Raw genomic sequence first — 72,089 nt, 5'->3', positions numbered from 1 at the left:
GCCAAAAAGATTACAGTATCAACTAAACCAATTACACACCCACAACTTGGAGAATGGACTAATTGCCAATCTGTCCAAATGTAAAGTTATGACCTTTGGGCAGCAAACTAAAGCCATGGGGTGGGTTCTAGGAGAAACTTCAATTGAAGTAGTAAAACAATACACTACCTCAGAGTGACTTTTGACAGTAAGTTATATTGGTCGAACCACCTGGCCACTAGGAAATCGAAGTCAACAACGATTACCAGATCGGTATTAAAATTCACAAACATGTTTGGAGGAAAAGCAATTAAGCCATCACTTGAAGCATTAACCCTGAAATTGGTACCGTATTTACTGTATGCATCTCCGGCAATGCACAACATGATCATTTCCAGTCTCGATAAAATCTTTATGCAATGTGTACATAATTAATTGCACTTACACCCAGCAACTCCTCACTGCATTATAGGATTGGAATTAGGCCTAACATCTCTGACATCACTATACTAGAAGCACCGTGACTTACATCTACGAATGTGCAAAAGCTGACGAAATTTCACTAAAACATCTAATATACCAAGAACTGGGTAAATCTATATACAAGGACATTGAATTGCACACTGTACTGGCAGGTTTAGAATCATATGATCTACCTGATATGCAGTAATTGGGGCAAATGAATCGATCAGCCTGGAAAAACCTTATCCGTGATACTTTTACTATTAAACAATGGGACTCCGACTTGACACGAGTTGTAAAATACAAGCACATGGACCTACTATTCAACACTTACACTGTACAGAGTCAATAATAATGAAAGCTAAACCTGTCTGGTTATTTTGAAAAGCAATGTTTAAGGTTTAGATTGTTATACATTCCGATTTGGGAGTTTGAAGGAAAATGGAACCCAGTTTTTAAGGGAAAAATAGCCTGTTGTCACTGTGACTGCAGCTGAATCCCTTATGCATATCATATGTGCCTTCCCTAAACCGTTGCTTTTAAGGAAAAAATACTTACGCTCCTTGATTAAAAATGTAAAATTAAGAACTGTGGGAGCTATGAGATATTGTTTTAGAATCAGAGAAGACGTGCAATTATAATGTTGATAACATTTTTAGATCAGGACTACAAAGCACTAGCTATATGATTTTATCTTCACTTGTGTAATTAAATGAAAAAGAGAAAAACGTATCCTCTAATTAGGTATTTGGTTTTCCTTTTTGCGACGAATTATCTGTTGCACATTATCTGTGAATTCTTATGTGTTCTTGCACATTTCGGCACATTAGCACTTTACTGCATTGGGCAAAAAAGACAGTAGGCTTGTAAGACTGATGGAAGGCTGTAATTTTTGGTCAATGGTAAGAAAAACAAGGCCAGTGCTGCTAATGGCAGAGATTGGAAAAACCTACTCACGCATCTTTCAAATTGTTAAGACTTTGGTGACTATATATGGATTAATTGCATGGCGCATTTGGAGTATGAAGACAAATTTGTACTGGGAGGTTTTAATGCCCTGAGTTCGACTGCCTGTATTTTAGAATTGAAGAATTTTACCATTTAGAAACTAATTTATTCTATGTGTGACGTTTTATACTTTTATTGTAATCTTTGTTTAATACAATAAACGTTACTACTACTATAAAACTTCTTTATTGTTTCTCGCTTTATGTAGTTATAGGAAAGATAGCATTTATCTGAATATTTCTACACCTTCAGGGGTACAGCATTTCTGACATCTGACATGTAAAAAATCAGATTATTAATTGGGGTGGGTACCTACCTACCTCAAAAACAATCACAACCCTTTTAAGGACCCCTGGAGCCACTAAATAATTCTGAGCTCAAACCCATGGTAGGAGTGGCATAGAGCAGACAGGTTTAACTTACACAATGTATAAATTATTTCTGAAGTACCTAAACAGTAGTAATAATGAAAACAATAAAAATCCCAAACTGAAATGGAAATATATAGTAAAATGTAACATACAAAAATGACAAAATCCCATAAGGGAACTAAAGATACAAACCTTCATAGTTTTAAGTACGAATAGCACCCAGAAGCACAAACTGACAATGATAGTCAATGGTCGCAGGAGACCGGGGCCTAGGCACATTACATCCACCAGGTTCATCCTGGTCAAAGATGTTATCTTCTGACTTTAGTGATTTAAGTCACCAATCACCACAGGGGTAGCAGTGTCCAGTTCCGGTTCAGTTGCCGCTGGGAGGCTCCAGAAAAATGCCTCTTGTAGCTGGTTGTGTGTTCCTACAGCTTCAACAGGAGCTCAGGCTTATGACCCTTGGAGTCAACTACATTGTCCTGGGTACAGGAGGTAGCAGGTCCAGTACCTCACGTCTCCTCCCAGGTCACAGAGGACAGGTACAGTCCTCTTCTGTTCTTTCTCAGGTCCAGTAGTCTTCTGAACTATGTGTGGCAGCCATTAGCTAGTGGATGGGAATGATTCATGGACATGTACAAAACAAAGAGGTAACATTTCCTGAGGCCAATTTTTCCCACTTTGGCCATTTTCAAGAGGATGAAAGTCTGCAGCGACACTGATCTTGGTGGATGGGGTGTAGGGAGTGAACTATGGTAATCTTAGTGTCCTCCAACATCCAACACTTAAAAACAGTTTGAAGCAGTCACTGTATCCTGAATAAATTCAAAGATCGAAGTCTGGTAGAAAAGAGTGTGACTTTCCAGCAACCAGACAGTGAATATTTGGCATCCTGGTTCACTTCCTTCCAAGTGTACCCCCAATGTTATATGTAAAACCATGAGACAGAAGTCTGGTGGGACAAAAGCAGGTCTTCAGCAACCAGACAGTGGATATACTAGACTTATCTTGGCATCCTGTCCTCTGCTTTTCAAGTGCTCCCCAAAGTGTTATATGCAGGCCCACTAGAATTATGTGTTTCTGCGTCCACTGCTTTTTTCGTATAACTATGGATTTGCCACATTTGCCACATTATCCATCATCTGTTACATAATCTGCAGACTTAAAAGAAAATGATTTTTTTGATCAACACAGCTCAAAAGTTACTAAAATGTGGCAACTTGTTTGAATGCAGTGGAACGCTTTTCGCAAAGGTTGACCGATCATCTTTTAGATGCTTTTGGTTTTGAACCTGCAATAATGGGGTGAAATCTTTCCCCAGACAGCATTGTAAAAATGACAACAAAATGAAGTAATACTATAAAAAAAATAGCACACTATCCACATAATTTGCCTTTTCTTTTGTTTAGTCAATCCTGCTACATAATGTGGTGCTCCCTTGCTGCATAATTCCAGTGCCCCTGGTTATATGTAAACTCAACGGACCTCTCAAGCAAGCGTTGACACTCAAGCAGGATCTGACACTGTAATGTCAAAAAGGATGCTTACAGTCCCCACTGTCATGGTCTCCAAGAAAACAACATCCCAGCTAACCCCAAAAGGAAAACATATAGGGCCTCATTTACAAAACAATTATGCAGCGTGTTGCTGCAAGACATTTTCCTGTGCTGAACTGCATCATTGTGTCGTATTAACAGCAATATGATGCATCTGTGTGTTTTCCCTGCACTGGTGCACAATTGGCTGCCATGCGCCAGCGCATGCACTCTTGCATCATGTTGCAAGGGTGCCTACGTTATGGTGATGATTGCTTTTGTGTAGGAAGGGACACATTCCAGTTTTTGTGCAGGAAGGGGCACCTTCCAGTACGAAAGCAATCAGCTGAAGAATGCAGCATGCATAGAAAGAGGCAAAAACGGGGAGAAATAAAAGTATTTCTTCTCGTTGCGCAACTCTTATGCCTCCCATGGTCATCCATAGCCCTAAGCACAACCAGCATTTAACGTGAGGGGCACGGGTATTAAACTGATTATGTGCCATCTTGCCACTGAATTGTACCCAAAATTGCGATTCTCCTATTACCATGACTAGAGAATCTGGATTTCATTAAAGACACGGAGGCTAACATTATGCATATTTCTTTTAATGCAGACTCCAAGCCGCATACATCATAAAGCAAAAGTTCCAGAACGTTAACAATAATAAAAGGCATGAGCCCATAGCAATCTGCCTCTTTTAAATGAAGTGTAGAGCAGGATAAGTTCCAAGGAATAGATAACTTCGATAATCATCAGTGAAAGAACTTGAACAGTAGTGAAGAACATCCGAGCATCAGTAACTTGAAGATTAAGAAAGATTATCTGTAAAAAAGAGAGAGATGCAAGTAAATCTGGAATAAAGAAGGATGAAGTGAGGAAGCAAACAATTTGGTTAAGCATAGGTAAAACAAAGGACATTCATCAATAGAATAAAAGGACATTCATCAATAGAATTCTCAATACATTGAATGTAAAATATCACAAAATGTATGAACTTAAAATATATATTTAATGTTAAAAGAATCAAAGGGAAGCGGAGGGGGGGATAATGTTAGCCTCCGTGTCTTTAATGAAATCCAGATTCTCTAGTCATGGTAATAGGAGAATCGCAATTTCATTACAAGACCGGAGGCTACCATTATGCATGTTGGTAGCTTTGAAAGACTACGTCAGACATATGAGAAATTGGTTTGCAATAATGGTGAGTGAAGGTACTAGCATTGGACCAGTCGGCGGCTTTGAGAATATCGTCCAACTTACCTCCGGACCAGAAGGACTTACTGGCCATGGCACCTCGGATGGAATGGGGTTTGAATAAATTAGATCTATACCTGCTAAGCTCATGGCAATTTTAACCCATCTAGCGATAGAAGCAGATTTGTGAGGTTTAATGAAGGAGATTAGAAGCTGATTTACGTCAGGGGGGCGAAGAGAGTTCATTCTGCGGTCGTACTCTTTCAAACAATCTACGACACAAAGTTTTGGGCACGAGTCAAAGCGCGGATAAAAAATAGAGTCAGACATCGTCTTGGTTCTTCTAAATATATCAAAATTGACTCCAAACATGTTGTAGGATCTATTGGAGATTTCAAGGGCTTTAACATCCGAAACCCTACGGCAAGAAACTAGGCAAAGAAGGGTTGCGAGTTTAATAGAAAGATTCTTATTATTCAAGAGTGTATTATCAGGCCAGTTGGAGAAGAGATTGAGGATCAAATTCACATCCCATAGAGATTGATATCTAGGTTTAGGAGGTCTCCTAAGTCTAATACTTTTGAGAACTCTACAAATGATGTTATTTTTACCAACGGTTTTACCATTAACGAGAGCGTGACCAGCGGAGATAGCAGATCTATAACAATTGATAGATCTATAACTAAGTCCCCTTTCGAATTGTTCCACGAGGAAGTTAACTATGTCAACAATAGGTGCCTCCACGGAATCCAGGTTCCTCTCCAGGCACCAACGAACCCATAATTATCAGATGTTATTATACCGGTAGTGAGTACCGGGAGCCCAGTATTCTCCGAGGAGAGTAGAAGCTGTTGACGAAAGCCCTGAGAGATGGTTGGATCACCTGACACTCTCCAGGCAAGAAGGCTCAGATTCCCGGAATGAACTAGGGGATGAATTCGACCGTCTACGTCTGTAAGGAGGTCCCCGAGGGGAGGAATTAGGAAGGGAAGGTCATAGGCAACCTCCAGCGTTGTTGGAAACCAGGCCTGGGAGGGCCAGAAGGGAGTAATTCAGACGATGGAACAGCGTTCGTGTCTGATTTTCTGGAGAACTCTCTGAATCATGGAGAAAGGAGGGAAGGCATAACCCTTGGTTCCAATCCAGGGTTGAAGAAAGGCATTTACTGCTAGAGCACCCGGGTCTGGCATCCAGCTGTAGTAGTTCTTTACTTGGAAAGTTAGTCTGCTTGCAAAGAGATCTAATTCCAGGGGACCCCAGGAAATGTTGAGAGAGTTGAAGACAGAGGGATTGAGTTTCCAATCTGTGTGGTCCAGGAGGAACCTTGAGTTCCAATCCGCCGAGATGTTTGTCTTCCCTGGGAGGTATTCGGCTCTTAGTGATATCTTGTGTTCTAGACAAAACATCCAAAGTTTCTTGGCTAGGTTTGAAAGATCTACAGATTTTGTTCCGCCTAGGCGATTTATATAAGCAACTGCGGACATATTGTCCATCTTTAGAATGACAGATCTCCCTTGAAGGGAATGCTTGAAGCTCATTAAGGCATAGAGTCCCGCGGTCAATTCTAGGAAATTTATATGATGGGAAGATTCTTCCAGAGACCAGACTCCACACGTGTTCTGATCTAAGAAACAGGCTCCCCAGCCATGGAGACTCGCATCGGATTCTAAGACAAATTCCGGAGTTGAGCCAAAAATTGCTTTCCCATTCCAAGCATCCAGGTTTTCTAACCACCAATTCAGTTCTAAAATCGCCTCTTGATCTAGGGAGACGCGATCTCCGTACCAGAGACCTGAACGAAGGGCTTTCAATTTTATTCTCTGAAGAGCACGATAGTTCAGAGGACCCGGAAAGATAGCTTGGATAGAAGAGGAGAGGAGACCGAGTAACCTGGCTAATTCCCTTAGGGATAAGAACTGTTGAATCAGAACATGTCTTATCTCTTTCTTGATTTTTGATATCTTCTTCTGAGGAAGAAGAAGGAGACATTTCGTGGTATCTACCGTGAAACCCAGGAATTCCAAAGATCTTGAGGGGAAGAGTATAGACTTCTCTTTGTTTATAATGAAACCCAGGTTTTCTAGTAGGTCTATTACAGTATTCAGGTCCTGAATGATTTGAGACTGGTCTTGTGAAAGAATAAGAATATCGTCGAGGTAAATGATCATCCGAATACCCTTTTCCCTTAGTGAAGATGCGACTGATCTCATCACTTTGGTGAAGCACCATGGTGCTGAAGAGAGACCGAAGGGGAGAGCTTGGAATTGAAAGAGATGCTTTTTCCACATGAATTGTAGGAAGGGTTGATGACACCTGGCCATAGGGATGGTAAAGTAAGCGTCTTTTAGATCTAATTTGACTAACCAATCTCCCTCTAGAAGTAGGTCTCTGAGAGGGTGAATACCTTCCATCTTGAAATGTCTGTAGACAAGGTATTTGTTGAGTTCCCTTAAGTTTATAACAGGTCTTCAACCCTTGTCTTTTTTCTTGATGAGAAAGAGTGTGCTTATGAATCTTAACATTTCTAAGGGTACTTCTCTGATGGCGCCTTTCTGAAGCATTGAGGAAATCTCCTCTTCTATTATTTTTTCCTGATCTATGGTGAGAGGGATATCTCTTGGGAAATAAGATTGAGTTGGAATTTGTGTAAAGTCTAACATAAATCCCTTCACAGTATTTAAGACCCATGGGTCTTGGGTTATAAATTTCCAATTCTGAAGGAAGAATTTGAGTCTCCCTCCCACTTTGGTTGGAAGAGGAGCGAAAGGTAAAGAATGAAAAATTATACTTACTTTGAGGGGTGCTGTCGTTGGAGGGACCGCGAGATCTGAAGCCCCTGGATCGAAATCCTCTTCCTCTTTGTGGAAAGAACTGAGGGATGTTGGAGGGTTGGTACCCTCTTCCTCCATATCCTCTGGATCTAGGGTAGGGCCTTCGGTTGAACCGGCCGGAAGGGAGGCCCCTTCTTCCGGCCCTTCCAAAAAGGTTGTTGGTATTAAAGACCTTTTTCATGTTTTGATGGGCCTTGTCTAAGGCAGTGAAAGTAGACACGTATTTGCCTAGAGTCTTGATAAGGTCTTCACCAAAAAGAAGCCCTCTAGGGTTCAGGGAGGGTTCCTTATCAGCAAGGTCACTTAGTTTAGGAGAGATCTTATTAAGGACCACTCTCCTCCTTTCTGAGTTAAGGCTGGCATTGGCGTTACCCAATAGAATCAAGGCTCTCTGGCTTAAGCCTCTAATTAACTCAGTATTAAGGGGGGTCCCATTAATGTGACTGTCTTCTGCTGTATCGATAATCCTAGCTAGTGGGCCAAGGATATCGAGGACCCAGTCTTGGCATCCCTTTAGGGATCTCTCCATCCCTTTCCTTGGGTCCCTTCCAAGTTTAAATAGATATTTGATAAGTTCAGGGTCCAAATTTGGGGTTTGGCAGGTTTTGTCATCTATTTCAGGTCTTGAGCATTCAGCTCTCAATAAATTACGGGTATTTCTTTCTAGAGGGAATCTTAACCATTTTTTGATGAATTTACTGACATGTTCTTGGGGAAACCATTCGGAACTCCTAGGGTGTTTTAAATTGAGGGGCGAAAACATTTCTTCGCCAAGAGGATCTCTAATATTGTCGTTAGAAGTAGATGGCGTTTCTTCGTCAAGTGGTTGTGAATTAAACTCTTGGTCATCTTCGTCGAGGTCCAGGATATATTCATCTGGGGGGTCAGAGGAATCGTTATCGGTATCCTGGAATTCCTCATCTCCAAATTGGAGATCATATTTATGAGCACTCCGATAATTTGTGCCGCGAGAGTCACCCCGATAGTTTGTGCCGCTGAGGACACCTTTAAGATTTGTGCCGCTAAGGACACCCATTGAGTTTGAGGTGCGGTGACCTCCCGTAAGGGTAGAGGTGCTGAGACCTTCCATAGTGCTCTTGGGGGTTGCATGATCAATATTTTTATTCTTCTTAATTCTTTTCCCCCTTATCTCACTGAGATCTTCGTTAGGTAGTGATAGATAACTCTCAGTGGTATCGTATTCATGAGACCTTTTAGAGGTTATGGCTTTCGAAAGTGTTTGAAACATACAAGATCTCATTTCTTTGTGGATCATGCTTTTGATTCTGTCGTTGTCCATGATAGGCATAGAGTTACCTTCGTCAGATTCAACATCAGACATAATGTAGATGACCAGGAGTATTCAATACTGTTAAAACTCCTAAATTTCCCCCTTTTTTTATTTTTTATTTATTTTTATATTATTATTTTATTTATTCTTATTATTTTATTTAAATTTGGGTAAAGGATCTCGGGTAAGTTTAAATGAGGGTTTTAGTCATATGAGCTGACTAAAAATATTTTTATTAATAAATTTAATTATCTGCGTGTAAGGAAGCTAAAACGAGTGGAGAGCTGAGCTAACCATACGTGGCAATATATTGAATAATCTCAGTGTAGGGAGCTAAACAGGCGTCAGTTGAAGGGCTTCTGCGATCGAGGGATAAACTGACAGAAGCTCGCAGGATGAGTGTAAAGGAGGAATGCACCTTAGCGGAGCGGCTACACAATGCGTGCGTTGCTAAGGTGCATTCCTCTAAAGGCAGTGTCCGTGAAGAATGGTGTCAACGAACGGCGCTTAACGGGGGATTGAGATGCGCAAAAGCGGGTGAGAAACGAGGGGAAGAGCCATCGTTGAGGCGAGGCTCTCCCCCCGGAAAGAGGGTACAAGCGTAGCTTTGTCTATTTATTTAATTATAAAAAGGTTGAAAAATAGATTTAAAGCCGATCTCCGTAAATTGGAGGTCGTTTGAAGGAAGAGGATAGAAAGGTAGGGGGAATTATTCCCGAAAAGAGAGAGAGGTTGGCAAACAATATAAAGGCATTAAGAAAGAACAATCACTTTTAGAAAAAACGTAATTACATTTTAGAGAAAGTAAATCAAATGGCAGTATTATTAAACAGAATTAAGCGTAATGGCAGTATTAATAAACATAATTAAACGTTATAAAATTAAATGGAAGTAGCGAGAGAGAACATGAAAAGGACTTATCTTGCTTGGAGCCGCATTTAAAAGAGGCAGATTGCTATGGGCTCATGCCTTTTATTATTGTTAACGTTCTGGAACTTTTGCTTTATGATGTATGCGGCTTGTAGTCTGCATTAAAAGTAATATGCATAATGGTAGCCTCCGGTCTTGTAATGAAATCTAACCAGGGAACTGAGGGAAAGTAGCATGTTAAACATAATGCCAATCTAGTAGTGTGGCAAAGCATACACGCATAAAAACAACACTGTGAAGCTACCAGAACCTACAGGAAGCTTCCAAAAGCTACTAAATGATTGCAAAACTGTGAAAGTTTCAAAACCTGTTAGGAGATCCTAGAACCTGCTAGAAGCTTCTAGAACCTGCAAGAAATGTCCAGAACAGGCCACACAAGAGTTTGGAATCTTGATGGCCATCTTGAAATAAGAAGGGTGTACATACTCCAACATGTTAACCACACCATTGCTGTGCAATCGGTGTGTCTAGAGAGCAAAGAGATCTGGTGGAGAAATAACCTGTTGGCATCCTTCTAGAGCAGTGCCTGGTTCAGTCATCCAGAGCTTCTGTGATCCAGTTCATAGTCGCCAGTGGAGGTCTGTATCTCTACGAAAGGAGATAAAACAAACAAGTTAAGGTATTTACCAATCATACCCATGTAGATCATGAATCCAAACATTCTAGGATTTGGTGAGTTATAACATTTAAGAACTATTGAAAAGCTGCACCTAAGAGAAAGAAAGAGAGTTAGAAGCATTGTGTCTAGGAGAAAGAAAAGACTTTCAAGAGATGCAATTACGCACTCTGTTAAAGTGAAACCAGAATCCTTAAGAGACATTTAAATTATCTAACTATGTATTTTGGAAACTAAAACCCAAACTCTTAAGACACATTTGAACTTTTTTGGACAATCAGTGAGAGTTTGGTGATTCACCAGGACAAGGCCAACCAGAGCTCACAGTTGTAGAAATACTTCTGTCAGTAGGAGTCAAAGTTTATCAATCAGGAATTAACATAACTAAGGATGAATGTGATACTAGTGATGTGGTGGTATGATGTATAAGAACTGAAGTGATATTTACGTGTGTGTATCCTTCTACAGAGTCATACAAAGAGGAATCTCCTTGAACCACGAAGGGAAGAAATTGACAGCGAGATCCAAGTGTAGACAAAGCTGGGACAGCGGTTGGTCAGTTAGTTATTTTCTTCCATCCTTGAATGATCTGCATGGTGAGAAGTGATTTGTTGGCCACTCCATGGACTACTGAGGGTGTGGTAGGACTCTTATCATACATCACTCCTGCTGGGCACCTTAGGTTAGTGCTAGTGATCAAATATTCGCCTTGGCTTTTGACACCCACCCTGCATATTCAGAGAGGTTTAGAGGAGTAATTTCTGCCTACTTAGGTCAGCCTACTATTAGCTTATGAAAGACATTTCACACATTTTTTACACCTATTCTATTGCTAATTACTGGCTAGCATTCGTGGGAAAGCAAATACAAATTTAGCCGCTAGGAACTTTAGTCAGTGAAAAAGCAACTTTCATAAAGTTGTTTGTTTTTCCTTAATATTTATTAAGAAACCAAGGTGAAGTGCCTGTTTGTTTTTCTGTGTGCCTCCTGGGGAGCTGACCCCCTCTAGAGATGTCAGTGTTCTCTATCAGTACACATGTTTACTTCTTCCAAGCTCACTAGTAGTGGTGAGCCTTGATGCTAGTGTTATACCATAACCAGTGCCATTAGAATTATGGGGTTGGGGAGGATCAAATTATGCGCAGGGTTGATGAAATTTTGCAGCAATAATAGACACAATATGTCACAAAATGCAGCACATTTGTTGACAGTATTAATTGTTACTTAATTATTTTGTTGTTCTTACACATGTTAAAAGTGCATGGTCAAATGTTTCTTCTCATTAGTTTCAGTTTAACTCCTAAATAGAGTAATAGCAACTGAACAATGACCAGCTACCCTTTGAGATGGGCTGCCCTGCAACTGATAGTATTTTAAGTAAAGATGCACAATAGCCCGACCTAAAAGACAGACTTCCTGTGCATAAAAACCATGGCTATCCTTTCCATTTTCATTCTGTGCCCCCTCAAGCATTAAGAAACCATTTCACAGAACACCACACACGCACAAAACACAGTTTAATGATGTAATATATCTACAGCCACTGGAATAATACAACAATTTCAACAACAAAATTGAACTGTTTCAAATGTATTAAAATTTGCAAAAGAAAAGTGGCACATGTGGTGTCACACTGTGGCAGGTCATTTCAAAGGTTAACTGGTCACCTTTTAGCAGCTGATTCCTGTATTAAGTAGATAAACTGATACTTATGAGATGAAACCATTGCCCAGATACCATGAATGGATGATGAATTGTCAAAAGAGCAAAAAAGTACTGCTTCAGGCCCAAGATATGTGCCAGAAATGGATGAAGCCCTTAGGCCGCAACAATATCATCCACCCCTTGCATATCAAATAAGATTTTGTCACTCAACCCAGTAATAATCTACAAGAGATGTAATGACCGGCCTACTCAGACTCTAGGTTATGATTAAAGCCTTGAAACATGACATGTATCCCTGGGTGTCTGACAGTGCTATGAAGCCAGACCAATATGTGTGCTGTACAAACGTCAGCAAGACAGCATACCATTACATGGAATATAAGGAACGGACTGGCCATTCTGCTACCCTGGCATTTTCCCGGTGGGCTGGAAGTCACTGGGCTGGATCAAAGTGGGATGGGCTGCTATCACGCAGCCGTGCCCTTACAGACAAATTCTAGTCACAGCCTCCTGCAGAAGGTGCTGCAGTGCACATTTGTACCAGGGCTGTATTTGGTTTCTAATTCAAACCTGCTGAATATGGTGAGAAGGATGTAGGGGTTTCTCACAAACTGGAAAAGTTAATGTATATACTTTATTCAGGTGCACAGACATGGATAGACACATTCCAAAATATTTTCGATTAACAACATGCTTTCCCTTGTGGTTAAAATAGCAGTGTTGAAACACGTGCAAAACTAAACATGCAGAGGATATGAAATTTGGCTGAACTTTGCAAATTAGGAAGTTAGCTCATCCGTTTCACATTTTGTGTGTTTTTTTCAGATTTGTAAACATTTCACTCAGTGAGTAGTAGAGGTTCGTAGAACTAAGTGTGGGTTTAGCTATAGATGAAAAAGGAGGTAAAAGATTTTGCCAGTTATATTTTGCAGAGCTTTCAGGGTATGCATTCGTAATCTGAGCCATTATAAATGTATTAATTGTTTTCCTCACTCATTAGGTGTTTGCCTATTTACAATAGTGCTGGCAGCTAGAGGCCACCAATTTCTTTAAAATGGGGTCTCCGAGTAGCTTGGGAGCTACTGGTAGCCAACCAGCACCATCAGAGGAGCTGTCAGAGGTATAGCCAAGCATCTCATTCAGATAGTCTGTGCATATTAAAGAAGGCAATACTGCCAATCTCAAGACCCTTAGAGTAACATCCAGGCAAACCAATGACACTCCTCATGATAATCAGATACACACTCTGCTAGTCTATGGGGTCTTCAAAATCACCATCTGTCTCCAGTATCAACCTACTCAAGTACCAAGGAGATTGGACATGTTGTAGGCCCTGCTTTATCAGTCACACACTGTGTGTGAAGAATGGGCCATGAAAGAAGAGTGACAGCAGTAGCCTGAGCAGTAACCAGTGCTGACCCAGTGAAGTGTCAGACTATAGGAGCCATAGTGATTTTGTTTTAATTTAGATGCATGATCAGTTAAAAAGCAGAGAAGAACAGGGTATGGATATAGAGCTGAGACAAATAAGAGCCCCATCTGTGTGTGTGTATGCTTGTGTGCAAATGTATGTGTGCCTGTGTGTGACATTGTATCCCTCCAAAATAAACTGTATCGCTCCCTGTAAGGTTTGCCAGATGTATAAGCTACCCCCCCCCCCCATCATAACAGGTTAATCTCTGGCACAATTGTTAGTTCATGCCATAATAGTGCATATGGCATAATAATGATTATCCTTGAACATTTTGGGCTTTCTTGGTCTAGCTGTGGCATTCTGGACAGAGGCGGCTCCTCCGTTATAGCGGAGGAGCGTCACCCCACTGGTCAGGACCAGGAGATAAAAAAACAAAATGATAACAAAACTATTTATTATTTTAATATATTTGACGATATTTGACGATAGCAGGCTGAGCAGGGAGGAGGAGAGTTGTACACTATCAGTGCACATGTCAGTTTGGCTGGCCTCTTAGGCCACCCAAACAGACATGTGCACTTCGGTTTCTCCAACCCAGTTGCATTGCACAGCCGGTTTCGAGAAATGCCACAGGCTCCTGGGCACTGTCTGAGCAGCAATCTTCGTGCTGCTCTCATGCTAGTTATAGAATGAGAGCAGCACCAGATTGTGTGAGGTGTTTCGGAGCTTTGTGCAGTGTGCGTAAGGAAGAAGCTGGACTCAGGCAGCTGCAAGGCCAGGTAAGTCCTTTTTTATTTTTTATAGATTACCCCCCCCCCCCCTTTACCCACCACTTGATTTTGGTAGCAGGCGCTTCCAATTCTGAAAGCCGTCATTGATCTATTAAGAGCATGGCTGGCCTACTTGTAGCCATCCCTGACAATATTGGACGCTCCTCGCATAAAAATGGCAATGCCTGATAGTTGAAAGATAGTTCAAGCTGAGTTAGGGTGACCTATTGCAGTGGTTATGTCCTTCGTGTTGGAGGGCAGGTGATGCTGTAGCTGTTATTTCATTAATTAGGGAGAGGCGTTTAATACTGATAACATTGATCCTGGTGTTTCTTGTCGTAACCTCACCTGTATTGCTTGGGTGGTCACTACTGATAATCCTGCTTAAGTTGTGTGATATCTGGTCACTATTTTACAGTTCTAAAATATGCTAGTAGCTCGTAAGGACTTTACTTGTGCAGAAGTAGCTCTCACTACAGTAAAGGTTGGAGATCTCTTTAGAATATAGAGACTCGTGACAGTTTCTTCCTCTAATTATTAATACAGTTTGGGAGATGTTGTAACCTAATTAATCTGCTTCTCACTACTTTCACATATCTCAGAATGACTCATGTGGGTTTCTCTCCCTCCTCCCATCTTCAGAAAGGTGCATGTAAAGACACCGGGCCCTAATTATGAGTTGCATTGTGCATAGGTCCCTGGCTTGCTATGCCAAAATTGCCAATTCGGCTATTAATTCCGTCCAACACCAGGGCCGTCTTAACAGCATTATAGGTCCCCGGGCAAAGCAGTGCACTGGGCCCTACCTACACAACCACTCACAGGAATACAAATGTTTAACAGGAAATTAGTGTTAAATTCTGGTCTGCATGGGGCCCTTTGCTCGTGGGGCCCCCGGGCTAATGCCCAGCGTGCCCATGCGTAAAGACAGCGCCAGCACCATGATTTTATGAGTTGCTAGGCCTGGAATAATGGTTAACAACACACAGCATCCATTTCAGAACATCATCACTGCAGTGTATATGCAAATCATTGCAAGCACAATATGCATGTTTATTCAGGGCACACCTGCTAACATCGGCTCCTTTGCGTATCAACAACAATGAGGAGAGATGGTTTTTTATGGATGAAGAATGATGAATGATGTATGATAGATGAGGAGTGATGACTGAGGGACATAGGATCAGGGTTGATGGATAAGGAAAAATAGATGATGAATAAGGGATGAAAGATGAGGAGTGGTGGATGAGTAATAATGGGTGAGGGCTGATGAATGATGGATAAAAAAGAATTGATGAGAAATGAAGAATGGTGGATAAGTGATGATGGATGAGAGTGAGGTAAGATGTATAGGAAATGATGGATGATGATTGAGGATATCCTTATGTGGATGTCGTACTTGTGAGTTTCAGAACTACCGTGCCCGTCCCAAGATGTTTTGTATGTGATTTTCTGTGCAAAATTTTCCCCGCCGCATGAATAACAACAAATTTAACCTGTAATCCTTGGGACCAAGCTCGCTCATCGCATCATTCTTTACTTATGGATATATCTATAGGCTTTCATACCAAAAGACTTGATGCATACTGTACAATGACAGCAAGAACACATGCCAGAAAAATACAAGCATTGGCAAAGTCGAAAGGTCTCTCCTATGCAAGAGCTATTGAGTTTTACAATATGTTTTAGCCATGTTGTACACCAGTTTTGCTGCTGTTCACCATGGCTAAAATTTAGTGGTGTAAAAGCGAGAGGCGTGGAGTAGACTGCCATAGAGTGAAGTGTCATGGAGTGTCGAAGAGTGGCATAGAGTGTCGTGGAGTGCTATAGTGTCGTGGAGTTGCGTGGAGTTGAGTAGAGTGGAGTGGTGTTGAGTGGAGTATCATAGCCTGTCTTCGAGTGGTGTAGAGTGAATTGGAATGTCGTGGAGCAGCATAGAGCAGCATAGAGTGGAGTTGCATGGAGTGGTGTGGAGTGTTGTAGAGGGAGTAGTGTAGAGTAGAATAGGGTAGAGGGGTATAGAGTGGAATAGAGTGTCACATAGTGGAGTGGTATAGATTGGAGAAGAGTGGAGTATAGTGCAGTAGAGTGGAGTAGGGTGGAGTGGCATAGAGTGTTGTAGAGAAGAGTGGAGTTGAGTGTCGTAGAGTGGAGTGGCGTACAGTAGAGAAAAGTGGCATTGAGTGGCATAGAGGGAGTTGCATACAGGCATACAGGCATACAGTGAAGTAGAGTGTCATGGAGTGAAGCAGAGCGTCCTATAGTGCAGTGGCATAGAAAGTCATAGAGTGTAGTAAAGTGGCATGGAGTGGCATAGAGGGAGTTGCATAGAATGCAGTAGAGTGTTGTGGTGTTGAGTGGAGTAGTCACAGAGACTGAAGTAGAGTGTCATAGAATTCAGTAGCATAGAATCCAGTAGCATAGAGTGTCATGGAGGGAGTAGAGTGATGTAGAGGGGAGTAGAGTGGAGGGGCATCGAGTGGAGTAGAGGGTTGGGGAGTGGCATAGAGTGTCATGGAGTGTCATGGAAGGAGTAAGGTGTCATTAAGTGGATTAGAGTGGAGGGGCCTTGAGTGGAGCAGCAAAGAGTGGAGTAGAGGGTGGCATGGAATGACATAGACTGTCATAGAGTGGAGTGGTAAAGAGTGGAGTGGAGTGTCATAGAGTAGAGTGGAGTGGAAGAGTGAAGGGGCTTAGAGTGGAGTAAAGTGGCATGGTATGGCATAAAGGGAGTTGCATATAGTGGGGTAGAGTGTTGATTGGAATGGAGTAGAGTATTGCGACATGGAGTGGAGTAGAGTGTCATAGAATTGAGATGCATAGAGTTATGTGGGGTGGAATAGAGTGGAGTAGAGTAGAGTTGAGTGTTGTGGAGTGGCATAGAGTGGTGTATAATGGAGCGGCACAGAGTGGCATAGAGTGTCTAGGAATGTTGTGGTTTGTTGTGGAATCCCACAGAGGGAGTGGAGTACAGTGGAAGGTTGTAGAGTGAAGGGGCATATAGTGGGGTGGGGTGTTGTACAGTGGAGTGGAGTGGTGTGGAGTGAAGAAGAGTGTCATGGAGTGAAGTAGAGCGTTCTATAGTGCAGTGGCATAGAGAGTTGTTGAGTGCAGTAAAGTGGCGTGGAGTGGCATAGAGGGAGGTGCATAGAATGGAATTGAGTGTTATGGTGTTGAGTGGAGTAGATTGTATTAAACTGATTATGTGCCATGTTGCCACTGAATTGTACCCAAAATCTAACCAGGGAACTGAGGGAAAGTAGCATGTTAAACATAAAGCCAATCTAGTAGTGTGGCAAAGCATACACGCATAAAAAAACACTGTGAAGCTACCAGAACCTACAGGAAGCTTCCAAAATCTACTAAATGCTTGCAGAACTGTGAAAGTTTCAAAACCTGTTAGGAGATCCTAGAACCTGCTAGAAGCTTCTAGAACCTGCAGGAAATGTCCAGAACAGGCCACACAAGAGTTTGGAATCTTGATGGCCATCTTGAAATAAAAAGGGTGTACATACTCCAACATGTTAACGACACCATTGCTGTGCAACCGGTGTGTCTAGAGGGCAAAGAGATCTGGTGGAGAAATGACCTGTTGGCATCCTTCTAGAGCAGTGCCTGGTTCAGTCATCCAGAGCTTCTGTGATCCGGTTCATGGTCGCCAGTGGAGGTCTGTATCTCTACGAAAGGAGATAAAACAAACAAGCTAAGGTATTTACCAATCATACCTATGTAGATCATGAATCCAAACATTCTAGGATTTGGTGAGTTATAACATTTAAGAACTATTGAAAAGCTGCACCTAAGAGAAAGAAAGAGAGTTAGAGGCATTGTGTCTAGGAGAAAGAAATGACTTTCAAGAGATGCTATTACGCACTCTGGTAAAATGAAACCAGAGTCCTTAAGAGACATTGAAATTATCTTAACTATGTATTTTGGAAACTAAAACCCAAACTCTTAAGACACATTTGAACTTTTTTGGACAATCAGTGAGAGTTTGGTGATTCACCAGGACAAGGCCAACCAGAGCTCACAGTTGTAGAAATACTCCTGTCAGTAGGAGTCAAAGTTTATCAATCAGGAATTAACATAACTAAGGATGAATGTGATACTAGTGATGTGGTGGTATGATGTATAAGAACTGAACTAATATTTACGTGTGTGTATCCTTCTACAGAGTCGTACAAAGAGGAATCTCCTTGAACCACGAAGGGAAGAAATTGAGAGCGAGATCCAAGTGTAGACAAAGCTAGGACAGCGGTTGGTCAGTTAGTTATTTTCTTCCATCCTTGAATGATCTCCATGGTGAGAAGTGATTTGTTGGCCACTCCATGGACTACTGAGGGTGTGGTAGGACTCTTATCATACATCACTCCTGCTGGGCACCTTAGGTTAGTGCTAGTGATCAAATATTCGCCTTGGCTTTTGACACCCACCCTGCATATTCAGAGAGGTTTAGAGGAGTAATTTCTGCCTACTTAGGTCAGCCTACTATTAGCTTGTGAAAAACATTTCACACATTTTTCACACCTATTCAATTGCTAATTACTGGCTAGCATTCGTGGGAAAGCAAATGCAAATTTCGCCGCTAGGAACTTTAGTCAGTGAAAAAGCAACTTTCATGAAGTTGTTTGTTTTTCCTTAATATTTATTAAGAAGCCAAGGTGAAGTGCCTGTTTGTTTTTCAGTGTGTCTCCTGGGGAGCTGACCCCCTCTAGAGATATCAGTGTTCTCTATCAGTACACATGTTTACTTCTTCCAAGCTCACTAGTAGTGGTGAGCCTTGATGCTAGTGTTATACCATAACCAGTGCCATTAGAATTATGGGGTTGGGGAGGACCAAATTATGCGCAGGGTTGATTAAATTTTGCAGCAATAATAGACACAATATGTCACAAAATGCAGCACATTTTTTGACAGTATTAATTGTTACTTAATTATTGTGTTGTTCTTATACATGTTAAAAGTGCATGGTCAAATGTTTCTTCTCATTAGTTTCAGTTTAACACCTAAATAGAGTAATCGGCAACTGAAAAGTGACCAGCTAACCTTTGAGAAGGGTTGCCCTGCAACTGATAGTATTTTAAGTAAAGATGCACAATAGCCCAACCTAAAAGACAGACTTCCTGTGCATAAAAACCATCGCTATCCTTTCCATTTTCATTCTGTGCCCCCTCAAGCATTAAGAAACCATTTCACAGAACACCATGCATGCACAAAACACAGTTTAATGATGCAATATATCTACAGCCACTGGAATAATACAACAATTTCAACAAAAAAATTTAACTGTTTCAAATGTATTCAAATTTGCAAAAGAAAAGTGGCACATGTGGTGTCACACTGTGGCAGGTCATTTCAAAGGTTAACTGGTCACCTTTTAGCTGCTGATTCCTGTATTAAGAAGATAAACGGATACTTATGAGATGAAACCATTGCCCAGATACCATGAATGGATGATAATTTGTCAAAAGAGCAAAAAAGTACTGCTTCAGGCCCAAGATATGTGCCAGAAATGGATGTAGCCCTTAGGCCGCAACAATATCCTCCACCCCTTGCATATCAAATAAGATTTTGTAACTCAACCCAGTAACTGATCAGCGCATAATCTACAAGAGATGTAATGACCGTCCTACTCAGACTCTAGGTTATGATTATAGCCTTGAAAAATGACATGTATCCCTGGGTGTCTGACAGTGCTATGAAGCCAGACCAATATGTGTGCTGTACAAACGTCAGCAAGACAGCATACCATTACCTGGAATATAAGGAACGGACTGGCCATTCTGCTACCCTGCATTTTCCCGGTGGGCTGGAAGTCACTGGGCTGGTTCACAGTGGGATGGGCTGCTATCACCCAGCCGTGCCCTTAGAGACAAATTCTAGTCACAGCCTCCTGCAGAAGTTGCTGCAGTGCACATTTTTACCAGGGCTGTATTTGGTTTCTAATTCAAACCTGCTGAATATGGTGAGAAGGATGTAGGGGTTTCTCACAAACTGGAAAAGTTAATGTATATACTTTATTCAGGTGCACAGACATGGATAGACACATTCCAAAATATTTTCGATTAACAACATGCTTTCCCTTGTGGTTGAAATAGCAGTGTTGAAACATGTGCAAAACTAAACATGCAGAGGATATGAAATTTGGCTGAACTTTGCAAATTAGGAAGTTAGCTCATCCGTTTCCCATTTTATGTGTTTCTTCATATTTGTAAACATTTCACTCAGTGAGTAGTAGAGGTTCGTAGAACTAAGTGTGGGTTTAGCTATAGATGAAAAAGGAGGTAAAAGATTTTGCCAGTTATATTTTGCAGAGCTTTCAGGGTATGCATTCGTAATCTGAGCCATTATAAATGTATTAATTGTTTTCCTCACTCATTAGGTGTTTGCGGATTTACAATAGTGGTGGCAGCTAGAGGCCACCAATTTCTTTAAAATGGGGTCTCCGAGTAGCTCGGGAGCTACTGGTGGCCAACCAGCACCGTCAGAGGAGCTGTCAGAGGTATAGCCAAGCATCTCATTCAGATAGTCTGTGCATATTAAAGAAGGCAATACTGCCAATCTCAAGACCCTTAGAGTAACATCCAGGCAAACCAATGACACTCCTCGTGATAATCAGATACACACTCTGCTAGTCTATGGGGTCTTCAAAATCACCATCTGCCTCCAGTATCAACCTACTCAAGTACCAAGGAGATTGGACATGTTGTAGGCCCTGCTTTATCAGTCACACACTGTGTGTGAAGAATGGGCCATGAAAGAAGAGTGACAGCAGTAGCCTGAGCAGTAACCAGTGCTGACCCAGTGAAGTATCAGACTATAGGAGCCATAGTGATTTTGTTTTAATTTAGATGCATGATCAGTTAAAAAGCAGAGAAGAACAGGGTATGGATATAGTGCTGAGACAAATAAGAGCCCCATCTGTGTGTGTGTATACTTGTGTGCAAATTTATGTGTGTCTGTGTGTGACATTGTATCCCTCCAAAATAAACTGTATCGCTCCCTGTAAGGTTTGCCAGATGTATAAGCTACCCCCCCATCATAACAGGTTAACCTCTGGAACAATTGTTAGTTCATGCCATAATAGTGCATATGGCATAATAATGATTATCCTTGAACATTTTGGGCATTATTGGTCTAGCTGTGGCATTCTGAACAGAGGCGGCTCCTCCGTTATAGCGGAGGAGCGTCACCCCACTGGTCAGGACCAGGAGATAAAAAAACAAAATGATAACAAAACTATTTATTATTAAAAAAAAATCACTGGCACTAGGGCGCAGCCATCGTATTTGATGATAGCAGGCTGAGCAGGGAGGAGGAGAGTTTCACACTATCAGTGCACATGTCAGTTTGGCTGGCCTCTTAGGCCACCCAAACAGACATGTGCACTTCGGTTTCTCCAACCCAGTTGCATTGCACAGCCGGTTTCGAGAAATGCCACAGGCTCCTGGGCACTGTCTGAGCAGCAATCTTCGTGCTGCTCTCATGCTAGTTATAGAATGAGAGCAGCATCAGATTGTGTGAGGTGTTTCGGAGCTTTGTGCAGTGTGCGTAAGGAAGAAGCTGGACTCAGGCAGCTGCAAGGCCAGGTAAGTCCTTTTTTATTTTTTATAGATTACCCCCCCCCCCCCTTTTCCCCACCACTTGGTTTTGGTAGCAGGCGCTTCCGATTCTGAAAGCCGTCATTGATCTATTAAGAGCATGGCTGGCCTACTTGTAGCCATCCCTGACAATAGTGGCCGCTCCTCGCATAAAAATGGCAATACCTGATAGTTGAAAGATAGTTCAAGCTGAGTTAGGGTGACCTATTGCAGTGGTTATGTCCTTCGTGTTGGAGGGCATGTGATGCTGTAGCTGTTATTTCATTAATTAGGGAGAGGCGTTTAATACTGATAACATTTATCCTGATGTTTCTTGTCGTAACCTCACCTGTATTGCTTGGGTGGTCACTACTGATAATCCTGCTACCTAACCTAACCTAATTAATCTGCTTCTCACTACTTTCACATATCTCAGAATGACTCATGTGGGTTTCGCTCCCTCCTCCCATCTTCAGAAAGGTTCATGTAAAGACACCGGGGCCCTAATTATGAGTTGCATTGTGCATAGGTCCATGGCTTGCTATGCCAAAATTGCCAATTCGGCTATTAATTCCGTCTGACACCAGGGCCATCTTAACAGCATTATAGGTCCCCGGGCAAAGCAGTGCACTGGGCCCTACCTACACAACCACTCACAGGAATACAAATGTTTAACAGGAAATTAGTGTTAAATTCTGGTCTGCATGGGGCCCTTTGCTTGTGGGGCCCCCGGGCTACTGCCTAGCGTGCCCATGCATCAAGACAGCGTTGCCCAGCACCATGATTTTATGAGTTGCTTGGCCTGGAATAATGGTTAACAACACACAGCATCCATTTCAGAACATCATCACTGCAGTGTATATGCAAATCATTGCACGCACAATATGCATGTTTATTCAGGGCACACCTGCTAACATCGGCTCCTTTGCGTATCAACAACAATGAGGAGAGATGGTTTTTTATGGATGAAGAATGATGAATGATGTATGATAGATGAGGAGTGATGACTGAGGGACATAGGATCAGGGTTGATGGATAAGGAAAAATAGGTGATGAATAAGGGATGAAAGATGAGGAGTGGTGGATGAGTAATAATGGGTGAGGGCTGATGAATGATGGATAAAAAAGAATTGATGAGAAATGAAGAATGGTGGATAAGTGATGATGGATGAGAGTGAGGTAAGATGCATAGGAAATGATGGATGATGATTGAGGATATCCTTAAGTGGATGTCGTACTTGTGAGTTTCAGAACTACCGTGCCCGTCCCAAGATGTTTTGTATGTGATTTTCTGTGCAAAATTTCCCCCGCCGCATGAATAACAACAAATTTAACCTGTAATCCTTGGGACCAAGCTCGCTCAAGGTTCATCATTCTTTACTTATGGATATATCTATAGGCTTTCATTCCAAAAGACTTGATGCATACTGTACAATGACAGCAAGAACACATGCCAGAAAAATACAAGCATTGGCAAAGTCGAAAGGTCTCTCCTATGCAAGAGCTATTGGGTTTTAAAATATGTTTTAGCCATGTTGTACACCAGTTTTGCTGCTGTTCACCATGGCTAAAATTTAGTGGTGTAAAAGCGAGAGGCGTGGAGTAGACTGCCATAGAGTGAAGTGTCATGGAGTGTCGAAGAGTGGCATAGAGTGTCGTGGAGTGCTATAGTGTCGTGGAGTTGCGTGGAGTTGAGTAGAGTGGAGTGGTGTTGAGTGGAGTATCATAGCCTGTCTTCGAGTGGTGTAGAGTGAATTGGAATGTCGTGGAGCAGCATAGAGCAGCATAGAGTGGAGTGGCATGGAGTGGTGTGGAGTGTTGTAGAGGGAGTAGTGTAGAGTAGAATAGAGTAGAAGTGCATAGAGTGGAGGGGTATAGAGTGGAATAGAGTGTCACATAGTGGAGTGGCATAGATTGGAGAAGAGTGGAGTATAGTGCAGTAGAGTGCAGTAGGGTGGAGTGGCATAGAGTGTTGTAGAGAAGAGTGGAGTTGAGTGTCGTAGAGTGGAGTGGCGTACAGTAGAGAAAAGTGGCATTGAGTGGCATAGAGGGAGTTGCATACAGTGAAGTAGAGTGTCATGGAGTGAAGCAGAGCGTCCTATAGTGCAGTGGCATAGAAAGTCATAGAGTGCAGTAAAGTGGCATGGAGTGGCATAGAGGGAGTTGCATAGAATGCAGAAGAGTGTTGTGGTGTTGAGTGGAGTAGTTGCAGAGACTGAAGTAGAGTGTCATAGAATTCAGTGGCATAGAATCCAGTAGCATAGAGTGTCATGGAGGGAGTAGAGTGATGTAGAGGGGAGTAGAGTGGAGGGGCATCGAGTGGAGTAGAGGGTTGGGGAGTGGCATAGAGTGTCATGGAGTGTCATGGAAGGAGTAAGGTGTCATTAAGTGGATTAGAGTGGAGGGGCCTTGAGTGGAGCAGCAAAGAGTGGAGTAGAGGGTGGCATGGAATGACATAGACTGTCATAGAGTGGAGTGGTAAAGAGTGGAGTGGAGTGTCATAGAGTAGAGTGGAGTGGAAGAGTGAAGGGGCTTAGAGTGGAGTAAAGTGGCATGGTATGGCATAAAGGGAGTTGCATATAGTGGGGTACAGTGTTGATTGGAATGGAGTAGAGTATTGCACCATGGAGTGGAGTAGAGTGTCATAGAATTGAGATGCATAGAGTTATGTGGGGTGGAATAGAGTGGAGTAGAGTAGAGTTGAGTGTTGTGGAGTGGCATAGAGTGGTGTACAATGGAGTGCCACAGAGTGGCATAGAGTGTCTAGGAATGTTGTGGTTTGTTGTGGAATCCCACAGAGGGAGTGGAGTACAGTGGAAGGTTGTAGAGTGAAGGGGCATATAGTGGGGTGGGGTGTTGTACAGTGGAGTGGAGTGGTGTGGAGTGAAGAAGAGTGTCATGGAGTGAAGTAGAGCGTTCTATAGTGCAGTGGCATGGAGAGTTGTTGAGTGCAGTAAAGTGGCGTGGAGTGGCATAGAGGGAGGTGCATAGAATGGAATTGAGTGTTATGGTGTTGAGTGGAGTAGATTGTATTAAACTGATTATGTGCCATGTTACCACTGAATTGTACCCAAAATCTAACCAGGGAACTGAGGGAAAGTAGCATGTTAAACATAATGCCAATCTAGTAGTGTGGCAAAGCATACACTCATAAAAACAACACTGTGAAGCTACCAGAACCTACAGGAAGCTTCCAAAATCTACTAAATGCTTGCAGAACTGTGAAAGTTTCAAAACCTGTTAGGAGATCCTAGAACCTGCTAGAAGCTTCTAGAACCTGCAGGAAATGTCCAGAACAGGCCACACAAGAGTTTGGAATCTTGATGGCCATCTTGAAATAAAAAGGGTGTACATACTCCAACATGTTAACGACACCATTGCTGTGCAACCGGTGTGTCTAGAGGGCAAAGAGATCTGGTGGAGAAATGACCTGTTGGCATCCTTCTAGAGCAGTGCCTGGTTCAGTCATCCAGAGCTTCTGTGATCCAGTTCATGGTCGCCAGTGGAAGTCTGTATCTCTACGAAAGGAGATAAAACAAACAAACTAAGGTATTTACCAATCATGCCTATGTAGATCATGAATCCAAACATTCTAGGATTTGGTGAGTTATAACATTTAAGAACTATTGAAAAGCTGCACCTAAGAGAAAGAAAGAGAGTTAGAGGCATTGTGTCTAGGAGAAAGAAAAGACTTTCAAGAGATGCTATTACGCACTCTGGTAAAATGAAACCAGAGTCCTTAAGAGACATTGAAATTATCTTAACTATGTATTTTGGAAACTAAAACCCAAACTCTTAAGACACATTTGAACTTTTTTGGACAATCAGTGAGAGTTTGGTGATTCACCAGGACAAGGCCAACCAGAGCTCACAGTTGTAGAAATACTTCTGTCAGTAGGAGTCAAAGTTTATCAATCAGGAATTAACATAACTAAGGATGAATGTGATACTAGTGATGTGGTGGTATGATGTATAAGAACTGAACTAATATTTACGTGTGTGTATCCTTCTACAGAGTCGTACAAAGAGGAATCTCCTTGAACCACGAAGGGAAGAAATTGAGAGCGAGATCCAAGTGTAGACAAAGCTAGGACAGCGGTTGGTCAGTTAGTTATTTTCTTCCATCCTTGAATGATCTCCATGATGAGAAGTGATTTGTTGGCCACTCCATGGACTACTGAGGGTGTGGTAGGACTCTTATCATACATCACTCCTGCTGGGCACCTTAGGTTAGTGCTAGTGATCAAATATTCGCCTTGGCTTTTGACACCCACCCTGCATATTCAGAGAGGTTTAGAGGAGTAATTTCTGCCTACTTAGGTCAGCCTACTATTAGCTTGTGAAAGACATTTCACACATTTTTCACACCTATTCAATTGCTAATTACTGGCTAGCATTCGTGGGAAGGCAAATGCAAATTTCGCCGCTAGGAACTTTAGTCAGTGAAAAAGCAACTTTCATGAAGTTGTTTGTTTTTCCTTAATATTTATTAAGAAGCCAAGGTGAAGTGCCTGTTTGTTTTTCAGTGTGCCTCCTGGGGAGCTGACCCCCTCTAGAGATATCAGTGTTCTCTATCAGTACACATGTTTACTTCTTCCAAGCTCACTAGTAGTGGTGAGCCTTGATGCTAGTGTTATACCATAACCAGTGCCATTAGAATTATGGGGTTGGGGAGGACCAAATTATGCGCAGGGTTGATTCAATTTTGCAGCAATAATAGACACAATATGTCACAAAATGCAGCACATTTTTTGACAGTATTAATTGTTACTTAATTATTGTGTTGTTCTTATACATGTTAAAAGTGCATGGTCAAATGTTTCTTCTCATTAGTTTCAGTTTAACACCTAAATAGAGTAATCGGCAACTGAAAAGTGACCAGCTAACCTTTGAGAAGGGTTGCCCTGCAACTGATAGTATTTTAAGTAAAGATGCACAATAGCCCAACCTAAAAGACAGACTTCCTGTGCATAAAAACCATCGCTATCCTTTCCATTTTCATTCTGTGCCCCCTCAAGCATTAAGAAACCATTTCACAGAACACCATGCACGCACAAAACACAGTTTAATGATGCAATATATCTACAGCCACTGGAATAATACAACAATTTCAACAAAAAAATTGAACTGTTTCAAATGTATTCAAATTTGCAAAAGAAAAGTGGCACATGTGGTGTCACACTGTGGCAGGTAATTTCAAAGGTTAACTGGTCACCTTTTAGCTGCTGATTCCTGTATTAAGAAGATAAACTGATACTTATGAGATGAAACCATTGCCCAGATACCATGAATGGATGATAATTTGTGAAAAGAGCAAAAAAGTACTGCTTCAGGCCCAAGATATGTGCCAGAAATGGATGTAGCCCTTAGGCCGCAACAATATCATCCACCCCTTGCATATCAAATAAGATTTTGTAACTCAACCCAGTAACTGATCAGCGCATAATCTACAAGAGATGTAATGACCGTCCTACTCAGACTCTAGGTTATGATTATAGCCTTGAAAAATGACATGTATCCCTGGGTGTCTGACAGTGCTATGAAGCCAGACCAATATGTGTGCTGTACAAACGTCAGCAAGACAGCATACCATTACCTGGAATATAAGGAACGGACTGGCCATTCTGCTACCCTGCATTTTCCCGGTGGGCTGGAAGTCACTGGGCTGGTTCACAGTGGGATGGGCTGCTATCACCCAGCCGTGCCCTTATAGACAAATTCTAGTCACAGCCTCCTGCAGAAGTTGCTGCAGTGCACATTTTTACCAGGGCTGTATTTGGTTTCTAATTCAAACCTGCTGAATATGGTGAGAAGGATGTAGGGGTTTCTCACAAACTGGAAAAGTTCATGTATATACTTTATTCAGGTGCACAGACATGGATAGACACATTCCAAAATATTTTCGATTAACAACATGCTTTCCCTTGTGGTTGAAATAGCAGTGTTGAAACATGTGCAAAACTAAACATGCAGAGGATATGAAATTTGGCTGAACTTTGCAAATTAGGAAGTTAGCTCATCCATTTCCCATTTTATGTGTTTCTTCAGATTTGTAAACATTTCACTCAGTGAGTAGTAGAGGTTCGTAGAAGTAAGTGTGGGTTTAGCTATAGATGAAAAAGGAGGTAAAAGATTTTGCCAGTTATATTTTGCAGAGCTTTCAGGGTATGCATTCGTAATCTGAGCCATTATAAATGTATTAATTGTTTTCCTCACTAATTAGGTGTTTGCCGATTTACAATAGTGGTGGCAGCTAGAGGCCACCAATTTCTTTAAAATGGGGTCTCCGAGTAGCTCGGGAGCTACTGGTAGCCAACCAGCACCATCAGAGGAGCTGTCAGAGGTATAGCCAAGCATCTCATTCAGATAGTCTGTGCATATTAAAGAAGGCAATACTGCCAATCTCAAGACCCTTAGAGTAACATCCAGGCAAACCAATGACACTCCTCATGATAATCAGATACACACTCTGCTAGTCTATGGGGTCTTCAAAATCACCATCTGTCTCCAGTATCAACCTACTCAAGTACCAAGGAGATTGGACATGTTGTAGGCCCTGCTTTATCAGTCACACACTGTGTGTGAAGAATGGGCCATGAAAGAAGAGTGACAGCAGTAGCCTGAGCAGTAACCAGTGCTGACCCAGTGAAGTATCAGACTATAGGAGCCATAGTGATTTTGTTTTAATTTAGATGCATGATCAGTTAAAAAGCAGAGAAGAACAGGGTATGGATATAGAGCTGAGCCCCATCTGTGTGTGTGTATGCTTGTGTGCAAATTTATGTGTGTCTGTGTGTGACATTGTATCCCTCCAAAATAAACTGTATCGCTCCCTGTAAGGTTTGCCAGATGTATAAGCTACCCCCCCATCATAACAGGTTAACCTCTGGAACAATTGTTAGTTCATGCCATAATAGTGCATATGGCATAATAATGATTATCCTTGAACATTTTGGGCATTATTGGTCTAGCTGTGGCATTCTGAACAGAGGCGGCTCCTCCGTTATAGCGGAGGAGCGTCACCCCACTGGTCAGGACCAGGAGATAAAAAAACAAAATGATAACAAAACTATTTATTATTAAAAAAAAATCACTGGCACTAGGGCGTAGCCATCGTATTTGATGATAGCAGGCTGAGCAGGGAGGAGGAGAGTTTCACACTATCAGTGCACATGTCAGTTTGGCTGGCCTCTTAGGCCATCCAAACAGACATGTGCACTTCGGTTTCTCCAACCCAGTTGCATTGCACAGCCGGTTTCGAGAAATGCCACAGGCTCCTGGGCACTGTCTGAGCAGCAATCTTCGAGCTGCTCTCATGCTAGTTATAGAATGAGAGCAGCATCAGATTGTGTGAGGTGTTTCGGAGCTTTGTGCAGTGTGCATAAGGAAGAAGCTGGACTCAGGCAGCTGCAAGGCCAGGTAAGTCCTTTTTTATTTTTTATAGATTACCCCCCCCCTTTTCCCCACCACTTGGTTTTGGTAGCAGGCGCTTCCGATTCTGAAAGCCGTCATTGATCTATTAAGAGCATGGCTGGCCTACTTGTAGCCATCCCTGACAATAGTGGCCGCTCCTCGCATAAAAATGGCAATACCTGATAGTTGAAAGATAGTTCAAGCTGAGTTAGGGTGACCTATTGCAGTGGTTATGTCCTTCGTGTTGGAGGGCATGTGATGCTGTAGCTGTTATTTCATTAATTAGGGAGAGGCGTTTAATACTGATAACATTTATCCTGATGTTTCTTGTCGTAACCTCACCTGTATTGCTTGGGTGGTCACTACTGATAATCCTGCTACCTAACCTAACCTAATTAATCTGCTTCTCACTACTTTCACATATCTCAGAATGACTCATGTGGGTTTCGCTCCCTCCTCCCATCTTCAGAAAGGTTCATGTAAAGACACCGGGGCCCTAATTATGAGTTGCATTGTGCATAGGTCCATGGCTTGCTATGCCAAAATTGCCAATTCGGCTATTAATTCCGTCTGACACCAGGGCCATCTTAACAGCATTATAGGTCCCCGGGCAAAGCAGTGCACTGGGCCCTACCTACACAACCACTCACAGGAATACAAATGTTTAACAGGAAATTAGTGTTAAATTCTGGTCTGCATGGGGCCCTTTGCTTGTGGGGCCCCCGGGCTACTGCCTAGCGTGCCCATGCGTCAAGACAGCGTTGCCCAGCACCATGATTTTATGAGTTGCTTGGCCTGGAATAATGGTTAACAACACACAGCATCCATTTCAGAACATCATCACTGCAGTGTATATGCAAATCATTGCAAGCACAATATGCATGTTTATTCAGGGCACACCTGCTAACATCGGCTCCTTTGCGTATCAACAACAATGAGGAGAGATGGTTTTTTATGGATGAAGAATGATGAATGATGTATGATAGATGAGGAGTGATGACTGAGGGACATAGGATCAGGGTTGATGGATAAGGAAAAATAGATGATGGATAAGGGGTGAAATATGAGGAGTGGTGGATGAGTAATAATGGGTGAGGGCTGATGAATGATGGATAAAAAAGAATTGATGAGAAATGAAGAATGGTAGATAAGTGATGATGGATGAGAGTGAGGTAAGATGCATAGGAAATGATGGATGATGATTGAGGATATCCTTAAGTGGATGTCGTACTTGTGAGTTTCAGAACTACCGTGCCCGTCCCAAGATGTTTTGTATGTGATTTTCAGTGCAAAGTTTCACCCGCCGCATGAATAACAACAAATTTAACCTGTAATCCTTGGGACCAAGCTCGCTCAAGGTTCATCATTCTTTACTTATGGATATATCTATAGGCTTTCATTCCAAAAGACTTGATGCATACTGTACAATGACAGCAAGAACACATGCCAGAAAAATACAAGCATTGGCAAAGTCGAAAGGTCTCTCCTATGCAAGAGCTATTGGGTTTTACAATATGTTTTAGCCATGTTGTACACCAGTTTTGCTGCTGTTCACCATGGCTAAAATTTAGTGGTGTAAAAGCGAGAGGCGTGGAGTAGACTGCCATAGAGTGAAGTGTCATGGAGTGTCGAAGAGTGGCATAGAGTGTCGTGGAGTGCTATAGTGTCGTGGAGTTGCGTGGAGTTGAGTAGAGTGGAGTGGTGTTGAGTGGAGTATCATAGCCTGTCTTCGAGTGGTGTAGAGTGAATTGGAATGTCGTGGAGCAGCATAGAGCAGCATAGAGTGGAGTGGCATGGAGTGGTGTGGAGTGTTGTAGAGGGAGTAGTGTAGAGTAGAATAGAGTAGAAGTGCATAGAGTGGAGGGGTATAGAGTGGAATAGAGTGTCACATAGTGGAGTGGCATAGATTGGAGAAGAGTGGAGTATAGTGCAGTAGAGTGCAGTAGGCTGGAGTGGCATAGAGTGTTGTAGAGAAGAGTGGAGTTGAGTGTCGTAGAGTGGAGTGGCGTACAGTAGAGAAAAGTGGCATTGAGTGGCATAGAGGGAGTTGCATACAGGCATACAGTGAAGTAGAGTGTCATGGAGTGAAGCAGAGCGTCCTATAGTGCAGTGGCATAGAAAGTCATAGAGTGCAGTAAAGTGGCATGGAGTGGCATAGAGGGAGTTGCATAGAATGCAGTAGAGTGTTGTGGTGTTGAGTGGAGTAGTTGCAGAGACTGAAGTAGAGTGTCATAGAATTCAGTGGCATAGAATCCAGTAGCATAGAGTGTCATGGAGGGAGTAGAGTGATGTAGAGGGGAGTAGAGTGGAGGGGCATCGAGTGGAGTAGAGGGTTGGGGAGTGGCATAGAGTGTCATGGAGTGTCATGGAAGGAGTAAGGTGTCATTAAGTGGATTAGAGTGGAGGGGCCTTGAGTGGAGCAGCAAAGAGTGGAGTAGAGGGTGGCATGGAATGACATAGACTGTCATAGAGTGGAGTGGTAAAGAGTGGAGTGGAGTGTCATAGAGTAGAGTGGAGTGGAAGAGTGAAGGGGCTTAGAGTGGAGTAAAGTGGCATGGTATGGCATAAAGGGAGTTGCATATAGTGGGGTAGAGTGTTGATTGGAATGGAGTAGAGTATTGCGACATGGAGTGGAGTAGAGTGTCATAGAATTGAGATGCATAGAGTTATGTGGGGTGGAATAGAGTGGAGTAGAGTAGAGTTGAGTGTTGTGGAGTGGCATAGAGTGGTGTACAATGGAGTGCCACAGAGTGGCATAGAGTGTCTAGGAATGTTGTGGTTTGTTGTGGAATCCCACAGAGGGAGTGGAGTACAGTGGAAGGTTGTAGAGTGAAGGGGCATATAGTGGGGTGGGGTGTTGTACAGTGGAGTGGAGTGGTGTGGAGTGAATAAGAGTGTCATGGAGTGAAGTAGAGCGTTCTATAGTGCAGTGGCATGGAGAGTTGTTGAGTGCAGTAAAGTGGCGTGGAGTGGCATAGAGGGAGGTGCATAGAATGGAATTGAGTGTTATGGTGTTGAGTGGAGTAGATTGTATTAAACTGATTATGTGCCATGTTGCCACTGAATTGTACCCAAAATCTAACCAGGGAACTGAGGGAAAGTAGCATATTAAACATAATGCCAATCTAGTAGTGTGGCAAAGCATACACGCATAAAAACAACACTGTGAAGCTACCAGAACCTACAGGAAGCTTCCAAAATCTACTAAATGCTTGCAGAACTGTGAAAGTTTCAAAACCTGTTAGGAGATCCTAGAACCTGCTAGAAGCTTCTAGAACCTGCAGGAAATGTCCAGAACAGGCCACACAAGAGTTTGGAATCTTGATGGCCATCTTGAAATAAAAAGGGTGTACATACTCCAACATGTTAACGACACCATTGCTGTGCAACCGGTGTGTCTAGAGGGCAAAGAGATCTGGTGGAGAAATGACCTGTTGGCATCCTTCTAGAGCAGTGCCTGGTTCAGTCATCCAGAGCTTCTGTGATCCAGTTCATGGTCGCCAGTGGAGGTCTGTATCTCTACGAAAGGAGATAAAACAAACAAACTAAGGTATTTACCAATCATACCTATGTAGATCATGAATCCAAATATTCTAGGATTTGGTGAGTTATAACATTTAAGAACTATTGAAAAGCTGCACCTAAGAGAAAGAAAGAGAGTTAGAGGCATTGTGTCTAGGAGAAAGAAAAGACTTTCAAGAGATGCTATTACGCACTCTGGTAAAATGAAACCAGAATCCTTAAGAGACATTGAAATTATCTTAACTATGTATTTTGGAAACTAAAACCCAAACTCTTAAGACACATTTGAACTTTTTTGGACAATCAGTGAGAGTTTGGTGATTCACCAGGACAAGGCCAACCAGAGCTCACAGTTGTAGAAATACTTCTGTCAGTAGGCGTCAAAGTTTATCAATCAGGAATTAACATAACTAAGGATGAATGTGATAATAGTGATGTGGTGGTATGATGTATAAGAACTGAACTAATATTTACGTGTGTGTATCCTTCTACAGAGTCGTAAGAAGAGGAATCTCCTTGAACCACGAAGGGAAGAAATTGAGAGCGAGAGCCAAGTGTAGACAAAGCTAGGACAGCGGTTGGTCAGTTAGTTAGTTTCTTCCATCCTTGAATGATCTCCATGGTGAGAAGTGATTTGTTGGCCACTCCATGGACTACTGAGGGTGTGGTAGGACTCTTATCATACATCACTCCTGCTGGGCACCTTAGGTTAGTTCTAGTGATCAAATATTCGCCTTGGCTTTTGACACCCACCCTGCATATTCAGAGAGGTTTAGAGGAGTAATTTCTGCCTACTTAGGTCAGCCTACTATTAGCTTGTGAAAGACATTTCACACATTTTTCACACCTATTCAATTGCTAATTACTGGCTAGCATTCGTGGGAAAGCAAATGCAAATTTCGCCGCTAGGAACTTTAGTCAGTGAAAAAGCAACTTTCATGAAGTTGTTTGTTTTTCCTTAATATTTATTAAGAAACCAAGGTGAAGTGCCTGTTTGTTTTTCAGTGTGCCTCCTGGGGAGCTGACCCCCTCTAGAGATATCAGTGTTCTCTATCAGTACACATGTTTACTTCTTCCAAGCTCACTAGTAGTGGTAAGCCTTGATGCTAGTGTTATACCATAACCAGTGCCATTAGAATTATGGGGTTGGGGAGGACCAAATTATGCGCAGGGTTGATTAAATTTTGCAGCAATAATAGACACAATATGTCACAAAATGCAGCACATTTTTTGACAGTATTAATTGTTACTTAATTATTGTGTTGTTCTTACACATGTTAAAAGTGCATGGTCAAATGTTTCTTCTCATTAGTTTCAGTTTAACACCTAAATAGAGTAATCAGCAACTGAAAAGTGACCAGCTAACCTTTGAGAAGGGTTGCCCTGCAACTGATAGTATTTTAAGTAAAGATGCACAATAGCCCAACTTAAAAGACAGACTTCCCGTGCATAAAAACCATCGCTATCCTTTCCATTTTCATTCTGTGCCCCCTCAAGCATTAAGAAACCATTTCACAGAACACCATGCACGCACAAAACACAGTTTAATGATGCAATATATCTACAGCCACTGGAATAATACAACAATTTCAACAAAAAAATTTAACTGTTTCAAATGTATTCAAATTTGCAAAAGAAAAGTGGCACATGTGGTGTCACACTGTGGCAGGTCATTTCAAAGGTTAACTGGTCACCTTTTAGCTGCTGATTCCTGTATTAAGAAGATAAACTGATACTTATGAGATGAAACCATTGCCCAGATACCATGAATGGATGATAATTTGTCAAAAGAGCAAAAATGTACTGCTTCAGGCCCAAGATATGTGCCAGAAGTGGATGTAGCCCTTAGGCCGCAACAATATCATCCACCCCTTGCATATCAAATAAGATTTTGTAACTCAACCCAGTAACTGATCAGCGCATAATCTACAAGAGATGTAATGACCATCCTACTCAGACTCTAGGTTATGATTATAGCCTTGAAAAATGACATGTATCCCTGGGTGTCTGACAGTGCTATGAAGCCAGACCAATATGTGTGTTGTACAAACGTCAGCAAGACAGCATACAATTACCTGGAATATAAGGAACGGACTGGCCATTCTGCTACCCTGGCATTTTCCCGGTGGGCTGGAAGTCACTGGGCTGGTTCACAGTGGGATGGGCTGCTATCACCCAGCCGTGCCCTTAGAGACAAATTCTAGTCACAGCCTCCTGCAGAAGTTGCTGCAGTGCACATTTTTACCAGGGCTGTATTTGGTTTCTAATTCAAACCTGCTGAATATGGTGAGAAGGATGTAGGGGTTTCTCACAAACTGGAAAAGTTCATGTATATACTTTATTCAGGTGCACAGAAATGGATAGACACATTCCAAAATATTTTCGATTAACAACATGCTTTCCCTTGTGGTTGAAATAGCAGTGTTGAAACGTGTGCAAAACTAAACATGCAGAGGATATGAAATTTGGCTGAACTTTGCAAATTAGGAAGTTAGCTCATCCATTTTCCATTTTATGTGTTTCTTCAGATTTGTAAACATTTCACTCAGTGAGTAGTAGAGGTTCGTAGAAGTAAGTGTGGGTTTAGCTATAGATGAAAAAGGAGGTAAAAGATTTTGCCAGTTATATTTTGCAGAGCTTTCAGGGTATGCATTCGTAATCTGAGCCATTATAAATGTATTAATTGTTTTCCTCACTAATTAGGTGTTTGCCGATTTACAATAGTGGTGGCAGCTAGAGGCCACCAATTTCTTTAAAATGGGGTCTCCGAGTAGCTCGGGAGCTACTGGTGGCCAACCAGCACCATCAGAGGAGCTGTCAGAGGTATAGCCAAGCATCTCATTCAGATAGTCTGTGCATATTAAAGAAGGCAATACTGCCAATCTCAAGACCCTTAGAGTAACATCCAGGCAAACCAATGACACTCCTCATGATAATCAGATACACACTCTGCTAGTCTATGGGGTCTTCAAAATCACCATCTGTCTCCAGTATCAACCTACTCAAGTACCAAGGAGATTGGACATGTTGTAGGCCCTGCTTTATCAGTCACACACTGTGTGTGAAGAATGGGCCATGAAAGAAGAGTGACAGCAGTAGCCTGAGCAGTAACCAGTGCTGACCCAGTGAAGTGTCAGACTATAGGAGCCATAGTGATTTTGTTTTAATTTAGATGCATGATCAGTTAAAAAGCAGAGAAGAACAGGGTATGGATATAGAGCTGAGACAAATAAGAGCCCCATCTGTGTGTGTGTATGCTTGTGTGCAAATTTATGTGTGTCTGTGTGTGACATTGTATCCCTCCAAAATAAACTGTATCGCTCCCTGTAAGGTTTGCCAGATGTATAAGCTACCCCCCCATCATAATAGGTTAACCTCTGGAACAATTGTTAGTTCATGCCATAATAGTGCATATGGCATAATAATGATTATCCTTGAACATTTTGGGCATTATTGGTCTAGCTGTGGCATTCTGGACAGAGGCGGCTCCTCCGTTATAGCGGAGGAGCGTCACCCCACTGGTCAGGACCAGGAGATAAAAAAACAAAATGATAACAAAACTATTTATTATTAAAAAAAAATCACTGGCACTAGGGCGCAGCCATCGTATTTGACGATAGCAGGCTGAGCAGGGAGGAGGAGAGTTTCACACTATCAGTGCACATGTCAGTTTGGCTGGCCTCTTAGGCCACCCAAACAGACATGTGCACTTCGGTTTCTCCAACCCAGCTGCATTGCACAGCCGGTTTCGAGAAATGCCACAGGCTCCTGGGCACTGTCTGAGCAGCAATCTTCGTGCTGCTCTCATGCTAGTTATAGAATGAGAGCAGCATCAGATTGTGTGAGGTGTTTTGGAGCTTTGTGCAGTGTGCGTAAGGAAGAAGCTGGACTCAGGCAGCTGCAAGGCCAGGTAAGTCCTTTTTTATTTTTTATAGATTACCCCCCCCCCCCCCCCTTTCCCCACCACTTGGTTTTGGTAGCAGGCGCTTCCGATTCTGAAAGCCGTCATTGATCTATTAAGAGCATGGCTGGCCTACTTGTAGCCATCCCTGACAATAGTGGCCGCTCCTCGCATAAAAATGGCAATACCTGATAGTTGAAAGATAGTTCAAGCTGAGTTAGGGTGACCTATTGCAGTGGTTATGTCCTTCGTGTTGGAGGGCATGTGATGCTGTAGCTGTTATTTCATTAATTAGGGAGAGGCGTTTAATACTGATAACATTTATCCTGATGTTTCTTGTCGTAACCTCACCTGTATTGCTTGGGTGGTCACTACTGATAATCCTGCTACCTAACCTAACCTAATTAATCTGCTTCTCACTACTTTCACATATCTCAGAATGACTCATGTGGGTTTCGCTCCCTCCTCCCATCTTCAGAAAGGTGCATGTATAGACACCGGGGCCCTAATTATGAGTTGCATTGTGCATAGGTCCCTGGCTTGCTATGCCAAAATTGCCAATTCGGCTATTAATTCCGTCTGACACCAGGGCCATCTTAACAGCATTATAGGTCCCCGGGCAAAGCAGTGCACTGGGCCCTACCTACACAACCACTCACAGGAATACAAATGTTTAACAGGAAATTAGTGTTAAATTCTGGTCTGCATGGGGCCCTTTGCTTGTGGGGCCCCGGGCTAATGCCGAGCGTGCCCATGCGTCAAGACAGCGTTGCCCAGCACCATGAGTTTATGAGTTGCTTGGCCTGGAATAATGGTTAACAACACACAGCATCCATTTCAGAACATCATCACTGCAGTGTATATGCAAATCATTGCAAGCACAATATGCATGTTTATTCAGGGCACACCTGCTAACATCGGCTCCTTTGCGTATCAACAACAATGAGGAGAGATGGTTTTTTATGGATGAAGAATGATGAATGATGTATGATAGATGAGGAGTGATGACTGAGGGACATAGGATCAGGGTTGATGGATAAGGAAAAATAGATGATGAATAAGGGATGAAAGATGAGGAGTGGTGGATGAGTAATAATGGGTGAGGGCTGATGAATGATGGATAAAAAAGAATTGATGAGAAATGAAGAATGGTGGATAAGTGATGATGGATGAGAGTGAGGTAAGATGCATAGGAAATGATGGATGATGATTGAGGATATCCTTATGTGGATGTCGTACTTGTGAGTTTCAGAACTACCGTGCCCGTCCCAAGATGTTTTGTATGTGATTTTCTGTGCAAAATTTCCCCCGCCACATGAATAACAACAAATTTAACCTGTAATCCTTGGGACCAAGCTCACTCAAGGTTCATCATTCTTTACTTATGGATATATCTATAGGCTTTCATTCCAAAAGACTTGATGCATACTGTACAATATGTTTTAGCCATGTTGTACACCAGTTTTGCTGCTGTTCACCATGGCTAAAATTTAGTGGTGTAAAAGCGAGAGGCGTGGAGTAGACTGCCATAGAGTGAAGTGTCATGGAGTGTCGAAGAGTGGCATAGAGTGTCGTGGAGTGCTATAGTGTCGTGGAGTTGCGTGGAGTTGAGTAGAGTGGAGTGGTGTTGAGTGGAGTATCATAGCCTGTCTTCGAGTGGTGTAGAGTGAATTGGAATGTCGTGGAGCATCATAGAGCAGCATAGAGTGGAGTGGCATGGAGTGGTGTGGAGTGTTGTAGAGGGAGTAGTGTAGAGTAGAATAGAGTAGAAGTGCATAGAGTGGAGGGGTATAGAGTGGAATAGAGTGTCAAATAGTGGAGTTGCATAGATTGGAGAAGAGTGGAGTATAGTGCAGTAGAGTGGAGTAGGGTGGAGTGGCATAGAGTGTTGTAGAGAAGAGTGGAGTTGAGTGTCGTAGAGTGGAGTGGCGTACAGTAGAGAAAAGTGGCATTGAGTGGCATAGAGGGAGTTGCATACAGGCATACAAGCATACAGTGAAGTAGAGTGTCATGGAGTGAAGCAGAGCGTCCTATAGTGCAGTGGCATAGAAAGTCATAGAGTGCAGTAAAGTGGCATGGAGTGGCATAGAGGGAGTTGCATAGAATGCAGTAGAGTGTTGTGGTGTTGAGTGGAGTAGTTGCAGAGACTGAAGTAGAGTGTCATAGAATTCAGTAGCATAGAATCCAGTAGCATAGTGTCATGGAGGGAGTAGAGTGATGTAGAGGGGAGTAGAGTGGAGGGGCATCGAGTGGAGTAGAGGGATGAGGAGTGGCATAGAGTGTCATGGAGTGTCATGGAAGGAGTAAGGTGTCATTAAGTGGATTAGAGTGGAGGGGCCTTGAGTGGAGCAGCAAAGAGTGGAGTAGAGGGTGGCATGGAATGACATAGACTGTCATAGAGTGGAGTGGTAAAGAGTGGAGTGGAGTGTCATAGAGTAGAGTGGAGTGGAAGAGTGAAGGGGCTTAGAGTGGAGTAAAGTGGCATGGTATGGCATAAAGGGAGTTGCATATAGTGGGGTAGAGTGTTGATTGGAATGGAGTAGAGTATTGCGACATGGAGTGGAGTAGAGTGTCATAGAATTGAGATGCATAGAGTTATGTGGGGTGGAATAGAGTGGAGTAGAGTAGAGTTGAGTGTTGTGGAGTGGCATAGAGTGGTGTACAATGGAGTGGCACAGAGTGGCATAGAGTGTCTAGGAATGTTGTGGTTTGTTGTGGAATCCCACAGAGGGAGTGGAGTACAGTGGAAGGTTGTAGAGTGAAGGGGCATATAGTGGGGTGGGGTGTTGTACAGTGGAGTGGAGTGGTGTGGAGTGAAGAAGAGTGTCATGGAGTGAAGTAGAGCGTTCTATAGTGCAGTGGCATAGAGAGTTGTTGAGTGCAGTAAAGTGGCGTGGAGTGGCATAGAGGGAGGTGCATAGAATGGAATTGAGTGTTATGGTGTTGAGTGGAGTACATTCTTATAAGTGTAGTTGCAGAGACTCAAGTAGAGTGTCATAGAATTCAGTAGCATAGAATTCAGTAGCATAGAGTGTCATGGAGGGAGTAGAGTGTTGTAGAGGGGAGTAGAGTGGAGGGGCATAGAGTGGAGTAGAGGGTTGGGGAGTGGCATAGAGTGGCATGGAGTGTCATGGAAGGAGTAGAGTGTCATTAAGTGGATTAGAGTGGAGGGGTCTTGAGTGGAGCAGCAAAGAGTGGAGTAGAGTGTGGCATGGAATGACATAGACTGTCATAGAGTGGAGTGGTAAAGAGTGGAGTGGAGTGTCATAGAGTAGAGTCGGATGGAAGAGTGAAAGGGCTTAGAGTGGAGTAAAGTGGCATGGTATGGCATAAAGGGAGTTGCATATAGTGGAGTAGAGTGTTGCGTGGAATAGAGTAGAGTGGAGTGGCATAGAGTGGAGTGGCATTGAGTGGAGTGCCATAGAGTAGAGTATCATTGAGTGGAGTGGCATTGAGAGAGTGCCATCGAGTAAAGTGGAGCAGAGTGTTGTAGGGTGGAGTGTCATAGAGTACAGTGCAGTAGATGGAGTGGCATAGAGAGGAGTAGAGTGTTGGGAAGAGGAATGGCAAAGAGTGGAGTACAGTGTCATAGAGTGGAGTGGCATACAGTGTTGTTAACTCTGCATTTCATGTTTCAAAATATTTTTGTTATGTATTTCACAGCTGTTTTCTGGTTGTCTGCATTGTCTCGTTGCCTAACCTCTCTTTTTTCTTTCCTTCACCTAGTCCTTTTTTCCTTTCCATTCTTCTCTTTCTCTTCTTTTTCATTTGTTCATCACTTCTTTATTTCTCCCTGTCTTTTCTCTGCGCCTGACATCTACCATCTATCTCTATTAGGACCCTTCTGATTTTCTGGCTTCTGAACATGTTTACATGGCTCAACATTTGATAGTTATGCCAGTAGAATGGTCGACGCAAAATGTAACAGACACAAAACCCTCAAAATTCCAGTACACACATACAAAACAAATGTCACTTTTTCATGAGTTCCAAACACAACACGATGTTGATGACACATAAACATCACTGTTTTCCCAAACAGTAAATAAAAGGGCAAATCTGCTGCATGGCATGAAAATATTGCAGCCAAATAAAAAATACTGTTGGTTCTTATCTACTGTACATTTCCTAACAGTTTTCCTATCATTTAATTATACTTAGTTTATTGGCAGCCTTTTAAAAATTGATCGCTAAATGCCAAGTAAAATAACCATACTGTATAGAGATAAAAATAATGAATCCGTGAGCTCAGGAATGAGTGAGGGGGTGTAAGCACTGGGGTGAGGGGGTGAGGGGGCGTATTTATTAACAAGTCATGCAGCACAGTGCAGCAAGCCACCTTGCTGCGCTGTGCTGTGTGACAGGGAAAGGGCAGGAATGCACCACCTTACTGCACAAAAACAATCCCCTGAGGCATTTCCCTCTTTCTGTGTGTGCAGTACGCATAGAAAGAGGAAAACACGAGGAGAAATAAACATATTTCTCCTCATTACAACTCCCCTGGGGATGCGTAGCAGTTTTGACTCATTCCAGGTCTACATATGGTAAATCTAGGAGTGTGCCAAAATCCATGAGGGTTTCATGGGAACACCTGCACGCTACCCATGGAGTACCTCCCTGTGACAGAGTAACGCAACGCAGTGATTTGTGCTGTGTTGCACTACTCCAGATTTATCAAGCACTCAGGGCAAGCAAGGTGGCCTTGCGTGGCTTGATAAATCCCACTTAAGGGTTGTGTTACCTTTGCACCCTGTTGCATGGCAAAAAAGCGACTCAACCCTATAATAAATTTGCCCCTCAGTTTATAGGTCATTGTGACAAGCAGCTATTGGACTGCCTAGATGTAATAAGCTTCAGTTCTCTACTATGTATCCATATATCTCAAGTAAGGCGCGTGACTTAAATGATACTACTACTAATACACAGGAACTGCCAGTTATACATGCACAATAAATAATCTTAAAACACCTAAATTACGAATACCGAAAATAATGAAGAAAAGAAAGTATTAAAACAAATTATATGTTGCAAGCATGCCTTTTGTCCCTGACACTTATGAAATATAAACAAAAATAGGCAATCTGCTTATGTTCCTGGCTCAGAGCAATGGTGTAACGTACATGATGTGGTCCCCCTGCAGGTGCGGTGAGGGCCCCCCAGAGTTCCTGGTTTCAAACATATTGATAAGACTTAGGTTGACTGGGGGCCTCTAAAAGGCTGTCTCTGGTGCACTGCAGGGTGTGTCTGTCCTGATTACACCCCTTGACCAGAATTATGATGAATCGTAGGGTAAGGACACTGGGTAGGGATAGCTTCAGGATTAATATTAAATTTAGGGCAAGGATTAGGGTTCAGAATAGATTTAACATAAGGCTTCAGTTCAGGACTATGCTTGAACTCAGAGTCTGATTCACAAAGGTAAACTTGCACTTTAGTTCAAAGTTACAATTTCTTTGGTATTCGCAAAATAATTTTACGAGTAGTAGTAGGCCTATCTTTTTGTGTGTGGATTCTCCGCCACAAGTGTGTAGACTCCATAGTCCTAAAGATGCTACTCGTACAATTTGTTCTTGAATAGCAAAAGGGATTTAAAGAGAGGTGAAACTAAAGAATGCTTTTCATAATTCAAATTTCGCATGAATTGGCTACAAATTCAGAACCTCTAAAGGGGCAGTAATGAAATATTCCAAATATTTATGTTTGTGCCAGGCAAGCCTTCCTCTCCCAGATTGTTAAATCTCACCAATTTCAAGAAAACGATTGAAATCATTACAGCAATACAGTTGATTGTAAGGAAAATTTTCATGCCAATTGTCTAAAGAGCAACACGTGTTAAAGGCAGATAAAACATCTGGTTAAGCAATGTCATGTTGCATAGCATTTGTCAAAATGAATATAACATCTCTTCATTTCTTTTTATTCTGCATTTTCCAGGTAGATCCTCACTTATACCTAATGACTGTCTACATGTACACTAGAAACAGCAAATGTTATAAAAATCTCATATTAAGTGTGAACATAAAAGAGGTAAAAAAAGGTTCATACAGCTGTTGGAATATCATTAGCAGAAGTATTGTCAGGCATAAATATTGTGTCCTCAATATAGTTTACTCAATGTATTGTACCTTTTATCTATCCACAAACTGCAGTATGGCAATACGCTTATAAACAACCTTTAGGACTCATTATTTGTGACGGATCTTATTTCCACAATGATATTCGAGTACCAGGCCAATCAAACTGAAGACAGGATGCACCAATCCTACTCGCTCAGACATCAAGACATCATAAAAAGTTATCACTAAAGGTCATTTTTTGAATGTTTCATTGGAAAAGCACTGTAAAACAAGTCACTCAAATATTCCCTTTAAACATGTTTCCAAAAAGCATTAGTTTTCTCTCAAGCATCAACTTGGCGGTTCCTGCATTTCCAGACTATTAACCATAACATAATTGTTTTTCATTTTTTTCATTTCGGATAAGCAAGTTCAATTCCCACAAGCAGAAGTTTGTCATTTTGATGAAGCACAGCATTACTGATCACATGTCCAGCATTTTATTTTTTACTGACTGCAGATCTGGGCCCAAAGTTCACTTCTCCATATTCACAAAGCACTTCCTTTTATGAATGTAACCCAAGGAGGGACTCAGACTTTCATTCACAGTTTTCCTCGTCGTTCTGAAGTACAAGAATTGTCTATCAAATGACAGCAATTTTCAACACATCACCGGATACCTGGAATTATAGACAGAATGGTGATAAGAAGTGAATGATGGCCACAATTGTACCTGAGCAACTATTTATCTAATGGCTAGCCATGCCTATAACATGAACATGAACAATATTTTAAGGTTGAACTATTGTGCCACAGATATATACAATGTTGGCCAACATTGATACAATAGATATAGATATAATATGTCTAGGATGAGCCACTACTATCCCATGGATAGCCTGAACACTGCAAAGACTGGCCACAGTATACCATGGGTGGCTCACTATCATATCGGGAATAGCCAGAATGTTGCAGAGTGCTGAGAATATGGCAATAAGGAGCCGATATAAGCCGGCAAAGCCAGATTGCCATCAAGAAGTCCCGCTATATGTCAAGGATGGGTCACTATTTCTCCAGTCACAGCCACAATGATGCAGGAATGCAGACAGTGTTTCAGGGATGGGCCACTGTTAAGCTTGCAAGTACATGATTGTTGCCATAAACACCCCCAACATGTCATGGATGCGCTGCAGTTAAGTTAAGAATAGCCTTCAAGAATGCCCAAAACATATCACTGATGGGCCATGATTATGACAGGGCTTGTCAGAATGTCAACAAGTATTCCCACAATTTCAGGTAGGTATAGTATATTTGGGCACCATCAGGCAAGAGTGAGACCACCCTACATCTTCCACACGTGCCAACAACACACATCTCACACACATTCACACACTCATGTTCATCGCACGTAAACATACAATGACATGCTCACATACATACAGTTTTTTCTTACTTCTCCCTCCACTGGTGCATCTTCCATGGACTGTGAGTCCTGTAATGTGATTCTTCAATCCTCCAAGGGCTCCATGTTGAGGCCCAAAAGCAACGAGAACATCATGTCAGCTGTAGTGCCAGGGAGAAGCTGTCAAGATTAACAGTATCTGATTAAGTTGGGTGAGGTCTGGTTTAATGTTATTATCCTCTTTAAATGTACATTTTGCATTCTAGTAATAACCACCGTATACATGATTTTAGATGTTTGTTTTCTGGATAATTAATTTTAGGCAATCAAGTTTAGATGTTTTGATTTGCAACCTACAGCCTTTCTCAACATGTGTTATATGAGTAATGCTTGCTTCCAACACTTTTTGTAAGACCTGGAGGACCCTTATTATAAATAGGGCGCACTTTGGCTGTTTGAATCTTTAAAAAGGTGTGCTGTGCGCCAACAGTGGAACTGTGCCCTATCACAGAAAATGTGCTGCCTTTAGGGAAGCCACAAAGTCGTACTGCCCTGGGGCATCACATTCAAGTGAAATACAAAGCGGCTGCTTTAAAGCCGCCCCATGTTTCACCATGTAGGCGTAACCCACCTGCGCTCTGAGGTGGGATTAAAGATCCCATTTCTGGTGGGTGCATTGAGTGAGTGCAACCATCTGCAAGGATATGTCAGGGGGTCCATGGTACACCCTTTCCACCCTCCAGAGGGCTGCCATCAGGGGACGCACTGGCAGTGTGCCACCTTTTTGTGGCACTCTTTCAGTGTGCCTCCTGATAGCTTCTTGCCTATGCTCCTGCAATCCATAATAGAGATGCCCACATTTGCATGGGTCCATGCCCTCATGCAAATGATGGAATACTTTCTTGAGATAGCACTGGCGCTATATGTGTGTCAGTGCTCTCAGTATTACAGAAGAGGGTGCACAAGCGTCTGCGACCCCTTCTGTTATACCAAAGTGCCGTGTATGCACACACAGCAGGCGCACATGTCCGTGGCGCCCCAGGGAATTTCCTGTAGTACGGCCCCTGGTGTACTTTTAGTTCACCAATAATAGTGTCTTGCAGCAGGACTGCCATACTGTTAATGGGCAGTACTTGTATTTCACTACAGGGTTGCTATACATTAGTTAAGCAAGCACTGAGGGTAATAATGCAGGCACCTGCAGCCCTTGCTGCGCAAGGGGCTCCCAACCCTTCAGGGATCCCCAATTATGCCTATGGCCAATGAATATCTGTGATATATGAGACGTTCTGGGGACCCTCTCTTCCACCTGCAATGGGGATCGCATCACTTTGTGTTGCGCTTCTGCCTCTATGGTCACTCTACCCATTTGCATGGAAATAGAGCTCCTGTTAGTTAGTGGAAAGAGGGGTGGAAACAACAGGACCCATCACCCTCAGCATTCCTGAGAACCAGTTCACAAGCCGGGTCTGGAGTAAGTAGGACAGAGTTCCTCTCACTTTTAGAGCGTGAACCCCATCCAGCTTAGCCCGGAAGTAGTTCAGAGAGATAACATTGATTTCATTTTGCTTGTACCGAGTGCAGATACCCATGTGCACACACTCTAGGCGATTGCATGGTGTTGCAATGTGGCATTCTGGAGTGGGATTGACAACCCATATAAGAATCTTCTTACCCTTAAAAAAAAAACAAGGGGCCGTATTTTGCACCATTTCAAGAGAAGGGAATCCACTCCCCACCTTTGACCCTTTCATTATTTAGCGATGTGGCTACGTAATGTTTTATTGCTTTGATGCTGGTTAAAAACACCATCAGGAAACATACATTAACACCAAACAATCTAAAACGTTTGTTTAAAACTGTTGTCACTCTGAGTCATTTCTAAGCTCATTTACCCTTTTACATGTGCAAACACGAAAGCAATTTATAAAAAGTAAAATTAAATGAAAAATGTTTTTGCACATTTCTATGCATAAATATGTTTTTCGTAAAGCGCTCAAGCAGTCAGGGGACAATTTCAGTCCGCTGGTAAAATATAAGAGCTTATTTCATGACACAATTTTTATGTATGATAAATAATTCCTTTTGGCTTCATATGTAATCCCTGATGGCACCTTGATGAGTTTAATGTATACATCATACATTTACGAGTCTACAAACACTTAAACAATCTCTGTATTCTGAAAAATCCATAACATGACCAAAGAGTTTATTTCACAATGTCATATATTTGAATGTATGACAGATAATTCCTTTTAACTCCATATGCAATTCTTCATACAGCTTTGATGAGTTGAAAATGTACATCATAACTTTAAGAGTGCACATGTTCTTAAGCAATCTCTGCCTTCCTGAACATGTTTAGTTACATGTCAAGTATTTAGGTTGTTTATTATTTCATAATATACAAATTAATACATTTCAATGAATGCATGCACTGTTATTTAAATGAAGCTTCTTCTACTGCGAAAAAATATTCACTGCTTTGCACTCACAGACACCAAGGAGAAGGCAGGTGCAGTAGGTTTATATATGAATGTCTACAGTATATAAAACAACAGATGTACAACATGTATCCATTATTACAAACGTTTATCTCAGTTTTGGCTTCAAAATATGTACATTCCCCTTGAAGCTACTGACATACCTGTGACATCACTGCCTGGGACATCACTTTCTGTGATGTCACACCACGTGGTGTCATTGCATATTGTGTATACTAATTAGTCCCCCTCTCTTCAGGACTTGTTCACTGTTGTGACGCTGTAATCCGTTCTGTTTTAGCAGTGCAAGCTGGGAAGTAGTCAGGGGTGAGGGCATCTACTGTGCATTGGCACCGTTAAAGTTAGTGCCTGTGCTTGCGTCACCTTCCTGCACTACCAGCTCAGACATGCCCTCTGTTGGCACAGGAAAACGATGGGGCGAATGATGTACAGCCAATGCTGTGTGACCCAGTGGTGGCCAATGCCACAAAGATGCTGCCGTGCTCATAGCAGTTCACAGATGCCTAAGCTGGAATCCTGTCATAAAGCATATCTCGCACCCAGGGATTTAAGTGGACCGGGTCTTGCCGGTGCTCAGCACCAGCAGTTCTAAAAAACTGGTTCTCAGACCTGTCGGGCTCTCCCTGTTTGCCCTCACCCTCAGAGGGAAAAAAGAAATCTTAACTCTGTAGCAGCACCAGCCTTCACTGCCTTTGAGGTAACTTCAAAGAAACCTGTTATAGTTCTTTCACAGCCTCATCATTTCAAAACGGATCAATTTTCAATATTTTATACAACGAAGACATAGTTGTTGCTCATTTAGCTTGTGCAACTAACAACCATTGACAAAACCAGTTGTCCTGGCTTGTTGTTGGTGTAAAGTTACTTGTATTATATATCTGGATGCAATGACAGAAGCAGGACTACACCAACTGGGCGGCACACTATGCTAAGCACAGATGTTTAGCTTATGTGTTTTAAGACACGTCCTTCATTACATCGGACTCCCCATTGCTTTCATTCCACTTAATGTACCCCAACACAATTCAAGGCAGCGCTAGATATAAGAGGGCCACATTCGGAGAGAGTACAGCTGGTTCATTCACCCGTTGAAACTCACATCTACAAGGACTACTGTACAGGCATGGGCGTGTCCTGCAAATTGTGCATGTACACATTTCCCATTCTCTGGCGGAAATGCACTCTGGAGGTCACAGTGAGAACAGACACGATTGCATCATATGTGCAGAAGGACGAGCTGGTGTTTACACTCCTCTGTCTGTGAACTAAACTCTCCCCGGAGTTTCAGGAACCACAAAGCAGTTTGTGATCATCTTTTTATTCCTAAACTAGAAAGACAATGCTCAACAGAAAACCTCCTTCAATAGAGCCTTTGTTTCCGGCAAAGGATCCTTTACATATGGCAATGTTTGCCAGACTAGAGATTGAAAAGCAATCCTTTCCTTCAGCAACATACAGACAGACACAAAAAGCGGTGTACCTTACGTTTTGTTCCAACTTCCTGGAAAAGTACTTTTTAGGTTCTCTGTCTTTTGTTGAACATTTGTGTGTGTAGAGAATGGGAATAATACACAGGTACAAATGAAAACATTGGCTCCTCACTTCTGTTAACAACTTCTGTGTTTCATACAGCAATGATTATTTTAAGGCATGGGCCACCCTTGAGGATGCTAGAAGAATACTGTTATGTGTTGATTTAGGAAAGTCTGCATGTCCCTCTGAAGCATGGCTAGTACAAGTCATATATTGCTAGCTTTCCCTGGTGCTTCTTCATGAATGTATTGTGAGGGTTAAGAATATTTAGAGAAGTAAATGTCATAATAGCTATGGGCCGGATTTAGAGTTCAGAGAATTAGTCTTTTCCCATTATGGCAACTGAGTGAAGAACTTGGCGGCATATTATCAACGGCCAGCAATAATTATCGCTGGCCGTACATAGCGATAGAAATGTTATCGTCGGCTGTCGCTGAATATTATCGTCATGATAACGCTATATTTACAACGCATAGCGCTATGTCGATAATATTTCAGCGATAGCGGTGTTTTCAATGGAACATCGCTGGTTTTCCAGCGATGTTCCATTGAAAACAGCGATAACATTGCTGATAGGACCCTGTGGTCCTATCAGCATAATCCATCTTCCATTAAAAGTATGCCTTAGTCAGGAATTTAACAGACGTTAAATTCCTGAGTTAAGGCTGATGTAGCGCAATTTTTTTAATCGCTGCACCTCCTTGTTGATATCGCGAAGCTGCCTTCACGATATTAACATGTGCTGTTTTCACAACCACACCTTCTTTGCATCTCATTAGCGATGCGAGGCTGTGAAAAAGCGGGCTCTACATCAAGGAAACACGCGCTAGCGTGTCTTTGATGATATTGCGATATAATTATCGCCGCTTTTCGCCCAAAAACGGACGCTAAAGTGGCGATAATTATATCGCCAGCCCTTGCTAATATGCCCCAAGATGAAGTACTCGATCACCCTGAAGGAGTACCTGCCTGCGGTATTTAGAGATGTCCCCTGGCCCAGAGGACATATCTTGCAATAGCAGGAACTGCTTTCATGCTTTGAAAGTTTGGCAGTCACTCCATCAACACGGCACAGCAGTACAGCAAACATTAAATATTTTTTTATTTTCAAAAACAAAAACCCAAAGCCAGGATTTTCTTTTTTTTTTTTAAAACAGAGGGTTTACTCCCATGTCGTGGAGCTCTTTGACATATTTTTACTTACTATTTTAAATGGCAGTAAGTCGAAACTTGCCATTTGTTTGCTCACTATAAATTGGGCGAGCAGACAAATGGCAAAACCTCCAATGGCCCTTACTCTGTCGGGCAGTTGTAGGAGTCTTTCTCCATCACTGGCATACTGAAGGTCTGCTCGACTTTAAATGAGGTGGTGTACCTTCTGTACATTGGAAAGGTTAGTTCATCGTCTTTGTAATAGACTAACCTTTCTCCAGTACTCTAAATTAGGCCCAATGTTTTTACATTTATTCAGTTTACAGCAGAGGGTTTATTTGCAAGGATTGACCTCTTGGTGTAACACAGGCACCACAAGGCCATTGTGAAGTCCCACCATTTGGATGTCATCTGGGTTGCAGCCACTCACTGATCAAGCCACAATCTTCAAACCTATTTATCAGTTTGAATCTATGGTTTAAGGCCATCAGGCTCCTTGTTATTGATGACTGAATCATAAATCATCAAAGAGACGACTTGATTTATAAACAATAAATTTATTGATTTTTGTCTTGTACTGTTATTATCCATTTATGATGTCTGTTGAAAAAGAATAATATGCAAGAAGAGTGAATGATGACATGGTTGTGGTTTGCCTGTGGATTGTTTTATATGTGACTTGTATACATATTTATTACTTATTTTTCAATAAAAAACAATTTTGTATTTTGCATTAGATATAGTCTGTCTTGTCACTCCTTAGATTGGAAATTGAGTATTGTTATATATTATTTTTGAGTTGCCCAAGGAATTTGCATTGTGAAACACCATTTGGGGCCAGTACCACTTTTTCAAGTGTCATCGGAGCCCCGGTGCCCCTGAACCTGCTGCGTCCTGATCAGCAAAAGCTACACCCCTGATGAGGACATCAGTTACCTCATGAATTCGTTTGGCAGAAAATGAAGGGTAAATTTGTGCCAGATTACATACAGAAAAAAATGCTGTTTAAAATTTCATCAAACGGCCACCACAAACATAATGTAAACTAGTTCTTGAACCAGGAAATGTTTGCAGACAGTCGTGGCCGGCATGACTCGCAGGTGGGGGGGGCGGGGGCTCACGCGGGGACGGGGGAGTTATTTAAAAAAAAATAAGAAACAGGAAACAGGCAGTCTCTCTTCCCTCCCCTAACCAATCACAACGTTTTGCAGCGTTGTGATTGGTCGGGATGCCAACCAGTCAGGCGCCTAGGGAAGGCCATTTTCTCCATGTAGGCTGCATGCAGCCTACATGCAGAAAAGGCATAGTGCGCATGACTGGTTTGGTCGGCCCCAGAGGGTCGACCAAACAGTCAGCGCCCTCAGCAGTGGGCAAGCCACTCCTCCCATGCTCTAAGGCAGCCCCGCCCGCCCACCTGCCCCCAACCAAACACTTCTGCTTTTTCTCAGTGCGAGAAGCAGAAACATAAAATGGTAGTTTTACCATTTTATGTTTCTGCTTCTCGCACTGCGAGAAAGCAGTGGGGCGATGCTCCTTCGCCCTAGTGGAGGAGCCGCTCCTGTTGCAGAATGTTCGCTCAGTCTGTTTGGAAGCGAAAAGTCCAACATTTATATTCAGGTAAGTGTTTGAATAGTATTTATCTATCTCTACTTCAGAAGTATTCTTTGGAGAAATGTGCCACCAAACAATCAATAAGCACATGGTACAGAAAGATATTGCCAGCTGGTCTATTAAGAATATTCTCTCTGAATGATGTAAAGGAAATTTGTTTTATCAGTAAAAGCAATGGTCCCTGGAGCCATAAATACATTCATGATAGTTCAGCTGCACCACTTCATTCAGTCTAGCTGGATAATGGAGAGAGGAGATTATGTATGGTGCTGCTACTCTCTTCCCTAGTTCTGGATCACTTTCTGGCGGCCTAGCACCACGTCCTATAGTGCGAAGGTGCGTAATTGGTTCAAACATGTGGTATGTACTGGAAAGGCAACTTTCCAGTAAAAAACACTATGTTTAGTCTATCTTAAAAACTATTCTATGTATGTGTGTTGTACAGTGCAGCACACACGCAAAGCTGAAAAAATGTAAAGTAAAAACATTGTCCTATTTTACACACGCAACAAGGAGAACCAATTTTTTGGCAAAACCCTGTCTATAAATATTAGTAGGCAACAGCTTTGCATCAAAAACCATCAATGGTTGCTATGGAATGCACATATAATACGCAGGGAATGCCCTCTTGATGCAAAGTAGTGCAGAGCAACGCAGAGCACACAATGCTACTTTATACTACTATAAGCCTATGTTCCAGTGCAAGACCAGTTTTGTGCTGGAAAATAAATCACAAATTTCAACTTTGCACTGGTTTCCATCATATTCGGTGAATTTGCACATTCACAAAGTGTTGTTATGTTTCACTCTAAATGTTTTTTCTCATGAAAGTTACATATGAGAGCCCATGGCCTCTCATGTTTGTGGTATTTCTGCGTTTTATGCTAACTGTAGTGTCACTCGTCACATATACTATATGAATCCCATGTTTGCTTTTCATATTTATAAACTACAAAAGTAACATTCCTCAAAAATACATATATAAAGATACTTTCAGTCAGCCTTCTTCATCAATTGGCTTGTTGCAGTGTCATTCACATGTTGCTTCAATCCACATCAGCATACAGCATAGAGCAATGGGCATTTCACTTCTGTCATTAGTTCCCCTTACTGTGAGAGACAGCTCTTAGTGCTTATCATCCAAAAAGCATAGTCCCTTTCAGTACCAGGGACTTGTGGGCCAGTATTTCTTTTTTAAAGGACACATTCGTTTTCCTTTTTCAACCTTGTATTAATTTATTATATTTTGCTTTAGAGAGATTTAGCAGCCCTGTAGAGACTGCTAGCAGGCACACACTGCCAGATGCAGTGTGACACTTACCATGGTGGCATTACTAGTGTTGGCCATCTATTAATCACTTTAAAACCATTAAAAACTATAGCAAAAATGCTCTCCAGCCATGTGAGCACATGCACGGACAGTCATCCTTAAATGATTTTTTGGTGTCCTTTCCTAAAAAACATTCAAAGGAGGCAGGTATTGGCAAAGCCATAGCTGAGCAGCCAAATCCTGCCCTATAGACTTTGCCAATAATAGGTTTTATACTGCTGTCTTGTACATCCAAAATCTAGATTGTAGAAGCTACAGTCTACAGGAAGTGGTAATTCTTAGAGGTCCACTTTACATATTCCCGCTCTGCTCTAACTCAGGCGTTGAAGCACACCTGGGAGGCACTCTGTCTCACAGGTGGAAACCCAATGATGAAGCATGCCACCAACTAGGTTGGTGGGTGAGGGTTCTTCTTGTTAAAAAAGGAAACTTTTCCCTTTGAAGCAGTCTTTGAAATTCGGAATTGTTCCTATCTTGTTGGTATTTTTATCCCTGAAGGGGACTCGGATCAGTTCCGCTATACCCTTTCTCTCCTGGTGGTATTTTGTACTTCTTAGTCTCCCCATGTATTTTAGCAGTTTTTGAGCACACAGACATAGAAGTGGCTGCTCTATCTGATCACTCTACCATCACAATCATTTTTCCCAACCCAGGCCGCACCACGCTTAAAGTCCATGGCGACTTAACGATAAGCTCCTCTCATATGACTCGAATATGAAAGAAGTCCATGAGGCCATCCAGCAATTTCTCGAGTCCAATGACACACCGAGCACTCTCATAGCCCTAGTCTGGGAGACAATGAAGGCTGTCATTTGGGGAACCTACACAGAGCTCGCACATCTGCCTACAGTGCTGCAGTAAAAGAATCCCTTCTGAAAACCACCCATTGCTGGTACTACTCACCGGCCAGACTGGCAAAGTGGAAGTCACACACCTTTGACATTGACGAAATCTTCTCCAAGGACATACCCGCTTCCCCAGCTAGTCTCTACTAGCACTGCTGAATCCCTTGACCTACCCCCTCCACTCTGCCATGGGGAGAGTCATAACAACGGCCTTTTGTGCTGACAGCCAAGTAGTCTTAGTTGAATGGGGAACAGACCCCATGTCTATCCACATAGATTGGCTGCACAAGCTGTGGGACACAGTGGCCATGGAGAAGCTCATGGTGTCACCTGAACACACACTTCCGCAGTTTGCCAAAATGTGGGGATCATGCATACACTTTCTTGTTCAAGACATCCAATATCTCACTTGCCCTCAATATCTCCGGGTGCTTAGATTGACAGGAGGTGAAAGCTACAGCCAGTGAACAGAATACAAACTGCTGAAATAACATAGGCCCACCCATTTGGCAGGCACCCCAACTGGACTCTGGGACTCCAGGTTGCCTACCTATTCATGCTCTATATAACGTGTACCCCGTACCGTGCCAATGTGGAGACTCCACCCCTCCTCTTCCCTCGCTCCTACCCCCTTGCCTTTCTCCTCATCTCTCCGCCCTCCCTCACCTTCCTGTTTTACCTCACTGGCCACTGGATGTAGGTGTGAGTATGCATTTTACATAAAACCAGATGAAAGGGATTTAAACCATAATTAACAGATATGGGGCCGTATTACAATAAGTGCCCCAGGGGCGCACCTGGAGTTTGCGCCCGCTTTGCACGTCCCCGGGGCACTTTGGTATTATTGAAGGGGGCACAGACGCTGCGCGTCCCCTTCTATAATACCAATAGCGCTGACGCACTTAAAGCGCCAGCACTACTTTCAGAGGGTGTTCCCTAATTTGCGTAGGGCGTGCCCTATGCAAATGAGGGGATTCCTTTGACTCTGCACCCGCGCCATATTTTGGAAGTGGGCGCAGAGTCAAAGGAGCCCTCAGGAGGCGCACTAACAGTGAGCCATTTGAAAGGTGGCGCACTGTCAGTGCACCTCCTGAGAGCAGCCCTCTGCATTGGGTAAAGGGGGTCCCATGGACTCCCGGACATCCCCTTGCAGGAGGGTGCAGTCACTAACTGCACCTGCCTGCAAGGGGATCTCTATTACCCTGCAAAAGTGCAGGTGGTACAAAACACGGTGCAGCTGCGCCGTGTTTTCACATAAATGTGCTGCCCTGGGGGCAGCTCAAGTTTGTGGCTGCCCTGGGGCAGCTCATTCATCATAATAGGGTGCATTGTGAATGTTTACGCCTGGCACACCTTCTAAAAGGTGCACCAGGTGCCACCAATCACAATGGATAATACGACCCATGATTTGACCACATTCAATTTTACTGCAACAGAATAAATATTCTATATATGTCTCTCTTGGTTTCACATTTCTATCTTTCTCATCATTATCCATGAATTCTAAGGTGCTGATTTAGTGTTTGGCTATGAGGGTACTCCTTTGCAAAACTGAAGGTTTGCCTACCTGATTTACAGATGGGCAGACCATAAGGGTTTCAGCAACAGAGACTACTCTGTCTCTGTCACTGACATAGGCCTTGCCAATTCGCTAGTTTTTAATCTCAATCAATCAATCAATCATTTATAAAGCTCGGCAAATAACCAGTGAGGGTCTTGGGGTGCTGGAAATGTTGGCTGTTGCGTGGAGGTTTAATCATTTGAACATCCATGTCTTTAGCTCTTTGCTGAATTGCTGGAGTGACGATGCGGTCCTGAGGTGCAAGGGAAGGCTGTTCCATGCCTTGGCTGCCAGGTGTGAGAAGTAGCTACCTCCGCTTTTTGGCTCGGCAGATCCGTTGAATGATTGCGAGAGAGAGGGAAGCGAGTCGAAGGTGTTTGGTCAGTTGATGGAAGATCAGGCATTTGTATGCCAGTCTTTCGTTGTGCAAGGCCTTGTAGAAGTGGGTCAGCATCTTGAACTGGCATCTCTTCTGAATTGGGAGCCAGTGAAGTTTCTTGAGATGTGGAGTGAAGTGGGTCCTTTTGGGGAGGTTGAGTATGAGTCTTGCTGCTAAGTTTTGCATTGTCTGGAGTCTTGTGAGGAGGCATGCCCTGATTCCTATGTAAAGTGTGCTTCCGTAGTCCAGTCTGCTGGTGATAAGGGCCAGCAGGGTCATGTAGGTTTTGAAGGGGGGGTGGTTGAGAGGTCATCCTTGTTGGACTCCCCATATGATCTTCTTAGGTTCTGAGGTGAACAGTTGGAGACGGATTCTTTAGGTTCTGCCAGTGAAGTAGGAGGCAATCCATTTGAGGGCATTTCCTAGGATCTCAATGTAGTGGAGTGTGCTGATCAGGATGTGATGGGAGACAGTGTCAAACGCAGCTGACAGGGCCAGGAGGATGAGTGCTGCAATTTCTCCGCGTTCCAGGAGTGCTCTGAGGTCATCGATGGTTGTGATCAGGGCAGTCGCGGTTGTGTTCTATTGAGCCAAGTGTCTCTTTCTATGTGTGCTTCAGAATGCAGATGGGTAACTTTCATGTTGTATGAGAGTGTGATATATTAATCTTCATTCCGTGAGAGGGATTCTAGTTTATATAATGGTGGATAACAGTGATGGTGGCTTGACAACACTTTGCCACGACATGTATTTGATGCTGTGTTGCGCACCTGAGAGTGTAAGATTTCTGTTTAGCTTGTGTTGTTTGAGTATGACCATTTCTAGGAGTGTCTGGAACAATTCTGTTCTGATATTAATCAGTCAAAAGTAATCTTTGAAATTCAATGAAATCCAGATTATGAGATTTCAGATCAAAGTGTATTACGTGTGGCAAGGACTGTAGTTAATGATCTGAATGGCAGGATGTATGGTGTGTTTTGGATATGAGGTATTTGTGTATCCATAAATAATTTATGCTGTAAACGTGTGTTACTGTATATACTTGCAGATCAGATTTTAAACATGATTTCTTGAAATTGAATGGTGAGTACACAGTTCTATAACAGTGAATCAGGGGAAGCAAAACAGAAAACATTACTCAACATAGTAATTTTTGATTGATTACTCAATGACAAGGACATGTAAAGCAATTAATATTGCTATTAATATGAATAAAGCATAATTTAAAATCAACATTGGATTGACTAATGAGCAGTGTTTTTATGGCACACATGCTCTGTGTATTAGGTTCTGTTTAAAGCATGGCTGACCTGTGGGAGAAAAGTTTCAGGTAAGACAGGCTTTGCAGTAATAAATACACAAATCAGGCAACTGTTAATTGGTTGCCCTCAAAATGATAATAAATATTGAGTCAGTAAATATTTGGGTGTCGGTTTCTCTCCTTGTGACTGTGGCGCATTTACGGGAAGGACACTAGCTGCCGGACAGAGGTGCCCAAGAAAACTGACCTCTGGTAGTTCTTTGTTTAATCTCTGACATGCCATTGCTGAACACCCAGGAACACTGGAGCCTGAAAGGAGGTAGACAATGATTCAATTAAGGGTAAGGCATAGGGATTTGTGGTCATGGTATTTCCAGGGCCTACCAAAACTGGACTGGAGTCCCCTGAGTAGACACCTGAAGTAGGAGGCTCTTACCAACCAGTCTTTGAGAGCTGTTATTTGACACACATGATCCGAAAAATTTGTTAGATCTCAGTAGTACCAACTGATTGTGGGAAGACTGGAGGTTTAGGAGGGAGAAGAAAAAGAGTGAGAAGGGAACATAGGCATGAAACGCAGTGCAACAGCCAAAAATGCTGCTCTGCATTGTGTGGCAGAGAGGAAGCAGGAGAGCGCCATATCTACACAGATATAGCTCTCTTCTCCCCTCTCCCTAGATCCAGCGCTGATTTCAGTTCAAAATGCTATGGTTAGACACCCTTTAGAATGTTTCCTACTTTGTATGTGTGCTGCACAGTGGAGCATGCATGCAAAGTTGGAAAAGAAAAGAGAAATAAAAACATTTATCTTCTAAACATCCCATTTGAAATGGCGTTAGCTTTTGTTGCTACACCCTGTCTACTATTGTTTGTAGATAGGGTTTTATGTCAAAAGGCATGGGTGGTAGCATGGGAGCCCCTATGTCCCACCCATGTAACACCCCTTTGGCACTAAGTAATGCAAATCAGTGCACCGGTGGTACTTTAAAAGCATCAATAATGCAGACATTGTTCCTCCGGACCACTCCCTGCTCCCCTCCGAGGCCATCAGACATGATTTCAAATGGGTAATTTGTCTAATGCGGACAGCTTTCCCATTACAAATCTGTTACCACCTCCTTTGAGGAGTGGGTAAGAATTCAGTGGTTTGTGAACACAATTGTGGTTGTAAACCATTGATGCATCTCATACAAATCACAAATATGAGAGGACACCCCCTTTCATGGCCCTTCTACCTGCAATATGGAATGAGTTTGAAAAACCCGGTTGTGATTCTGAATGACGTTTACATATTACGAAAGGTGTTTAGTAGTTACTAAAATGTCATATGACTGCAAAAAGTTTTAGGCCATCGGGCCTTCTGTTCCCGAACGCAGGCTGTAAGTGAATGAGTTGTTTAAAATTAGAATATTTCAAAAAGAGAATGTAGATGTTCTTCAAAGAATTTTCATGCCTTAAGCCCGACCCTCTTTAACATCTATGTGGCCCCACTTGCCAAGTTAATAAGATCTTTTGGGATGGAGGTGGTGTCATTTGCTGATGACACCCAGATTATGGTGTCTCTCTCCCAGTCTGGCAGTTCCTCCTCTCTCAACTTTCGGAACTGCATGGAGGCAGTCTCACATTGGATGATTCTCAATTCCCTAAAGCTCAATGGAGAAAAAACTGAGGTCCTGATCTTTGGAGGAAACAGGACATCTGGTCTTCTGAGTGATGGCCTCCCTCCTTGGGAGCTTGCCCTGCCCCCGCGGATTTGGCCCGCAATTTAGGAGTCCTGATTGATCCTTCCCTCTCTATGTCCCTGCAGGTCAATAAGACCGTTGCTACCTGTTGGGGTATTATCAGAGTCCTCAGAAAGATCAGACATTATTTGTCTCCACTTGCTCGTAAACAGATTGTGGTTGCATTGGTCGCATCTCGGCTTGACTACTGCAACGCTCTCTATGCAGGAGTAAATAAGGGCCTTATGCTACGTCTGCAAACCGCCCAGAATGCGGCAGCTAAATTTGTACTTGATGCCCCCAGGTTCTCCTCGGACTCCGCTGCCAGGAAGAGTCTGCATTGGCTTCCTATACAAGAGAGGATAGCTTTTAAGATTCTGTGCATGGCTTATGGAGCTCTATCTGGCCTGGGGGCGGAGGGGGTTAAGGATCTACTGCCACCCTATGTCCCGAGTAGAAATCTTCGCTCCAGGGAAAAACATCTGTTGTCAGTTCCCCGTTTCCGTAGAGTAAAATGGGGGGGAGGGCCTTTTCCTTCTTGGCACCTAAAATGTGGAATGCCTGTCCTATTGAAATCAAAACACAATATACCGTCCCTATGTTTAGGAAGGCATTAAAGACGTGGCTTTTTGCCAAGGCCTACCCGTAGTTTTGGCTCCTGGTCTGTTTTGATTTACTTTGCTGCTAGGCGCCTTGATGCCTTTGGGCTTAGTTGCGCATTATAAATATCTTTTCATTCATTCATTTATGCAAAAACTGCAAACAGCCAAATGAAATTCAAGTGGTCAAGTTTAAGGGGGAATTAAACATTTCTCCCCAAAATACTCGTATTCTTCATCACACTCCATGGAACAAACAGCAGTCCACCTTGGTTTTACTAAAATTATCCCTCTTTCCTTGGCCAGATGTACAAAGTTTCTGGTCCCAAAGCAACTGGTTTGGTGTCTGGGGCTTATTTACCACTGTGATGGATATGTTAATCCATCGCAAAGCAAAATTAGCTTGTGGTAGGACTCACAGAATCTTGCCTCATTAGTAACACTGAAATAGGATTCCGTTTGCAGATCCTGTTGCAAAGCTTGCGAATGCAGGTATGAAGGTTAGGAAAGTACAGAAGCCCTCCAATCCTGGATTCTAATTTATGCAATTTCGTTTTGTTATAGTTGGTCCTGACCGTTAAAAGGATAGGGGCTTCAAACAGAAAACCATTGGCATGATGTGAAGGACAATGAAGGAACATGCTTTGGTCTCCTGGCTCACTATGAGCTCCTAACTATGCTGAGAGACTTTCCACTTCTCAAATTGATACAACTCCCCTTTAGGTGTCCGGTACCAAATCAATTATTTGCAAATCTAATTGTGTATCAAAAACTAGTGTTGCATTCCATGGTACCTCATTAGGAAAGGGAGACCCCCATTTCACACTCTTTTTCCTTTTGATTGGCAATGGGTCATAAAGTGTACATTAGCAATCCTTTGGGTGGATATGGGGAACCCATAAGTAGTGGGCTGACTTTCCCTCCTTCGCATGGAGGTTGTGGAAACCGAACACCTGCCATCTAATTCCTTAGTGATTTGGCAACATTGTGTGACTTTAGAAAAAAGTATTTTCTCAACGTGCCACAACAGATTTTTACGTTAAAAATCTATTTCTTAAAATCAAGCTAAGATCTCATATTAAACGCTATATTAAAAAAAGAAATGTAACTTTACCAGAAAAGTTTAACAGGTACATCTTGAGTCAATAGCAACTTGCTTAACAATTCACATTACTTGCACAAATCTAAGGAAAGGTAGTATTCTGTCCCGTAGAAGAAGAAAAAAGGTTGTGTGTTAAACAATTGGAATTTCACCCAAAAGTATAGCATAGGCCTACTTTCAAAGAATGAGCATTTTAAGAATGTTATTTTTGTTAGGATTACCTTTTTAGGATTACCTTCTTTACAAGCTTAAGACTCAGCTCAATCAATATTTTCTCAAGCCTAAAGAAACTGTATGTATTCTCTCGCTGCTTGGTTATTTATTGACCCAGAACTGGCATTAGCTCCCTCACTATTGAAATACATTTGTGGTTTTAAACTTAATGAATGCAATATATTCTCGAGTCCTAAAACAAACTTCATGGTAACTTTTGAACTACACATCATAATATTAGTTTGTGTTCTAAAGCTGAGGGAGTCTGTATCCTTCTTCTAAGGAACAAGAAAATGACGTTCAATAAGGCACTGATTATTATCTTGAAAAAAATAAGACTGTTAAGTCAGTTACGTCTCAAAAGAATCATGGGGCATATCATCAAGCCCCGGAGATAAAATTATCGCCGCTTTAGCGTCCGTTTTCGGACGAAAAGCGGCAATAATGTTATCGCCTAATCAGCAAGGTCACGCTATTGCGTGAATCCTTGCATTATCGCCCTTTCCCCCAATGCCCAGCTTTGCATCTCTAATGAGATGCAAAGTGGGCGTTCCTGCCCTGACATAACTGGAGAAATGTCGCTAAGCGACATTTCTCCAATTATCTATGGGCTCGCTAACCTGCAGAGCGACAAGCAAAGTAGCGATAACCTCTGTTATCGCTACTTTCCTTACGCCTGCTTCAAAACTGACTTAGCCATGATATCCTATGTAAGGTGGATATCATGGCTAAGTCTGCCTTGTCCTATCAGCAAGCTTTCGCCAAACCTTGTGCGATTATTGCTGTATTTCCAGCGATAATCGCACAATTGGCAGGTTGCGCTCTGAATTTTATCGCTTTGGAGATAAGTGTTGCTGATAGCACGCTATCTCCCCGATAAAATTCAGAGTTGGCCGGCGATAATTATCCTCACGTTAAGAGCGCTGAGTGATAATTATCGCATGGCCTTGATGATATTCCCCAACGCGTGTTAAGGTGACCCCTTTAAAACTCATATGTTAATCTTGTCTATCCTGCTTGCGGTTTGTCATTGCTGCACTGCATATGACGCAGAAAATAACTTTCTTACACCTGTCATCCTTGGGGAATTAAACATCATGCTGTGTTGTTGTCTTGGTCAGGCTGAGCCCACTGAGTTGCCAAAATGTAAAATCTAATCATGTGTTCAAGAATTGGTCCTCTAGCTAGACTGATTTGGTTAAATTCACCAATTGAAGTGCAGAGAAAGGAACAGAAATAAATCTGTCAATGCAAAGCTGGCATTCATCAAAGCAAGCACATGATGAGATCTTGTTTGCCTTTAGACATAAGTCTCACTGGTCTAAGAGTGTAAATCCAAGAGCATCAGAGGACGGTGACAAACCTGTTCACTGGAACACTCTAGAGAAATTAGAAAAGAGAATACTGTACTCATTTAATTGTCAAGCTAGTATAGTGGTTGTACATAAAATTACAAGACTTTCCAAAAAAATCTGCATTATAAAACAAATGCACTAAATACATCTCTGTATAGTAAGCGTATAATTTAATTAATAATGTGTGCACCCTTCCCCTTGGAAAGCTGTTCGCTTGAAATGCTTTTGTTGAAACTTTTATATTATGAAAGCTTAGTTGGTTAATGTGATTAGAGTTATTGTTTGTTTGTGTGTCTCTCTTTTAGGTCCCAGCCTTAGACTGAACGCACTTTGAATAATCAAGTCATTAGTTTAAATTGTGTGACCCACAATATAAGGTAGACTCATGCAAAATGTGACAAAAGATAAAGGGCCTGATCTAGAGTTTGGTGGACAGGTTACTTGTGGTACGGCGGGCCAATGGCACTTGTGGTGCGGCGGAAGGGATATATGTCACATTTGGGATGGAGCAACCGGTCCACTGAACTCTGACTCAGGCTCATAGTGTTTACATCATGACATGTTATGTTATGTTATAATGGACTTATACCACGCACAAATACTCAAAAGTGTCCTGGCGCGCAAAATACCTGTGACCCGATGGGACAAAACTTTAACACAACTACTGGAAGAAGAAAGTGTTCAGTTGCTTTTTAAAAACTCTGAGATCCTGAGTGTTCCGAAGTTCCTGGGGCAAGGAGTTCCATGTCATAGCTGCTTTGACGGACAGAGACTGGCCCCCCAGCCGTGTTCTGCAGAAACATGGGATCACCATCCGTCGGTGGGTGGCTGAACACAACGATCTGTTCGGGACATAGAAAGCAAAACGCTTCCTGATATACATAGGTCCAAGATCGTGCAACGCTCTGTGCGCCAGAGTAAGAGCTTTAAATTGCACTCTCTGAGCCACAGGCAGCCAATGCAACTCACGTAAGTACTGTTTTATGCTAGATCTTCCAGAAATGTTGAACAGAAGTCTAGCCGCGGCATTCTGTATAGTCTGTAGTTTTTTTAGTAGGTATCCAGGAATCCCCACATATAGAGCATTGGCATAATCAAGACGGGAGAGAATGAGAGCACGAACGACCATTTCCTTAGCCGGCCTCGGAAGCAAAGGGAAGAACCTTCTCAGAGACTTGAGGGTGCCAAAACATACTCCAGTGAGTTTCTTAATTTGCTCCGTGATGATGACTCGAAATAATAGTGCTTCTGGGTGATTAGCAATGCTTTCAATGATCATTACAAATACTATGAATTGCTCTCATGTCAGCAATGTACACAACTACATAAACCAGTTGAGTCTTGTGCTAATGCATCACATTGCTTTGAATGTTTGTAACTGTGTTAGACCAGAGGTCCCTGTCTGTATTCCCAGTGGGGCTCCAATGACTATGCAAGTACTTGTGAATGAAGATGGCCTGGAAACACGACCTTGTTTATTTTTCATTTTTCCAGGCACTCTCCATTTACAATCAGCCCTTGAAATGAATAAGACAGTAGCGGAAACTGTATTCCTGAATAGATGGGGCACTGACAGTGAGTGAGGTGGCAGGGTCAAAGAAGTTGCTAAATATCTTTACCTTTTGGTAACTGCATATACAGTAAAGCTCACCTACATAAAGTTAAGCTAACAGGTGGGAAGTGTACTCCTTTATGTTATGAAACTTAGGGGCATATTATCAAGAAATGGCGTTAAAATTATCGTCGCTTTAGTGGCAGAAAACTGCTGCTAAAGCGGCGATAATGGGCTTGCTAATATGCCCCTGAGAATTCCCATAGAAGCCCATGTTCTGGTGTCAACATGGGCTTCTATTGGAATTCTCTGCGGCATATTATCAAGCCCATTATCACCGCTTTAGCAGCGGTTTTCTGCCGCTAAAACGGCGATAATTTTAACGCCGGGCTTGATAATATGCCCCCATGTTGGCTCATGACACCCTTACATCACCTCTAAAGAAGATTAAGGGCCTGATTTAATAATACTTTTTGTGGTTTCTGTTATTTATTTAATGCAAACCTGACACAAAATGTTATGTTGGGATTTACTTCCAATGCAAATCAGGATTTGCGTTAGATAGTTTCCCAAAGTAACGCAAAGTTGTGCTATGCTCTGTTTGTGTTACTGTGCATCAAAGGATGTTCCATGGGTGATGCATGGGATTTCCTATGCAGCCACCCGTCGGTTTTGACTCAGATCCATACAAACAATTGAAGACAGGGATTTGCTTCAAATTGCTACACCTCTTTAAGGAGGTGCAACGAGAAGTAATGTTTTCATTTTTCACAATTTTTCCTATTTTGCATGCTTGGTGCGTTCTACAGCATACATGCAAAGCAGGAAAAGTGTTTTTTTGTAATGAAAGGGTCCCCTTCAAGTACAAAAACTAGTCCTTATATAATGCACACCCCCTTGCACTATGGCACCAGGGTGTGTGCATCAGCATGTGGCAGCCAAAAGGGTGTCAGTGAAGGGAGAGAGGAAAATAACACCACACTTAGTAGGTATGGTGCTGTTATACTCTCTCACTTTCATGCAATACAAGTTAAGTTGCTGTGTTGGGTTGCGTTACTTTTCAGTATGTATGGAACTTAGTCTATGCCACCATAAAGCATTAAGTGACTCCATCAATTAAAAGCCTGTACTGACTCTCATTGTGATGAACCAATTGCACACATTCACATTTTCTTCAGGTAGGAGGCACCCTGGTGTGAAGGTCTGTGTCCCTCCCTGGGTTTCACAGAAGAGAACACACCTCCCCTCCATTTACTTTCAGACAAACAACCCTCAAAGTCAATATTAACTATTCAGGGAATATTGTTTTTCTAAAAAGGTGAGTCTGGGGATGGCACAGTTGCATTTAGATGCAGATCCCTGATCCTCCGGACCGCTGGGGCCCCAGAGTAATGGCCCAGGAGAAAGAATAAAGGAGCAAGGCCCAAAGAATAGTATCAAAGAGATGGCCCAGTAGAGTTGATTCTATTTGGGGGCTCATTTTTTGGTGCTCTTGGGAAGGTGTAGATAAATAGGGGGTGACTATTTGTTGTTTGTTTTATAAACAAGAGCCATCACCACCATTAGGGCAACATGTGATGTTGTACTGGAGCCAGGAGAATGAGTGACCGCTGCATCCCAATTATGGCTGTCTTACTATGAAAAAAGGGGCGTGCGGGCAACAGAGGCACAAGATTGTTAACACAAAGGTCAAGAAAGTGTGCTTTGGGCCTCAGGGTTAGGAAGGATGGCACAGTCAAGAGGGCAGAGAAGACACTCAGATTTGTAGGTATACTAGCTGCTGCAGGTGCACTGGCACCAGGGCCCAGTACTGTAATGGGCCAACTAAACCCCAATTATGGCTTTTATATTATCCTTCCTTGCGTACTTTAGGAGCCAGTGCATCCTTGTTTTGCTGGTGTTGCTTTGAGCCTCGGAGCAATGGTCCAAGGGTGGGGAAAATTGAAGCAGAGGAGATACCCTAATTTTGGCATCATGGAAATGCTGGGAAGCACATCATGCTTTTAACAAAGGGTGGAGGAGACAGCTTTCTTCGCAGAGCAGTTACTATCATTAGTAAAGCAGGTATAGCAGCACTGGGGCTTAGGGGTGTGAGGGACCCACTAAATCACAGTTATGACTGCCTTACTTCAAAAAATGAGCAGAGGGGCTCATTTCCCTTGATAGCTTTAGGCCCCCGAGGGCACCATTGCTGCAAAAAGGGGGGCAACATGTGAGAGCTCTGTTTTTTCCTGACAGGGGCAGAGAGCAAATCTCAAGACTGGAGAGATGCTCAGGATTGGTAGGGAACAGGTGAAAGAGGCAGAGTGGATATCCTGCCACTCAGGGGGGCTTCTATTATTAGTGCCCCAGGTTCAGTTTGATTGGGGCACAAGAATGCGAGAGGCTCACAACACTCCAGTTATGAAGAGTAGAGTTGGTTGGTCAATTTCTGTTGTGTCTGATGCATTTGCTCTTTAATAAGTCTCACATTTAGTATGGACTATGAGTTACAGAAAGGCGCCCCTGAATTGCTCAAATATGCCGTGCTCAAATATGCCACTCCCCTTGTTCTCAACCCTGCCTCTCTTTCTCCCCCAATTTTTGCCAACATGATTTGTAGGGTGGCCCTGTAGTGTCTTGCGAGTTAGCAATGACGGAACACTTTTGGCTCCTGATGGATTCTGTAGAGCTATGTTGTCGGTGTTATAGTGGAATGCAATGAAGGCTGATTTAGAATGTTGAGTTTGCACTTACACACAGACAAATAAAGACGTGTAATACTAAGCTCTGTGTGTGGTGAAGTCATTTGCAGGTACCCAGGCTGGGGAAGACGTTACAGGCCCGACTTTAAAATAATTTGTTTAGTAGGATCAGAGCAAACAAGTTAGAATACCTCTTTGTTAGACAATTGTCCGCCGTAGTGGAAAGTTGCAAGGTGCTGTACAAATTCTTGCCCCGTGCAAGAGATTTTCAGCTGTTCTTATATCATGTCCTTTAAGTGTTGATAGAACAGAGTTTATATCAAAGGATTTTAATGATAAAAGAAATGAATAAGTCAACTTCTGTGTAAACCGTAGCAAACGTGCACATTTTCACATTATGAAAAAGGACACAAATACACAAAGTAGTTACCGCATTGTAAAAGCATGCAGGAGAAAAGTTAGATCCTTGATATATTGTTCTTTAAATGAATATAGATGTGATTTTTAATAATGAAATACTATTTTAATCATTTCCTTGTGTTAAAAAATGTAGGAGGGAAAACCTCACATTATGGAAAGAATTTGCTAATCAATTAGATTTCAGATATGAGCGTAAAAGTAATAAGACTAAAGGGAAAATAATGTGAATTAGTTTGGTTTTCATGTGAAAATTAACTGTAGTGTTAACTCATGTAATAACGTGAACCACCACAAATGACAAAAGAAAACTTGGTGTTACACAATCATACTTAAATGTGCTTTCATGAAACTTCTTTAGCATGTGTTTCACCTACGTACTAGTAGAATAACACATAAATCATGAAGCTCATGTACATTACTTGTTATATGTACACATTGATACTTCAAAAAGTTTTATGAGTACCCTATACTTACATGCATTAATTACAACCATATTGAAATTTTTATTAATATATTTGTCGTATTTGAATCCATATGCTTAATTCACTATTAATGTGTGATTCATAAATTAACATGATCTTGTCATATAGTCACCTAATTTCATGTTGGCCGCAATTCTTTTCAGTGAAATTATGGACTGATATTTCCAAAGCATATGAGAACATTTTGCTGTATTGTCAGTGGCATTAACATAATAATTGTTTTCTTTGACATCTCCTGTACTGACCAGTGCATTTGCTTGGTTTTTGTTACACTCTACAACACCTGCCTGTGATATTGCCCTTTCGAACTCTTATGCCATCTTTTTCAATGTCCCATTGTTCAATATGTTGCATGCTTAAATGATTTAAGGAACTGCGTAATTGGTCCACCTATTTTTTCAGGATATCTGTCTTCTTTACTGCCACAAAGGCCATCTTATATGGATTGATTAATGGCCTGAGTGGTCTGACAAATATAGGTGATGCCAAGGGGTGTCACCCCAGAAACTGATCACGTATAATTGCCTATCAAAACGCTGATGCCAATGCTAATACCGGACTGACCTGACGCTTATTGATCCCTGCGGAACGAGGGGTCCTTGTCTTATTGCTGTGACTCTTGCTGATACAGCGGCAGACTAAGACATAGTACAGTCTTGACGGACCGAACTGGCTACTTGTAACTTTGCTGAACTCTCCTAAGAGTCTTTGAGGGCGACCCACCTGGCTGCCTATTCACACCAACGCCTATGCTGTATGTGCTTGGGGGTCTACGTCAGATTAGGAAGATCACCCCACTCAATCACCTCATTTTCTCGGAATCCAGAAGCTTTGGTACATTTCATGAAATCTTTCATAAATTGAATTCTAAATCTGTATGCTAAATTAATTTTTGAACGTAAATGTTCCCTACCTTTTAAAATGAATAACTAAACTTTAATATTTAATCTGATTCTGCTGTTCTGACTCATCATTCCTTATGAGTGAGTATTATTTCTGGGTTATCCATGCTTAGAAATAAATATAAAATTTAATCTATATGAATTTAAATTTTGAGTTCATTGTTACAGTTATCATATTTCTGGTCCTCATTGGGTAACTGTTTATTCCTTGAATATCCAACCCCTTTCAGCACAGAGCACAATGAATCGGAGAACCAAAATGAATATATGAGTAGTGTAATGAGTAAATAAAAATATTCATTGAGGGCCCAGTAAAAGCTATAAACTATAAAAAGCTGCTTACGGGACACAGTGGCGTAGCTATCAAATGTGTTGGATGTGCAGTGACACCGAGTTTCAGGGGAACGTGATGCGGACCAAATGCACCCTTATTGTAGCTAACTGGGGACGTTGGAGCCAATTTTCCTTGCTGGCATTAGGGCCCATCGCAGTCTTGCTACGACATTGTCTCTTGTTCACCTTACCTACCTTAATGCACATATATGCACTTATTATTTTTTGTCTTTCTAGAATTGTGCTCGTGGTACCCTGCCAAATTGATGGACCAGTGACCTTTTGCACAATGTTGCAGCTGGTGCAGATATGCATATTATTATTTCACTGTCTTATTCTATATGCATTTATTTAATTCAGTTTCGATGCATTCATTACCTCCCCTCTCAGAGTACAACAGGCTTTATTTTCGTTCTGAGAACCACATGAACATGGCATGTTGAAAGTGCGTATGCTTCCGGTGACGTGTAATGCTATTTTTTTGCAGAAATATTTTTACACGTGAGCACGTGACCTTTGCAAAATGAAGTTCTACAATAAACAATATCCCTCACATAATACATTTGATCCTAACAGTTGCCAAAACAGTTTGTCAGATTATCATTTTGCATGCACTCTGGGATAGTGGACGCCCCTACTTTTGCTCAAATACTCGTCTTTGTCCAAACACTAAATGGCTCCGAATTATAGAGGTTACCCTGTTAGTGCAGGTGGCAAAAATACAGACTCCCTTTGTCAGAAAAATAATCACAACTGTAGTGCTATACATCAATGTTAGTCAACACACCGCAGTATAGGCATCCTGCATTGATTATGCCTTCTGTGTGATACCGTCCTACTCGCCGAAAAAGCGCTTCAGCGCTTTGTCAGGGATAGTAAGCGCTATTTAAATGCAATTACAATACAATACAATACAATACATTGTGTTGTATGTATTGCAACATTTATATAGTGCTTACTACCCCTATGGAGGGGCGTTAAAGCACTTGGGCGGCTATCATCTCTAACTAATCTTTCCTACTGAGCTATGAATGTTACTTAGGTGTAATAATTCCAAGCAAAACCTATACCCATATTTCATATATTGAAGCCTCCTTGCAGCATTCTGCCTTTTAGAGGGGTACACCTCTCCACGCTAGGTGGCAGACCTGAGCCCACTGAAAGAAAGATTACATCAGTCAAAGATGGTCATAGCGCCTTCCTTTTCTTGTCTTCTCTTTCATTCTATAGGAGCCCACGTTTATTGGGACAGCTGTGCCGTGCCAAAATGACTGCTGTTCAGGGGTATATCTTCAGATGGTGTTTGGGGTGTACACCCCCCTAATAAATGTATACTCTAATAAATAGTTAGGTACAGGTGCTTTAAGTCGGGTATGGCGGTGTTTTTTGTTGGATTTCACTTGTGAGTTTTACATACACAGGCAAAAACACACACACACACACTGTTGGTTTTGAAGATCTTGAAAATGGTTATTTTACAAAATATTGAGTTTAAGTATCTTCAACAAGCAGCATTCTTTCCCCTTTCCACTGCTTATTTTCTCCCCTAAGCCCTGCGTCTCATGTAATGTGTTTTAACAAGATGTCCCAGCATGATTGTTGGGAAATCTGATGCTCACCTCTCCCCCCAGTCTTACTAACCAAGCTGTTCGTTTGGTGAAGTCTGTGAGAGCCACTCTGTCTAGTAAGGTTCTCAAGAGACCATTCAGAGATAACCAACTTGTCTTTGCAGCATGGTGCAGAGATAAGATAGTAAAGCAAAATATAAATAATAAAAACATACATACCATGCTTTAAATATATTGGTTTAGACAAGTTCAGAATCAAATAATCAATTCTATAATAAACAGTATCAATACACAACACCCCACGAACAGCAAATCACCAGATTAGTTTCAATGCATTCCACATTATTCAGATTAAAGTGCCCAAATCTCAATATTTCCACAAATCTTCCCACATTTTTTCTATGGTTTAATCTCATTCTGATAATATTCAAAATAAGAAATGTTTAGCATTTCATCTGGCTAGGTACACATTTTTGGTAGTTTAGGCTTTTTCTATATTCGAGCAATTGCAAATCACACAACAAAAATTTCAAGAAAAACAAAACAATCCCATATCTGGTCATTAAACCCCATCGTCACCAGTAGACAGTCCATTGCAAATTGAAATTTGGTAGTGGACATAATTCGAGAAAACATCTGACTAAAATATGTAGCTAAGATAGAAGATGCAGCAAACATATGTGCCCTGTCTGCAGTGTTGGAGACACATCTAGATCATGAATGACAGAACGTGTCTTGAATGACAGAACCTGTATAGCACGCCGCTACCCAGAGTGTGTCCCAGCGCTGAACAGACAGGGTAAGGATACCAGCTCTCGTATTCAGTTTAATGCAAGTAAATAAGTTTTTAAAGTTTTCCAAAAACAAAGTTTATTCTGAATCTCCCTAAGATTAAAAAGAAGGTGATTCAAGGCCCATACCACCAAGGGAGTAAAAGAGGAACCACACTATTAAAAAGAGGGACTGCCGTCAGAAGGGATTCTGTAGTGCTCTTGCTGGGTGATATAACCTCAGTCTCTCAGAAAGATACAGTGGGACAGTCTCATAAAAAGCCTATTTGGCTAATACCAGCAACTTCAACAGAATTCTCTTCCTCACTAGCAGCCAATGCAACTCCTCCAGATAGGAGGAGATAGAGGCATGCCATGGTAATTTAAATAAAAGGCGTGCTGCTGTACTCTGCACCACTTGCAGGTGCCTGATAAGGTAATCTGGGAGACTGAGGTAAAGGGCATTGGCATAAACAAGTCTAGAAGTGAACTGGGCATGAACTACTGATCTCTGGGCATCCAGCAGAAGTAAATATATATTTTTTAAACGCATTCATAATCACAAAACAGGAGCTGACTACAGAAGATATCTGAGATTTAAAATAACGTTGACAATCAAATTGAATACCCAGATTCCTGGCCACTGATGTTGGAGGAAGGGAAGGAGGAAACTCCCCAGTCCAACTGCCCTCCCAACCATAGGCATGGGATGAGCCAAATAATAAAACATCTATTTTATCTTGGTTCCATAGCAAATTATTGACCATTACCTGATTCATAACAGCTCCCACTCAGGCTGACAAAGTATCTTGTGCAGCTAATGAGCTATTATCATATGGCAGAAGAAGCTGAGTGTCATCTGTATAGGAGAAGATCTTAATACCAAAGGATTCCATAAGAGCAGCCAAAGGGGACATAGAGATGCAGAACTATGTTGGGCTTAATGATGAGCCCTGAGGTACGTCCTGCTTAAGGCTGTTAGTGTTAGATTTATAAGGCGCCATCCATACTGCCTGTCCTCTCCGATCCAAAAAGATGCAGGTCCACTTCCTAGCCATCATTGTAAGAGGACGGCATGAGAGACAGTATCAAATAAAAGATCCAATAATATAAGATCGACATTCTGGCTCTGATCCAAGATCAAGTTAATGTTTCTTCACACAGTTTCAACTGTGCTGGGGTCAAAACCCTCACTGTGAGGGGTGTAACAGATTGTTTTGCTCCAAATACTCAGAAAGCTGACACTTATTTCTTGAATTTTAGGAGCCACCGGCAACAAGGAAATAGGTCTGAAGTTAGACTACACTGTCCAGTCGACAGATGGTTCTTTTAGGAGTGGGACCTCCCTTGACTGTTTCCAAATAGAAGGAACCTGCCTTGTCTGCCAAGAGATATTAAAAAGTTTGACGTATACAGGATTTATAATGTCTTCCACCTGCGCCAAGATAAAAGGTGGGCAGGGATCCATTGGACAACCTGATCTGCAGCTTAAGATTACTGTTTTTAATGCCTCAAGATTAATTAACTTAAACTGAGATAGTTCACAGGCTGGTGGCAGAGTCTGTACCTTCATCGATTCCAGAACTGCAGCTGAGGTAAACTGAAAATACATATTCAGCGAAAGTTTTGCGATTTTTTTTTCCCTTAAAAAAATCCCTTAGCTTAGTGAATAGATATGAGCAGGCTCTAGTAGGCAGAGAAGCTACTTTTGGGTGAGAAAGTTCGAAGCAATCTTAAACATCTTCCTTGGCTTATTATCAACCTCCAACACTTTATTTGTGTAATAATAATGATGAATAATTTACCTGCCAGATACTTTCCAGTTTTTTGCAATGTTTTTTCTTACAGCAAGCATGCAAGAAAATCACAGTGCATAGGCACTCACCTTTGGTGAGTGTGGATTTTCACTGGGGCAAGCTGATCTGCTGCAGCCTGCAACCATTTGTAACTTCAAAAGCATCTTTCTTTACATCTCTCACCAAACTAGGCAAAGTAGTATAGAGAACATTAGTTAACTATGAGGTCTTAAAAGTGGGGAGGTGTCCCGATGTTCCTTAACATAATCCTGCCTATTGAGTCAGGCAAATGGAACCAAATAAAGGATCTGATATCAAAAGGATTCGTAACTGCTATTATAGAACTGGAAATGTTCAGATCTATTGTATGCCATGTTGAATGAGTCAGGCCTGTTGAGCCCAGAGACAAGTAGAAAGAAGCTAAAATCTCAACCAGCGATCCAGCTAGGGGATCATTCACATGCAAGTTA

This window comes from Triturus cristatus, chromosome 6 (genome assembly GCF_964204655.1).
Source record: "Triturus cristatus chromosome 6, aTriCri1.1, whole genome shotgun sequence".
Lineage (NCBI taxonomy): Eukaryota > Metazoa > Chordata > Amphibia > Caudata > Salamandridae > Triturus > Triturus cristatus.
Note: the sequence above shows the minus strand (reverse complement) of the source record.